The 71,724-nt window shown below is 47.0% G+C and overlaps 2 protein-coding genes and 2 pseudogenes across 2 annotated transcripts; 3 read left to right on the top strand and 1 right to left on the bottom strand.

Annotated features, from left to right (window-relative positions):
• Nucleotides 1–21,931: 21,931 nt before the first annotated feature.
• On the top strand, nucleotides 21,932–22,891 carry LOC144274442 (olfactory receptor 14A16-like). Its single transcript, XM_077833276.1, has one exon. It carries the CDS (start codon nucleotides 21,932–21,934, stop codon nucleotides 22,889–22,891), a length of 960 nt encoding a protein of 319 aa, XP_077689402.1.
• Nucleotides 22,892–38,114: 15,223 nt separating this feature from the next.
• Nucleotides 38,115–39,068, top strand: LOC144275180 (olfactory receptor 14A16-like). The gene has a single exon (XM_077834337.1). It carries the CDS (start codon nucleotides 38,115–38,117, stop codon nucleotides 39,066–39,068), a length of 954 nt encoding a protein of 317 aa, XP_077690463.1.
• A 3,383-nt stretch (nucleotides 39,069–42,451) lies between these two features.
• On the bottom strand, nucleotides 42,452–45,282 carry LOC144274957 (olfactory receptor 6F1-like; annotated as a pseudogene).
• Nucleotides 45,283–54,915: 9,633 nt separating this feature from the next.
• Nucleotides 54,916–67,342, top strand: LOC144274955 (olfactory receptor 6F1-like; annotated as a pseudogene).
• Nucleotides 67,343–71,724: the final 4,382 nt, after the last annotated feature.

Here is a 71,724-nt window from a genome sequence, read left to right as displayed (position 1 = left end):
AAAAGGGCCCCATTAGGGGTGGTGGATCATGAGGGACAAGACCCTCGGCAGGGGGTGGGGATGCTGGGAAGGGACAGGGCAATCTTGGTTCAAGCCCAGGTGGGGAACATTTCTACCTTATCTCTGCACTGGAGCTGCTCTCGGATGACCTTGAGAGCAGCTTCATCTTTGGCCATGTGCACCCCTTCCTCCTGCTCCGAATCCCGGGGGGTCCCTGCACCAGGGAGGGAAGGACAGGGGCGTGGTGGGCAGAGCAGGATTCAAGACCCCCCTTCCCACCTCAGGCACCCAGGGCAGATCGGGCCCCAAACCTCCCTCTCAGGGATGCCTTCAGGCCCCAACAGCTTCAGAAGCCCAGAGCAGAGCCCCTCCTCCGCTGGCCAGGACTCCAGGGCAGGTGCCGATTCCCCCAGCCCCGGAGCAGCAAGGACCAAAGTGGCAGCAGCTCTTCACACCCCCACCCCCAGGTCCCTGTGAGGAAGGGGCAGCTGTGTGACGGCTGCTGCTCTAAGTGGGGTTCCCGTGGCTCAGGCCAGACACCTGGGATGGGGACCCCCCCCATATCCCTGGGAGAGCGTCTGGGCCCAGGGTGTTCACATCCCCGTCCTCACCCGTCCCTCAGCCCAGCCTGGCTCCTCACCTGGAACAAAGCAGTGGCCTCCATCGGCCTGGCTGCTGCCAGAGGCCCAGGTGCTGCCGCTGTCCCATGCTGAGCTGCCGGTGCTGGGACAGGGACCTTCCACCTCCTGGCCGGCGGGGGCTGGAAGGGCCTCAGAGACCGGGCAGGGCGACGCCTCCTGATGGGAAGGAGGGCTGGGCTCCTGGGGCCGCTGCTGCCCACACAACAAGCCCCAGAGCCACCCTGCCCGGCGCCCCTCCTGGGCTGGGTCCTGTCTGCCAAACCGCAGCCTGGGCCAGCTCCACTGGGGCCTGGTCGGGGCCTCTCCCAGCTCGGCGCCTGCGCCGGGAGCCGGGTTCCTTTTCCAGAAGGCCGGGCACTTCCGCCGTCTGGCCTGGACGGGACCTGCTTCCCCGCCAGCGGGGACGCAGGGCTTGCTCTGCCCCTTGGGAAGTCGGCAGCTGCTTCCCTCAGGCTCTGGGGCCACCTGCAGAACCTTCCTCCTGAACATCCGCAGGAGCCTGGCCATCCTGGAACCGAGTGGGAAGCAGGTGTGAGTCTGGGCTCAAGGCAGCCTTTCACTCATGGGCCTTTTCTGTCCCTCCTCCCCCCTGCTCCAACCACAGCCGCCCCCTCTGCCCCTACAGGAGTGCAGGGAGTGCCATCTACACACACGGACAGGAGTTCATTGCATGATCTGCTCCCAACGTTCCCCCTCGTAATCCCTGCTGCTGCAACAGCCAGGAACTCTCATCCTTTTCGAGCAGTGGGGTCAGTCCCAAACACCACCGGTTCCTCTGGACAAGCAGCCCGCTCCGGTCGTCCAGGCCACACTCCCACCCAGGCTAGAGAAGGAAGAGAACCCAGGAGTCCGGACTTCTCCTGGGAAACCATTCCCCACGTCAAAGTCACAAAGAGCCTAGGCACAGGAAGACCAGGGCCCTCCTCGTTCCCCATTGATTTCCAGGCTCAGCAGCTGACAGGGTCTGGCTCAGCTCCGAGACTCTCATCCTGGGGAACAGTGTCCCACAAGGGAAGAGCTGGGAGCCCCATTGCTGGAACCTTTCCAAACACACTGGAGATGGCTCTGGAGAAGCCCCTGCCTGGCCTAAGAGTGAGGGGCTCTTGGGGGCTGTTTGCAAAGGAAATCCCCCTTTGGAGATAGTCTCTCCCCGTTTCTGCCTCTCCCCAGACAGAGAGGGGAAGCCACCGAGGAACCCGAATGCCACTCACTTGCTCTCAGTGATGGGATAATGGATGGCGGATGTTCAGGGTCAGCAGACGTCCCACGCCCTCCTCCTCACTCTCCAAGCCCAAGGCAGGCTGGAGAGGGTGGTGACCTCAGGAGTTACCCTGCCCAGCCAGTAGGCAGGGTGATGACACGAGGGCGATCGACTGGCTGTGAAAACAAGAGTCTGTCTGATTGCCAAGGGACGGAGAAACTCAGCCAGCAGCAGGGGGGTGCAGAACACGGCCCGAGGGCGGAGGTGACAGCGCCTCCGGGATCCTGACATCCCAGCACTTTACACACCTTCCTGGAGCCTCCCAAACCCACTGGGCTGTAGCCATGGGACCCCAACCCTACTGATGGCAAACGGGCCTCAGCTACCGGCTCAGGGCCACACTGAGTGTCAGAGCCATGGATGGACCCCAACACTAACCACTGCTGCACACTCCCTCCACTTCTGGCAATTGCAACCGGGCCCTAATGTCTGGTCCCCCTGCCTTTGAGAGGGAGTGTCACTCCTGCTTCCATTGCTGCCTATTGATCTGTGGGACTTTGGGCAAGTTGCTCCCCCTCTCTATGGCTCTCTGGGACTCACATCCCTGAATGGGCTTTAAAAAGGACAATGGTTAAAGTTTGGCCCCAACTAGTTCTTGTTTCTCGAGACTAGCCATTTTAGCAAAGTTTAGAATTCTTGACATTCAACACCTGGAAACATCCCTTTCTCCTTCGCAGATGGCCTTAACATCCCTTTTCTCACCCAGGCTCCCTGCTGCCTGGAGTTAGAGAATTGACCCTGTTCCCATTGGACCTACCCAAGGTGTCACACAGCAAAGCGGTGACAGAGCCAGAAAGAGAAGACAACAGTTCTGACTCCTGTTCGAAATAACAGACAACAACCCCCCGGAGGCAGGGATAAAGCCCAGGAAATCAGGTGTGAACATTTTCATGGAAACCGTTTTCTGTCAGAAAATCCATTCAGACGAAACCACTTTGTTTCTTGAAATCATAAGAAGTAGGATGAAATTTCTTTGCAAAAATATTTGTTTGCAAAACAAGAGCATCTCCTGTTTGTCACAGTGCATTCAACTGTCTCGTCATACACAAAGGGGAGACACTATGATCTAGCAAAAAGAAAAAGGAGTACTTGTGGCACCTTAGAGACTAACGAATTTATTTGAGCATAAGCTTTCGTGCGCTCCAGCTCACTTCATCGGATGCATCTGTAGCTCACGACAGCTGTAGCTCACGAAAGCTTATGCTCAAATAAATTGCTTAGTCTCTAAGGTGCCACAAGTCCTCCTGTTCTTTTTGCAAATACAGACTAACACGGCTGCTACTCTGAAACCAACTATGATCTAGAAAATTAGATGAGATGCTTCAGTCTGAGCTAAGTAGTTGCTGCTCTTCACAATTTCAAAAGAATAAAATACAAAACCAATAGAATATTAGGTCATAATCGGATATGGCTCAGTGTGATAGGACACCCCTAGTCTGCACTGCTCCGAGTGACACTCTTCAGTGGATCCCCAGCATCCACCCATGGCGAGGTAGGTGGGAGAGGATTGTTATTCGTTCTTGACAGAAGGAGAAACGAAGGCTGAGAAAGGAGCAGGGACTTGTCTTAGCTGATGCAGCCAGTCAGTAGCAGAGTTGCTCTCAAATGAGCTACAGACCAACAATTGTTCATAGTAATTATTCAGCAAGTATTTGAGAAGAATTGGAATGTTGGAGAGGATCACGAACTGCTCCGAGACAATGAATGGAGAGCAGCATCCACATTGGTCAAACATTTAAGTGGTTGTGACTTATTTGCTTGGTCATAAAAGAGAACAACAAAGACTAGAGTTTCCTCCCTGTCAATAGCCCCCTCCTCAGCCAATCAAGGTTGAGACTTTGAGGGGTGGGAGGCTAAGGGTTCTCAACAAATAGCCCAAAGAATGGCCCTGGTTACCACCGAGGGGATCACTCTCGGAGCACTATTCCAGTCTCACCTCTCTGTGTGGGCCTCCCACACCCCCCGCCCCCCCGTCCGGCCCCCGCTCCACACACAGAGCTCCTGGTGGTGGGAGGAGAGCAGAGGAAAAGGAAAAAGGAAGCAAGAAGAGAAAAGTAGGAGGGACAGAGAAAAAGGGAAAACAAAAAGGAGAAACCCCAATGTCCCCAGTGATTCTAAGGGACAAAGTCCTAGGTCGGAAATAAAATACTGCCCCCACAATCTAATGTTTTCCTTTCCCCAAAATCAGCCAGCACCTGATGGATCAGACTGAACAGGTTCCAAACCTCTCCAAGTCTCTTACCTTTTCTATAGGGACGTCTGTTTTGGAGCAAAAGCACTACAAGAAAAGGAGAAAACTCCGAAGAGGGTCCTCCTTGCTCTCACGAATGTGAAAGTGAATGCTCTCTCAGTCCTCCAGGAGAGACCTCGAGAAGGAGACGTGCTGAAGCAAAGCCACAGGGATCTCCAAGGTTGCCCCTGTCCTGCACCCCTGTCCTGCCTGGCTGATGTCAAGATCTCTCTGTGAGATCATCGCCTCCCCACCACCTTTGTCCAATAGGCTGAGGTCCTGCCAAAGGCCCTTGTGATGTCACTGCCACACCCACCCCTTGCAGTGCTGATGTCCTGCCCCTGTCCAGCCACACTGGATGTTTGAGCTGCTTCCCCTGGATCATCCCACTCAATGACTCTTCCTTGTGAGGTGACACCGACTACAGAGTCGAACACAGAGGTTCTTCCCAAGGCCGCAATTAGGTTTTCACAAGTTAGTTGACTTTATGGCCAGAAGGAACCGTTAGAGCATTTAATCCGATCCCCTGCGTATCCTAAGGCCTCCTGTATGTCAGAAGAGCTGAGCTTTTCTTTTACTCAGCGTTTTCCAGAAAGGCATCTAGTCTTTATTCAAAGTGATCAAGAGATGGAGAAGCCATCATTTCTCTTGGTTCTTTGTCCAATGACGAACCACCCTCTTACAAATCTGGGTCTGATTGTCATTATACTTTTTCTGATTTCTGCTTCCATCCATGGGGTCTTGTCATGCTTCTGCTGCATAAAAAGAGCCATTTACACTCAACATTTTCTCTCCATGAAGTCAAGCAACTCACCTCTCCTTCTTCTTTTGTATATACTAAACAGATTGAGCTTTTTCAATGTCTCATTAGAAGGCATCATCCCCATCACTCATTTACGAATCTTTTCTGTACCCTCTCCAATTGTTTTAACATAATATTCAAAATGTGGACACAAGAACTGGATTCAACATTCCAACATCAGTCTCACCAATGCTCTTTCACTTCCCTTTCCATCCTCACTACTCTATCCAGCCAAGAATGGCTTTAACCTTTTTTAACACAGTTTCACACTGACAGATCATGTTGAGGAGCTCGTCCACTATGGCCCCGAAATCCTTTTCAGGGTCACTGCTTTCCATCGGATTGTCCCCCATTCTGTAGGGTGCCACCTGACTCCTTTGTTACTGGAGCTATGGGGTTGCATTTGGCTTTATTAAAACCTAATTCTTTAGTAAGTGTTTTAGAAGAACTAGCCCATTAGAGAGAGAATCATGAATTACTCAAAGACAATGAATGGAGAAAAGCGGCAAGAGCAATCAAATACATGTTTGGTTACAGCCTATTTCCTTGGTCTTAAAAGAGGGTAACAAAGACCTGAGCCTCCTCCCTCACAATAGCCCCAAGCTCCCCCAATCAGCATTGAGACTCTGAGAAGCAGAAAGCTGAGAGTTCTCACCAGATGTCCCGGGTCACCACTGGAGGGAGTCATTCCTGGAGCACCATTCCAGCCACATGTCTTTGGGAGGGCCTCCCGCAATGAGAGTTGGAATGCAACCCCCCCCCGCCCCCCCTCCATCCCCAACTCCACATGCACAGACAGGTCCTGGTGGTGAAAGGAAAGCAGGGGAAAGGGACAAAGATGCAAGAGAAGACGAGAAAAGAGGGAGAGACAGGAAAAGGGAAAACAAAAAGGAGAAACCCCAACGTCCCCAGTAATTCTAAGGGACAAAGTCCTGGGTCGGAAATAAAGTACTGCCCCCACAATCGAGTCTTTTCCTTTCCTAAAAATCAGCCGGCACGTGATAGATCAGACCGAACAGGTTCCAAACCTCTCCGAGGCTCTTACCTTTTCTATAGGGACGTCTGTTTTGGAGCAAAAGCACTACAAGAAAAGGAGAAAACTCCGAAGAGGGTCCTCCTTGCTCTCACGAATGTGAAAGTGAATGCTCTCTCAGTCCTCCAGGAGAGACCTCGAGAAGGAGACGTGCTGAAGCAAAGCCACAGGGATCTCCGAGGTTGCCCCTGTCCTGCACCCCTGTCCTGCCTGGCTGATGTCAAGATCTCTCTGTGAGATCATCGCCTCCCCACCACCTTTGTCCAATAGGCTGAGGTCCTGCCAAAGGCCCTTGTGATGTCACTGCCACACCCACCCCTCCCTTGCAGTGCTGATGTCCTGCCCCTGTCCAGCCACACTGGATGTTTCAGCTGCTTCCCCTGGATCACCCCACGCAATGAGCGTTCATTGTGGGCTCAAGCCCAACACAGTAAAACATCAGAGGCTTCTCCCCATGCTACGCTCAGTTTTTCATACATGAGCAGACTTTATGGACAGAAGACACAATTAGTGCATGTCATCTCACCCCCTGCATATCACATGCTTTCTGGAGAGCATAGTAGCTAGTTTTTGACTACACACATTCCAGAAAGGCATCTCGTCTTCATTAGAAGACATCAAGAGGTGGGGAATTCCCTCCACTTCCCTTTCTAGTTTGTTCCTTTGGTGATTCATCCTCACGGTTTAATATGTGTGCCCTCTTTCGAATACGAATTGGTCTCTTTTGAGTTTCCAGCCACTGTTATGCTTTTCTCGGCTAGATTAATGAGCCCTTTCATACCCGATATTTTCTCTCCGTGAAGTCACTTCAACACTTCAATGACATCACCTCCCGATCTTTTTTATCATCTAAACAGGCTGAGCTCTTTCAATAGCTCATTTACAGGCATTTTTCTCCAGCCCACAAAACGTTTCATTGCTTTTTGCTGCCCCATCTCCAATATTTCCAAATCTTTTTTCAAAGGTGGACGCCAAAACTGAAGGCAGGACTCCATGATCCGTCTTCCTCATGGTGTGTCACCTCCCTATGCTCCTCACTGCTCTTTTCATACATCTAATGATGGCTTTAGCCCTGTTCACCACAGCATCCCCCTGGGTGCTCATGTTGAATGGCTTGCCTAGCATGGCCCTAAATCCTCTTCACACTCAGTGCTTTCCTGGATACACTTCCCCACTCTGTAGGTGTGGCCTGCATGCTTTGTCGCTAGCTATAGGACCCTTCATTTGGTTCTTTTCCAACTTGTTTTCTTTGAATGGCTCCAGCTTCTCAAGGGATCCGATTGCTCTGTGTCACTGCCCTCTCCTCATCATTAATTACCACTCTGCTACTATTTTATCACCCACCAAAGTTAGCAGCAGTGATTTTTTATTTGGGTTGCAGTTCTATTTGGGGGGAGGGATAGCTCAGTGGTTTGAGCATTGGCCTGCTAAACCCAGGGTTGTGGGTTCAATCCTTGAGGGGGCCATTTGGGTCAAAAATTGGGGATTGGTCCTGCTTTGAGCAGGGGGTTGGACTAGATGACCTCCTGAGGTCCCTTCCAACCCTGATATTCTAGGATTCTTTGATATTTGTTTTCAAGAATTAGTCCTTGAATTATTTTCAAGAATTAGTCCTTCGTATCCCTCATGCTCAGAACCTGCTCCGCACAGCACAGCGAGAAAAGGCCGCCCAGCCCAGCTGTGCCCTAGGGGCTAAGCACAGAACAAACGTAGGGAGCTTGTGTCATCCACAGCTTCTGAACAACATGTGGGGGTCATCAGCTTACAAATACACTCTCGACCGGTAGCGTAGACAGGCCCCAAATGTATCTAAATGTCCCGCCTTGAAAAACAGGAGAGAAAAAAACATAACCAGGAAGAGAAAACGGCAGATCTGCTGAGAGTCAGTCCTGGGCCCTAGCCGTGTTTGTCCTGGCCTCTCTGCTTCAGCTCCAGTAACAACCCGAGTCGAGGTTTTCTTCTTCTCTGTGTCCTTTAACTTCACGTCACTGGAGAAGAAAGATTTTTTCTGACCAGCTGGCTCTAATGCATGGAGATGTCTTTCCAGAAGTCGTGCTCTGGCTCAGTCCCACGTAGCAGGTTTTCTGGAGGAAGCACTCGGTGACGTTCTAGGGCTTGTGTTACAAAGAAGATGGACAGAATGGTCCTTTCTGACCTTCAATTATTTCTTTCGCTAGGAGGATAACGCTGGACATTTTCTCTCATTCACTTTCCTTTGGAATAATTTCAATCCAGTCCAAAGGATTTCCTCTTCCATTCTGTCTTCAGCACCTTTCCTAGCAAACAGTTCCTCTTCGAGCACAGGTTTCCAGTTTCAGGCTGTCCCAGGGTGAGATGGCCATGAAAGGGGTAGTAGCTCAACTGAACCTATCCCCAGGTGAAGGGAATAAGTGCAGGGGTCACATGAGAAGGAGCAGCATGGAACTAGGATCCAAGCCTGTTGGACAATATAAGAACAGCCTGTGCTCAGCCAGGAGAGAGACCCACAATGGGAGCAGGCCTGGGAGGGGCTTGGATCGTCCTTTCAAGTCAGTTTCGGTACACAGTAGGGGATGGAACAGCCAAGCTGCTAGGGTTGGGAGCTGAGCCTATCATTGTCACTATCATTGACCCCATTTTAGAGGTGTGGAAACTGAGGTCCAGAGAGGGGTCTGGCCTTAAACCTGAATCTGAGCCTGGGTTTACTATGTGTGTAGAATCTGTCGACTGTGTGGTTCTTCCATCTTTCTCAGAGACACCTGGTGCCGACTGATGCTGGAGACAGGATTCTGGTGTAGTTGGGCCCTGGATTTGATCCAGCCTGGATCAGCGTCACTTTGTTGCAGTGACAAAATTGAGGCAGCAGACTGAGTAGCCCCATTATAGACACTAAACCAAAGCAAAATTGGAAGCGGATTTAAGCAACTTTTTACACATCAGTTTCATTTCTCTCCTCAGACAGACAAGGTTTAATTTCTGCCTACGTTCCCCACCCCTCCAAATCACCCAAAACAAGCCAATCTGCTTTGGGTCGGCAACGGTCCATGTCCGTCATGCCAGTGGCCGACCGCTAGTACAGCCGTAATACCACCGGACCCCCAAAAGACCCCCCTCAAGAGCGCACCACCCCACCAGAAATGCCCCAAACATCACTGGCCAACAGCGGTGGTGCTGTGCACGCCACTCCCTCCCCCCACAACCCCCAAACCCAGCCTGGCCACTCCCCAGTCCTCCCCGGCCCCAACTTGGCACAAGCTATGCTGCAGCCCCCCTCAGCTTTGCAACCCCCTGTCACCCACTGCCTGCGTCCCCCCTCCCCCATGCAGGTGCAACACCACCACCAGTAATGCACCAACAGAAAGATCACTGACCACAGCCCACTGTTATCAGCTCACCCAACCACCTGAGCAGTCCAGGCAGGAGGCAGGCGGTGGGGAGAGAGTAGGCACTGCAGGGCCCGGACACACACACACGCATGCATGCAACACTCTCACCGCGAGGACCTCACTTAGGGAAGACGAACCCAACCCACAGCTGACTGAGCTGGATTCCAGGTTCCCTCCTTCACCTGTAATGCCCTATCGGGCTGACCTGTCGCACTGGCCTCTCCCCCATTGGCCCTGGGCACTGTCAGTCTCAGAGTCCTGGTTTCTTCCCCTCTCCTTGCTTTGGGTGTTGGGAGAGGGATTGGGCAACAGGGAGACAATCATGTTCTCCGGCAGGACATTTAAAAAAAAAAAAAAAAAAAAAGCAGCCAAAAAAGCCCCCAAAGAAGCCACGTGAAAAACGCCCAGTTGGGGTTAAGCCACATCTTAGATCCCTGTGACACTGTCTGCAGGGAGCCATGGCTGCAGTGAATCCTCTGAAAAGCTTCCGAGATGAAGCAACTTGCTCCGTCTGTCTGAGTTTTTATAAGGATCCCGTGTTTTTAGATTGCGGGCACAGTTTCTGCCAAGCCTGCATCGCCCAGTGCTGGGAGGGATCGGATACAGCTGTCTCCTGTCCTCAGTGCAGAGAGACCTTTCCCCAGAGGACCCTCAGGCCGAACAGACAACTGGGGAACTTTGTGGAAATAGCCAAGCAGCTGAGTTTCCAAACAGCAGCAGGAGAAGTTGGTGCAAGGTGCACCAGGAGCCTTTCAAACTCTTCTGTAACCAGGATCAAATGCTCATCTGTGTGATCTGCAGAGAGTCCCGGGCTCACCGTACTCACAGGGTGGTCCCCACAGAGGAGGCTGCCCAGGCCTACAAGGTAGGAATCTGCTGTGCAGGGTAATTACTTCGGTTTGGGCATGTTTGCAATTTTTATTACAATAGCTTCTAAAGGCACCGAGATCAGGGCCCTTGTTGTGCGAGGCTCTGTACAAACACACAGACCGTCTAAACCCGTGGTCCCCAAATTTTTCCCCTCAGGCTCTCCCTTACACTGGCTATGGCCCCCCACCCGCAGCTGCGGTTAGGAGCTGTGAGTGGGGCCACAGTCAGAGGCTGGGGCCACAGCTGTGGGGGTGTCTTGGGGTTGGAAGTGGGGCTGCCGGGAGTCGGGGGCTCAAACTGGGTTTGGGAGCAGAGCCAGGGTCAAGACTGGGGCTGGGAGTGGAGCTGGGGTAGGAGCCAGGGCCAAGGGGGCCATAGCAGATCTGAGGGGCACTCCCTTCCTGCCCCTTGTGGGGGCTGGTCTTGGCCCTGCCATGCTCCCTCAAATGTTCCTCCATGCCCCAGTTTGGGGACCACTGATGTAAACAGTCAAGATAGACAAAGGCTGGGGATTCTGAAAGGTACTTAAGGTGTCTATACCCCAGATTTAAGTGGATAAATCTGGAGTTTAGGCACCTAAATGCCAGTTTTCGGCTCCACTGCAATCCCCAGAATTCCTGTAGGAGCCCAAAAAGAAAAGGAGTTTTTGTGATCTACAGCTCACTTCATCGGATGCATAAAAGTGGAAAATGCAGTGAGGATGTTTTTATACACACAGAGCATGAAAAAATGGGTGTTTATCACTTCAAAAGGTTTTCTCTCCCCACCCCACTCTCCTGCTGGTAATAGCTTATCTAAAGTGATCACTCTCCTTACAATGTGTATGATAATCCACTTTTATGCATCCGATGAAGTGAGCTGCAACTCACAAAAGCTTATGCTCAAATAAATTGGTTAGTCTCTAAGGTGCCACAAGTACTCCTTTTCTTTTTGCGAATACAGACTAACACGGCTGCTACTCTGAAACCTGTCATTATGGAGGAGCCCAGACTCACTCAGTGCCTGTGTATTCAGGGTACAACTTCTTTCAGTGCCTGTGTTTCTGTCTCTGGGCATGTGCACAGCTGTCCCCCATGGCATCTGGCTGCCTGTCTCCTGGCCACACCCAGAGCAATCCATGAGCTGGGGAAAACCAGGCATTCTGCTTCTCTCCTCTACGGGGCCTGATCTGGTGGGCATGCTTGGAGACAAATCAAAGGAGTGGGAGGGAAACAGAGGCACAGAAGCGGCAGTGACTTAACCAAGCTCACAAAGCAGCTCAGTAGGAGAGCCAGGAATTAAACCCTGGCCTCCCCATGCCCATCCTAGTACCCTAGCCACTAGACCACACCGCCTCTCATCACTCCTGTCATGCAGTTCTCTACCGTCACATTACCAACATCTCAGCACAGCTGCAGACTGGAGGCGTAGCGCCCCAGCTTGAACATTTCACAGCTGATGACCGCTGCTTTCAGGCGAGACACAGGAAAATAACACATGGTCAGCAGTGTTCTCAAGGAGTTTGTTCTCTGCTACTTTCTGATGCATAAGGTGCCCTGAAAGATTTCTGTTTAAGAAACAAAGGTTAATCTGCGTAACTTTTTCCTCAAGGAAAAACCAGGATGATGAATTCCCGTTTTCCCGGGTTTGCTGAAGGATGGTCACTTCGCTGCTCCTGAAGCAGAAATCATGGGCGACGGGTATGACGGGCCAGGGGAGGCACAGCCCTGCGTGGCCCCCTCCACCCCCAGACTCCCTTTTGCTTCCTGCCGGGGATCTGCAGCTCTTCCCCCGTGGCTGGTCTGGGGGGGCCTCTGGCAGAAGGGGCCGGACTGGGGGTTAGTCTCCCTGAACCAGTGGCTCACGTCCTGCCCGTACAACCTTTGAAGTTTTGCAACATTCTAGGGCCCATGAAGCCCAAGTGGATTGGAACCTTAAAAAGCCTGTTGGACAGAGCAATCCCCTCGGGGCAGAATCCGCTGTGCTGTATGCCACGCTAGCTGTAAGGACGAAGTGGGCTGTAGTAGTGCCACAATAAGATTAAAGGAAGAAAATGGCTGATTCCCAGGACCATGTTGAACAAGCCCTTTCCCCCATGCTGAACAATCGAGCACAATATTTATGCACCTTGTGAGTGTGTAGGATTTTTAACCAGGAGTCTCTTTCTCCCAAGTGTTCATTAGGCACTGGAGTTTAATGTACTATTTTTTTTAAAGTGTGTTAAACATTGTTACCAAAACTCCCTTCCCTTTAAGTTGCTCAGCTTTAACTCTCTGATGTCCAGCTTTCTTCGTATAGTTTTCTCTGTCATTGCCTGGGAGCAGGGCACCCTACCCTACACTGCTGCAAAATGGATACAACTTCAACCCTTTGCCCTGCAGCACTTGGAGGATTCGCTGGAGGCAAAGGGCTGTTCTAGACAGAGTCCCTAAGTCTCTATGTTAGGTCTGGTGCCCCCAAGGCCTCTCTCTTCCCTGGCAGCGTGACATATACAGCATAGAAGGAAAGTAAGCAGGGCTGACAATGGGGCCTGAGATGCCCAGTTGCCATGAAATGAATGGGAGCTGTGTTTTTAAATCCTCTCTGTGGCTCTGCAACACCTCACCCCTGGGGAATTACAGAAGAAGATCCTTCGAGCACATTTTCAAGAGCACCAACTGACTTTAGGGCCGAAGTCCCATTTGCAAAGGAGATTTAGGCCCGAATCCCCAAATGGAATTTAGGCCCGAATCCCCAGTGGAACCACTCCCACAGGAGAGCATGTGGGCACCCCGCAGCCCCGCAATCCTGCAGCCCAGAGATTAGGGCGCTCCTTGAGAGGTGGTAGATCCCATTTCAAATCCCTGCTCCCTCTGCGGCACAGGCTTGACTTGAACCAGGGGTCTCCCAAAGGCCAGCTGAGTGCTCTAACCACAGGGCTAAAAGTTATGAGCGAGGTGGGTTTCCTTCCCCTGCCAGGCTTCTTGCAAAAAAAATGGCACAGGTGTTGGTCATCAAGAGAGGGCTCGCAGCTGAGAATCCCACGCCGAGGGAGGCGCCTACGGTGCTGCCCAGATTCAGTCGCCGAACTCCCTGAGGGGGCCGGGGCTTAGCACACCCCCGGACCTTGGCATTTCCCACTGGCTGGCGTAAGCAGGGAGTCGCCTAGCATGCTGGCTTTTATGAAACTCATTCCAAGGCGCATCTCTCTCCCCATTCATGGTGCAGATTGCCTGGGAGCCTGACTCTGGCTTTGTGAATCACAGTGTTAGTCTCTAAGGTGCCACAAGGACTCCTTTTCTTTTAGTGACTTTCTAGGTGCCTAAGCGTTGGGTGTTGTGATGCTAAGTGTCAGCTTGCCTAAGTTTCTTTGTGAATCCAGCCCTGTTTTCATGAGGCTATTTTCCGACAAAAAAGGGGCAAATCACCTCTCCTCTGATCTTTTCTTCCTCTAGAGACCCTGCCCTATCAACTGAACTTTCTGATCTCCAAGGCAGAGAAAGAGGGTAAGTTTTCATAAGGATACTTTCCTACAACAATTATTAATTAAAATCTCCGGATTAATTTTTTAGAAGACACTTCTGAATTCAAACAAGAGAGGTTTCCACCAATACAGAGTCATGGATTCCAAGGTTAGAAGGAACCATTGTATCATAACGGCCAGACTGGGTCAGACCAAAGGTCCATCTAGCCCAGTATCCTGTCTTCCGACAGTGGCCAATGCCAGGTGCCCCAGAAGGAATGAACAGAACAGGGAATCATCCAGCCCATCGCCCATTCCCTGGTGGTATATTTAGTAATTAGATTTCACCAAGCCAGTAATAAATGTCAACTCCTGGATCACTATATTAGTATTACCATGGAGTCACAAACAGTCCCCTAGGATCTCCAGCCACTTTTACCAACCAGATAAACTGGACTTTGTGATAAAAGGTTATTAAAATGAAGAATCACATTATATTGGGTTACTCCCAACCCCAATGGGTCAGTCACTTATCCCAGGTGAATGGATACTCTTGATCTCACATCAAAGGCAATGCTGGCAGCAAATTTCTCTAGTAAACTAACTAAAGTTTTATTAGCTAAGAAAAGAAATGAAAGTTATTGAGAGTTTAAAGCAGGTAAAATACATTAACAGGTTTGTCAGTCCAAAGTGACAGCAGAGATGTGGTATCTGCTAGTTTTCCATAAGTCTCTCAGGGTTACGCAAGATAACTTTGGGGATCTCTGTCTTGCATCTTTTCAGGTTTCAGAGTAGCAGCCGTGTTAGTCTGTATTCACAAAAAGAAGAGGAGTACTGGTGGCACCTTAGAGACTAACCAATTTATTTGAGCATAAACTTTCGTGAGCTACAGCTCACTTCATTGGATGCATTTAGTGGAAAACACAGTGAGGACATATATATACACACAGAGAACATGAGAAAAAAACCAAACCAAAAAACCAAACCTGTAAGGAGAGTGATCAATTAAGATGAGCTATTACCAGCAGGAGAGCGGGGTGGGGGGAAGGAGGGGGAAACTTTTTGTAGCGATAATCAAGGTGAGCCATTTCCAGCAGTTAACAAGAAGGGGGGAAACTTTTTGTAGTGATAATCTAGGTGGGCCATTTCAAGCAGTTAACAGGAACAACTGAGGAACAGTATGGGGGGGGAGTGGGGGGGAAGAAATAAACAAACATCGGGAAATAGTTTTACTTTGTTTCAGAGTAACAGCCGTGTTAGTCTGTATTCGCAAAAAGAAAAGGAGTACTTGTGGCACCTTAGACACTAACCAATTTATTTGAGCATGAGCTTTTGTGAGGGGCATTGCTGGCACATTGCTTGCATCTGGAATGTTCTCTGAAAGTGTCCAAACAGCTCAGAGAGACAGAACCATTCCCTGGATCCATTCTCACAGCTGTATTCCCCGGAAAGCAATCTGGCAAGTAAAAAGAAAAGGAGTACTTGTGGCACCTTAGAGACTAACCAATTTATGGTGCCACAAGTACTCCTTTTCTTTTTGCGAATACAGACTAACACGGCTGTTACTCTGAAATCTGGCAAGTGTTTCCATCACAGCATGGGTTTTTCCTCTGATGACTAAACGCAGACTGGGTCTGTGGATTTCCCTTTGTCCAACACAATGACCAGTGCTTTGAAGGTAGCATGTTCTTCATTTACATTTCCAAGGCTCCAATCGCATTTGATGGGCAAACATAATTACCGGGATACATGCGATGTAAATTGCAATGTAACAGCAGACAACAATCCTTCCTTAGTTTTCATGAAGTTCACACATCAAGTAAATTCACAATTTTGATCTAGGTTTAATGAAGTAGAGGGATATACATAATGTAAAGGGATAGCATACAACGGGTTACAGATAAGTGAAGGCAATATCATTCCCATTTCCTTTGAACTAAATTAACTCTTGAGTGAATTAGTACATTTAACATTTCTTTGATAGTCACAAGTTAATGATGGTAATATAGTATGTAGTCCTGTTTATTTGCCTGAGATAGAATTTTGGGTTTTGTTTGCCCACTTGAATTTTGAGGTTTTAAAATAGAATTGTTTGTGTCTTATACCCTTATCAACATATGTGAACAAGGGGCTGGGGGGACACCACTGTGTGTTGCTTCTGCCTAGAGACGGGGGTTTTTCAATACAAAGAGAAAAGATAAGAAATAGGGTTCCAGTGTTGCTGGATATGGCGGGAGTTTGATATACAGTGTATAATTGACGGCTGCCTGACTCCTCTCCCAAGACAAGGTCAAGTAACCAGTTGGGAGGGGCCAGGGAGATGGGGGAAGCTATAAGGAACACTAAAAACCAATGAAAAAGGTAACCCTGACCGGTGCATAACTTCACTCCCTACCCCTCCCACGGGGTACAAAAGAGGTGGTACCGAAGCCCCCAGACTCAAGACCCTCCAAAACGGAACATGACCATAAATTGCAAGGGTGGTACCAGGGTTCAGGGTACCGGGGAGTACACCTCAGGTATAACTAAGCCCACTACAAAGGAGGAGGGAGAGGAAGCTCTGTTGGTGTAAAGAGCTGTGGTTATGCATTGTTGGCAGTTTGGACACTGGCTACCTGCTTTCTGTCTGCATGACAAGAACCAAGAGAGGGTAGGGGAAGCCCTAATAACACACAAGTGAATCGGCCTTGTCAAGGTTCCTCCCCCACTCTGAACTCTAGGGTACAGATGTGGGGACCTGCATGAAAAACCTTCTAAGCTTATCTTTACCAGCTTAGGTCAAAACTTCCCCAAGGTACAAAATATTCCACTCGTTGTCCTTGGACTGGCCGCTACCACCACCAAACTAATACTGGTTACTGGGGAAGAGCTGTTTGGACGCGTCCTTCCCCCCAAAATACTTCCCAAAACCTTGCACCCCACTTCCTGGACAAGGTTTGGTAAAAAGCCTCACCAATTTGCCTAGGTGACTACAGACCCAGATCCTTGGATCTTAAGAACAATGAATAATCCTCCCAACACTGGCACCCCCCCTTTCCTGGGAAATGTTGGATAAAAAGCCTCACCAATTTGCATAGGTGACCACAGACCCAAACCCTTGGATCTGAGAACAATGAAAAAGCATTCAGTTTCTTACAAGAAGACTTTTAATAAAAATAGAAGTAAATAGAAATGAAGAAATCCCCCCTGTAAAATCAGGATGGTAGATATCTTACAGGGTAATTAGATTCAAAAACATAGAGAACCCCTCTAGGCAAAACCTTACGTTACAAAAAAGATACACAGACAGAAATAGTTATTCTATTCAGCACAATTCTTTTCTCAGCCATTTAAAGAAATCATAATCTAACACATACCTAGCTAGATTACTTACTAGAAGTTCTAAGACTCCATTCCTGGTCTATCCCCGGCAAAGACCAGCATAAGACAGACCCAGACCCTTTGTTTCTCTCCCTCCTCCCAGCTTTTGAAAGTATCTTGTCTCCTCATTGGTCATTTTGGTCAGGTGCCAGCGAGGTTACCTTTAGCTTCTTAACCCTTTACAGGTGAGAGGAGCTTTCCCCTGGCCAGGAGGGATTTCAAAGGGGTTTACCCTTCCCTTTATTTTGATGACAGGCCTATTGCTCTGACCTGAGCTGGCCTGTCAGTGTCACAATTGCTACGTGACCAGAGGGAGCGACATTACTCAGGTATGCCTTCACAGGGATTAATAAACCCATGGCTGGCCTGGATCCGCCGACTCGAGCTCATGGGGCTTGGGCTCCGGGGCTGAAATATTGCTGTGTAGACATTCGGACCCAGGCTGGAGCCCGAGCTCTCGGATCCTACACAGCAATTTTTAGCCCCACAGTCCAAGCTCTGCAACCCCGAGTCAGATGACCCAGGCCTGCCGAAGCCATGCCACAGGGCTTTTATCCCCGTGTAGACATACCCGAAGGGACTGGGACTCATGACACCCGGGTTATATACCTCAGAGCTGCTGTGTGACCTCTAGCCAGTCACTTCCCCTCTCTGTACACTCTGAAAAATGAGGATGATGATCCTAACCCAGCTTGATAAATCACTTTGAGATCTACAGCTAAATTGTATTGTAATCTCGATCTACAGGGTAACCAGGCACAGAGCAGCGAAGAATACCTGAAGAATGCAGCTGGGTGGGAAATGGGTTTCCCATCCTGCAAGACTTTTCAAGATTTGAGAGAGACAAAGAAGGTGAGGTATCATTTTTTATTGGACCAACTTCTGTTGGTGGATGGGACAAGCTTTTGTGCTTCACAGAGCTCTTCCTCTGGTCTGGAGAAGAGAACCATAGTGTCCATGATCAGTACAAGGTGGGACAGATTGTTATGCATAAGGGGATCACACATATTGTAGGAGACCACTTAAAATGAAGTGGGCAATTAACATGAAGTGGGCGATTAACACTCTGCAGAATAGGCAGCAGGGCCCATTGACTCCAAAGGAGCTACAGCCAATTTACACCTGCTGGGCGACCAATGTGAATTCAATATTTTTTAAAAGTCTTGTAGCGTTGCATCTGCAGCTCATTGAGCTTTTTGGTTTAGTGCTGTCTGTAGCAAGAGAAAAAATAATGTAATGGCTGAGAAAGAAAGAAAGAAAGAAAGAAAGAAAGAAAGAAAGAAAGAAAGAAAGAAAGAAAGAAAGAAAGAAAGAAAGAAAGAAAGATAGATTTGGGCCATTCATCCCAACAGAAGTTGAAGATGAGATACTTGAAAACTGTGCAACACTGAATTCCTCCAAAGTTCTATCCCTAGAGGGACTGAACCATTCTCCGCCAGCAATAAAAGTTACACTTGTAATTAAACCCATGGGGCAAAGAGCTAAGAAAGTGCAAACTGGTTCAGAACTTTTGAATCAGCTTCAGATCACATTGGCAGGCAAAAAATATGGATTTATAACTGTGTAATGGGCTAGATCCCCAGCTGATGTAAATTGACATCGCTCGACAGAAATCCAAGGCCCAGATTCCCAGTTGGCGTAAATAGGCCAAACTACCATGAACTCAATGGAAGTAAAAAGAAAAGGAGGACTTGTGGCACCTTAGAGACTAACCAATTTATTTGAGCATAAGCTTTCGTGAGCTACAGCTCACTTCATCGGATGGAAGTGGAACTGTAACAATTTACACGAGCCTATGACCTGGCCCTTAGTTTTTAGTCTTCACCTCTGGGTACCTCTTGGTGACTGACTTCAGTCAGACAAGGCAGGCTGAGCTGTGGGTTCCTCTTGCAGAGGCATCCCAAGAGCTGCTGATACAATGCAGGAGGGAAAAAAAGTCTCTGCTCCCCCAGAAGTGATTACGTGATGTTAATGAAGGAACAGGCTATTCCAGGCCAGCTGAGATTCTGCTGCGACAAGGCTCTTCGCTATTGTGGATCATGTGTCTCTGTTAGAAATCGCTGTTTTAGTCCCTTCCAACCCTGAGATTCTATGATTCATTCATTCTATGATTCATTCTACAAACACCTTGGGACATGCTTTGGGCCTCTGCCCTGCCTTGTTTTTAGCCAAGGGTCCTTCCAGGGATGCTGCCATCAAGTGAGATAAAGGGCAGGTACTGTTCTCCCTCTGTGGGGTTAGAGTTGGGCAGGTTGTCAGGGTGGTTTGCTCCAGAGGTGAGATCAGAGCTGGGCGTAAAGCCTTGGAGACCGGATTCAACTGTTTAGCCCCAGAGTAGGGACATCCTGGGCTGTGACAATATCTGAACCCAGCACAAGACAGGATCAGCTCTAGAGCTGGGAGTTTTCAGTCTCTGATCCCATTTAGTCCTTCGTCTCCCAGCCAAGCCTGTCCAAGGAGGGGAGCAGGGAGCGCCCCTCTGTGGAGCGGATCCCTGTCTACTAGGAACTTCAGAGAGACTCAGGAAATCCAGCAAAGGGACATGGAAACTGCTGCTGAATAATACAGTGATGGGGGCATGAGAGAGAGATGACCAAAGAATCCTGGTACTGGAGGATCAAAAGCATCGCACGTTGGGAAAAAATCCACAAAGACCAACAGACTACATTTTTGCTTTCAATTCTACATGTGAAGGTATTAATGTACAGACAAATTTAATAATAGAGATATGAATTGTAATTGGAACTTTTAAAGACTTTTATTATCAAACAGCTAGAGCCTGTCAGATTTCTTTTCAGCAGAATGTAAGAACTGAAATATAAGTTACAATTTGAATTCTTTAAGGAATTAAGTCTCAGTCTAGTCAGACATCGAGATCCAGTCAGAGAAAAAGAAGGTGGACAATGACTTTGCATCAGAAATCAGAAATGTTTGCAGGGTTCAGCAAGCAACAACTAATTTCTTTTCAGCTAAAAACTACTGTAAACTGGAAATTGCACATTGCAAACCAAAGAATATTGGGATTTGCAGATTTCAAAAAAATGAAACCAAATATCTGAGTATAGGAGATACTTTCCCTGAACATTTTTGTTTAGTTCAAAAACTCGTTTTCCTACAAAAAACTCATTTTCCTACTACTACCAAAAAAATCTAAATTTCCAAACATCTCTAATTTGGAATGGAGCTTTAAACAAGGGAGGGGAACACTAATACTGTTCAATAATAGCATAATTTCAAAACCATTTTTTCTCTTGAAATTGGGTTTGTTTCTGTGTCAAAGGGATAATTACTGGAAGGTCAAAATTGAATAAGCAGCAGAGCTGATAGCCACAGTTGATATGTTATGCACACCAGCACCTTTAGGCTCAGAGTTGAACCACCAGTTAAAGCCAGTCTATCTCAATGTTGCCAAAAGACATACAGGAGGTAAATGGGACTAGAACCCATATTTCCAGGATTTCCTTGGAAGTTAACAAGATAGACACAGGACCAGGATTACAAAGGGTTTAAGCACCTAAAGAAGGAGCAAGGCGCCTTTGGGGATTTACAATAGCATCTGAGCAGGTTAGGTGCTATCTTTTAATGCTGGCCCACAGATAACACAGAAGCTTGGCTGGAATCAGGGAACCCTGGTGGCAATTGTACTCCCTGTGTTATGCTGGGGTCAGACTAGAGGGTCTGAATGGCCCTTTTGGCGTTATCACCTTTGTTTCTGTGCCCTTGCCTCTGAATCTCTGCTTCTGAGCTCTGCAGGGCTCCAGGGCATGAGTCCTGCTAACCCTCAGGAAATAGATATGGATAAATCACCTTCCTGCAGCATCAGTCCTTTAATGTCAGTGCAGCTCAACGCCAGCTACTCACAGCTCGTCTGCAGAGAGCAATCGGTTTGAGCCTAGTTCAATCGCAGAATGAGGCTGAAAGGATTCTCAGATACCTGTGCCTTTAGCTTCTAGATTCTGCTATATAGATAGATAGTGACCAAAAAATCCTAGTGCTGGATGACTGAATGTGTCTTCCGTTGGGAAAAAATCCACAAAGGCTAGCACAGGAAGTTTGCTATTTCAATTAAATGTGTTGGGGGATCAACATACAGGGAAGAATTAAGATGATAAATATGAATTACAATACGAACTGGTGAAGACCTTTCCCATCAGTTTAATCAAATACCTACTGCTGACTGGATTTTTTCCTCCCATTAGGAAAATTTTTACTTTTCACTGAAAACCCTAAATCCATTTCCCCCCACCACCACCCCAGTTTTTGGCAAATGAAAACTTTCTGCTGAAAACTGATTTTTTTTATTCCAAAACCAATATAGTTTGTTTTTTTTAAGTTTTCATTTTTTTTTTTACAAAACAATCCCAAAATGTTTGAGAAAAGCAGACAGATTCTGAGATGTGTTATTTAGCTTAAAAACCAATCTCCATTAAAAAGAACACAGCTGAAAATTTCCAACCAGCCTCTATGCACAGAGCTTGGGGTAGAAAAATGACAGATGAGCTGCTATTTACGATGCTGGGTGAGTCAACATCATATTGCCCTGCAAAGTGAGAATCAGGCTGTGTTAGAATTTTAGTTGATCAGTTTCATACCCAAGTTGTGAGAATTGTTGGGTTTGGAGTGTGCTTTGTTCCATCCTTCATATTGCATTTTATCAAGCCACACCTTGGGCCAAATCCTCAGATGAGATAAAGTGACGAAGCTCCATTGACTTTAAAGGAGCTGACCTAATTTACACTAGTGTGGTAACGTGACTCATTGATTGTCAGAGGCGAGGAGCACTAACAACACCTACTCATTGTAAGTGATGAGTTCTGCGCACCTTTGACATTCATAGAATGAGATATTAGGGAAAGGGGAATCAGGGCCATTCCCTCTGTCGCTCTAATCCTGACCATTGTCTTTCTCATTCCCTCCACAGACATTGCACAGTGTACTGCGGAAGAAAATGTCCAACCAAACTGCCGTGACCGAGTTCCTTCTCCTGGGATTCTCTGACATTCGGGAGCTGCAGATTTTACACTTTGTGGTGTTTCTACTGCTTTACCTGATATCCCTGCTGGGGAACCTTCTCATCGTCACAGCCATAGCCCTTGACCGCCACCTTCACACCCCCATGTACTTCTTCCTGATGAATCTGTCCATCCTAGACCTCGGCTCCATCTCTGTCACCATCCCCAAATCCATGGCCAGTTCCCTCACGAACACCAGATCGATTTCTTATTCTGGATGTGTTGCCCAAGTCTTTCTCTTCTTCTTCTTCGCTTCAGCAGATTTTGCCTTACTGACCATCATGGCGTACGACCGATACGTCGCCATCTGCCAACCACTGCAGTATGAGACAGTGATGAACAGGACAGCATGTGTCCAAATGGCAGCCAGTGCCTGGATCACTGGTATTCTCTCCTCTGCACTGCACACTGGGATCACGTTTGAAATCTCCTTCTGTGGAGGCAACGCGGTGGATCAGTTCTTCTGTGAAATCCCCCAGCTCCTCAATCTCGCCTGCTCTGACTTGTACCTCATTGAAGTTGGGTTTCTCATCTTTCGTTCATTCTTAGGCTTAAGCTGCTTTCTTTTCATCATTGTGTCATATGTTCAGATCTTCAAAGCAGTGCTGAGAATCCCCTCTAAGCAGGGTGAGCATAAAGCCTTCTCCACCTGCCTCCCTCACCTCACCGTGGTGTCCTTGTTCTTTAGTACTGCTGCCTTTGCCTACCTGAAACCCACCTCCAGCTCAACCTCACGTCTGAATCTCATAGTGGCTGTTCTCTATTCTGTGTTGCCACCGATGATGAATCCGATCATCTACAGCATGAGAAACAAAGAGATCAAAGGTGCACTGAGTAAACAGATTGGTTGGAGGTTATTCACTGAGAACAAAATGTCCATATGTCTCCTTCGGTAGCAATTTCATTCTGTATTTCTTTATAAATAAAATCTGATGACATTATTGCCTCCATAAGAAAATACTGTGCACTCTGTTTATGCGGAATTGGGTATTTGCACTAGTACAGATACAGACAAACATGACTCAGGAAAAAAAGGAGTTTCTATAGGTTTACACCAATGTAAATAAGATTGGAATATATCATATACTGCTACCGATCACCATACTACCTGAGACCCTTGCCTATAAAATCAGTAGTCATAGCAGAGTCCCTGGTGAGGTCTTTGGCTCTTCTTATATTTTGGGATAAAAACTCAGATGGAGGTATCGATGCATTTGTTTTTTGTGTTTTTTGTTTGTTTGTTTGTCAGATTTTTAGCTTATTTTTGCTTAACTGGTGGATTGGTGGTTTGGTTTGTTTGTTTGTTTTAGGAGGTTTTGGAGGTGGAAAGGCCTGAGAAGATGGTGAGTGTTTGGTGAGATGGGATTTTCAATGTTTGTCCCTTCTTGGGAGTATCCATATGTCATCTCTTTGATGGGGTTTTCTGAGCGAACTAAAGGTTTGCTCCCCACAATGACAAAAGTGTGCAAAAGAGGATTATGCATGGCTTAGTTCCTACTGACATGATTATGTGTAGATTGTTGGGATATTATTGTATTATTAATGATATGTGTCATAAATATAAAGGGAAGGGTAACCACCTTTTTCTCCACAGTGCTATAAAATCCCTCCTGGCCAGAGGCAAAACCCTTTCACCTGTAAAGGGTTAAGAAGCTAAGATCACCTCGCTGGCACCTGACCAAAATGACCAATGAGGAGACAAGATACTTTCAAAGCTGGAGGGTGGAGGGAACAAAGGGTATGTCTGTCTTTGTGATGCTTTTGCCAGGAAGAGATCAGGAATGCAGCTCAGAACTCCTGTAAAAAGTTAGTAAGTAATCTAGCTAGAAATGCATTAGATTTCTTTTGTTTAATGGCTGGTAAAATAGCTGTGCTGAATGGAATGTATATTCCTGGTTTTGTGTCTTTTTGTAACTTAAGGTTTTGCCTAGAGGGATGCTCTATGTTTTGAATCTGATTACCCTGTAAGGTATTTACCATCCTGATTTTTAGAGAGGTCATTCTTTTACCTTTTCTTTCATTAAAATTCTTCTTTTAAGATCCTGATTTCTTTTTCTTTGTTCTTAAGATCCAAGGGTTTGGGTCTGTGTTCACCTGTATAAATTGGTGAGGATTTTGATCAAGCCTTTCCCAGGAAAGGGTGTGTAGGGCTTGGGGGGATATTTTGGGGGAAGACGTCTCCAAGTGGGCTCTTTCCCTCTTCTTTGTGTATCACGCTTGGTGGTGGCAGCATAGGGTTCAAGGACAAAGGCAAAGTTTGTACCATGAGGAAGTTTTTAACCTAAGCTGGTAAGAATAAGCTTAGGGGGTCTTTCATGCAGGTCCCCACATCTGTACCCTAGAGTTCAGAGTGGGGAAGGAATCTTGACAATATGTAAGGCATCTTTTTATTATTTTAACCTAAATGAGTCTAGCATCATAGAATATTAGGGTTGGAAGAGACCTCAGGAGGTCATCTAGTCCAATCTCCTGCTCAAAGCAGGACCAACGCCGACTAAATCACCCCAGTCAAGGCTTTGTCAAGCCAGGCCTTAAAAACCTCTAAGGATGGAGATTCCACCATCTTCCCAGGTAACCCTCCTAGTGAAATAGTGTTTCCTAATATCCCACCTCTACCTCCCCCACTGTAACTTGAGACCACTGCTCCTTGTTCTGTCATCTGCCACCACTGAGAACAGCCTAGCTCCATCCTCTTTGCAACACCCCTTCAGGTCGTTGAAGGCTGCTATCAAATCCCCCCTCTCTCTTCTCTTCTGCAGACTAAATAACCCCAGTTCCCTCAGTCTTTCCTCATAAGTCATGTGCCCCAGCCCACTAATCATTTTCGTTGCTCTCCAATGGACTCTCTCCAATTTGTCCACATCCGTTCTGTTGTGGGGATGTAAAAACAGTGTCATTCTTGCTATGGTGGAAAGACTGTTTTAAAGTAAGTGACATGAACACTGGTGTCTGGGGTCTTCTTGTCTTCTTGTCTGGGGTCATTTTGTTCTAGCCCTGGTGTAAGTGGACAAGTGCCATCACGTGCACTGATCTGGTGTTCCATACGCCTTCCCGTGTAGATGTACTCACACCCAAGCTGAGAAAGGATCTCAGAAGTTGGCCTGTTAGTAGTATTAGAATATCATCTTTGTGCATGGTTGTGTACACTTCATATATGACAGACAAAAGCAGAGTATGTGATTAGCCAGAGAGACAGACAGACAGGACCATTCCTTGTCCTAACCCACAATCTCATTGAGTGATAATGATAGATTTCTATTTGATTGTAAATTACATGAGCTAGCTAGCTAGTGTGACAAAGTTTCTCCTCTACCTTGGTGGGTCTTGCGCTTATTAGCGGATTTGTTTGCCTTTGAGCTTCATGGCAGCCCTCAGTTTGGCCGTTTTCATGAACCCACAGTCCAGGGCAACTCCTCCTGTGTCTGACCAGGAGTTGGGAGGTTTGGGGTGAACCCGGGCTCACCCTCGACTCCAGGGCCCTGTGGAATGCATCTGTCTAGAGTGCCTCCTGGAACAGCTGTGCGACAGCTACAACTCCCTGGGCTACTTCCCCATGGCCTCCTCCCAACACCTTCTTTATCCTCACCATAGGACCTTCCTCCTGGTGTCTGATAATGCTTGTATTCCTCAGTCCTCCCACAGTCCACATTCTCACTCCTAGCGCCTCTTGCTCCCAGCTCATTACACGTGCACCACAAACTGAAGTGAGCTTCTTTTGAAACCCAGGTGCCCTGATTAGCCTGCCTTAATTGATTCTAGCAGCTTCTTGATTAGAACACCTGCAGCCAATCAGCCTGTCTGTCTGAATTGTCTCCAGAAGGTTCCTGATTGTTCTGGTACCTTCCCTGTTACCTTACCCAGGGGAAAGGGACCTACTTAACCTGGGGCTAAGATATCTGCCTTCTACTACTCTCCTGTAGCCATCTGGCTCGACCCTGTCACACTAGATAATGAATAATCTATGGAAATTATTGTGCAAATTACTGTGCTTCTTTTCCTGCTAATGATTGTCTATGTCCAGATCATGATTTTCTTATAAGTACTCCTTATTACACATTATTTCGCAAAGATTTTGTATGACTATATCTTACTCCATCGCTCATTTACAAACAGCTCATCCTAACGCACTTAGTGTTTGAACTTTGATCTGTTTTGACCGGATATATTTTTAACATACTCTGGTTTGCTTGGAAGTATCACAGAGAGGTCGGAAGATTCAGTGACTTTCGGCACCACACCGATGAATGGAGTAGAGAGAGAGAGATCAACATTGACAAGGACTTGCACAGAGAAAGGACGCTGTGCCACTGTCCATGTCATCAGTGTTAGGGGTATTCTGATGTGAGGCTCCCACAGTCACTCCAGTTGAAGCTGTTCCAGTCTGGAAAAATAATTAAAGAGTTATTGGAGCAGGGGGTCTGGACACGGGGTCTCCCAGGTGAGTGCTTTGACCACCAGGCTACAGGGTAATTCTCATGTGCTCTCTCTCCCTCTTTGACCCAATGATTCTTTAATGATTTAATCCAAAGTGGAACAGCTTGAACAGGAGAGGTTGAGGGAGCCCCACATGGGAATATCCCACAACCAAGTGATTAGGATACTCACCCAAAAGGTGGCAGATCCCCGTTCAGATCCCTTCTCCTTCATAGGCAGAGGGGGGACTTGAACTGGGGGTTTCCCCATGGCCAGGTAAGTACCCTAACCACTGGGCTAAAAGTGAAACAGGAGGGCCTTCTCCTTCTCACACAAAACACCGGAGGGGCCTGACCCAAGGAGAGGGTTCCCAGGTATGCATCACAAGCAGGGATAGGCGCCACCCAACAGGTCGACATAGGCAACTATCTCTGTGAGGGGGTGGAGCTTGGCACACCCGAGTCTAGTCATCATCTCCCAGTGGTCAGGTTAGGCACCTCCCCACCGCATGCTGGCAACTGTGGATCCCATTTAGGTGTTTACCTCTCCCCATTCACTGAACAGGGAGCCTGGGCTCCAAACACAGACTTTAGGAATCATGGGGATTTTCTAAGTGCCTAAATGTTAGGTGCTGCAATGCTCATTGTTAGAATACCTAAAGGCAAGATTTTTAAAGGTATTTAGGTGCCTGGTGGGATTTTCAAAAGCATTTAGGTAGCTAAATCCAATTGAAATCAAAGGGTGTTTTGAAAGTCCTACTAGATGCTTAAATACCTTAAAAAAATCAGGCCCTAATTCCTTCTGTGAATCTAGCCCTGAGTGTCTGATATCCCCGAAGAGGCTTTAATAATATCATCCCAGAAGACTGAAGACAGATCCAAAAACCATATTTTTGAGCCCTTCCTAACACTGAAGGGCTTTGTAAACTGCAGCCGTATCCAGACATGGGTTCTACAAATGGCCCTGTCCCTTTAAAATGAGCCAGACACAGACCCCAGGACCAAAGACTCATGAGTTTGAGGTTTTAAAATATAAGGCTGCTCCCATCTCAGCTGAGATAGGGACCACCTCACCTCTAGATCATGCAGAACAATCTGGTCCCAGCAGGGTACACGAGAAAGGCTGATATTCATTGGATAGCTGACAGTCAGTGGTAACTGGGTAGCTTTGAAAATGAGGCCTCTTTGAAAATGCCAGCTGAGGGCTTTGTCAAGTGGAAAATGATCTTTTGTCAGATTTTACAAATGGCCCCTCTCTTCATCATTGGCCAAACAGAAACATCCATCCCTGAGCTTTGCAGTGTTCAACATCCAGCCTTGCCTTCATCACTGCCTAGGGGTGCACAGGGACCATTCCCCCGCTAGGCCGCTAGTGACTATGTTGGCATAAGCATCAAAGTTTGTGCCTTGTGATGGCTTCACGGTGGCCTTAAGAAATGGACTGGGGGTCTTTGTGTGGTTTCTAGAAGACGTGTCCCCAACACACAAACATCAGCATCACTGGAAATAGATTTGCATCCTTGTGCTCCATTACTATAGAGAGGTCCAGAAGTATGCAGAAAGGAATCCTCTGTCCTATATAGCAAGGGTCCCTCCACGGCAGGGTAGAAGCACATGCCCGGGGAGTGGAAAGTGAGGGAAGATCGCACAGCTGCCACCTGGGCTTCTATATGTACTACTGAAAAATGTCAGACTTCAGAACCTTGGGCTAATCATCTGGCCGCTTAGGGTTAGGGTGGTGCAAAGAAACTTAGGATACAAGGGGACAAGACAGAAATCTCTGTATATTAAGTCTGGGATATTCAAAGGGGTCTAAGGACATTAGTTGCCTAACTCCCATTGTGCAGTCAATGGGAGATGGGCACATAATTCCCTGAAGCCACTCTGAAAATCCCTGTCACAGCTCATGGCCCGCAGTGAAAGTTCACTGTACGGTTCCAGATTCTGCAGCACCCACAGCCCCTTGTGTCTGCTCTAATTGCACAGGATGCTGGAGAGTCGGTCACTGGTTCCTCCAGAGGGCCAAGCCCATTCCTGGGGTCTCTCCAAGGAAATCAGTGATTTTGCACCCAGGATACATTGGGTCCCTTCTGCTGAGCTGTTTTCTACTCTCTCCCCTGCTAATGCCCCCTGGGGATAATCACAGCTCTGTGCTCCTCACAGGGGTTTCCTAGGGGATGCCCCACTTGGTCTGATTGCTTTGGTTGCTCTCAGTAACTGAATCCCTGGGCTGATGTTATGTCCCTGGCACATCATGCTGGGTGCACCACGCTGCAGCAGGGCCTGGGAATAGATTGTGCCCCAATAAGGCAACCTGAGAGAGCAGGACTGTCCCTCGCCTTCAGCCCCTGAACATTTGAGAGGAGCTGAGGTCTCAGTTCACACCCCAGTTCCATGTGGAAGCTACAAACATTGTCGAGCAGGATGGGACAGGCTGGCTCGGGAGATAAGAGATGAAGTTGCTGCTTTCACCTCTAAGTCACCTGTCCAAACCCAGCCCCACTGAGCAGGAGCCCAGGGCTAAATGAGCAAAAGCATTTTGGTGCCTAAGTCCAAAATTTACATCCTCAAAAGCTCTGGAGTTATGGGTGCGTGTGTGCCTGCCTGCTGGCCGGCTGATGTGAGCACTGCGTAAGGGCTCTTGGACACGATTTGACCCTTTCTCTCTCCACTGTGTAATAACAGAGCTGATTACGACTCAATTGAGAGTCTTGTTGCAGACCCATAGAGCTAAAGCCACTAATAACCAGGTCTAAGCATGAGTCTTGCTTTAGGACAGTGTCTCTGGTGCATAAGGCTGCCCAGTCTGCACTATCAGTGAGGCTCCCCCAATAACAGCTGAAATCACTGAGAGCTGTGTTATGTGGCAGGACCTCAAGACATCCCAGAAGGTGCAGGAGGGCTGGCGGAGCAGAGGCAGGGCCAGAGCAAATGCCCGGACAGTGGAGAGAGCAAGGTGCCTTTCTTTCTGTCCAGCAGGGTGGGCGGTGAACGCCACAGATGCACCTCTGAACTCTGGGTCTTCACTGACGAAGGACAACAGCTGTGCGTGGGGTGCGGTGAAGGGATGGGCACGTTACTGGAATCTTTGACTGTGGGACTTAAGAACCTGAGGCAAAAGGACACTGCCCAACATACTCTGGGGTGGGTGTTTTGCTCATGGTTTATGTTATGAATCCTGCTTGCAGTGCTTTCCCAAGTTAATGCCAGGTTCCTTTCCCCCTTTTTACTGTCAGCAGGGTCAGGATGAGCTCCACCCTGACACCTGGTGGTGAGGTGTGGCAAGTTGTGGAAAAGAACTTCAGGGGCTGATCTCATTTGCATCGGCTCACCCACCCCGCCTAGCATGAGCCCATAGCTGCCCAAATGGTCACTTTGGCTGCTGTGGGATCCCCAGTGTTTCTGTTATTGGGGCAGGAAGAATAAATTGTTATTATCTTGATTATGTGACTCAAGGAGAATGGAACTGTACTTGGCCTTTTGTTATGACGGAGGGGTGTGACGCAGCAGGGAGGGGGGAGTGCTGACCTGGGAATGTGGCAGGGGAGTTTCACTGGGAATGGGATACCTGAGCGCCTGTAACCTGAGCCAGGACGGGGCGGGGGAGGTAACACCTCTACCCGGGAAACTGGACAAAGGCTGCAGGAGAGAGACTGCTGGGGGTGGGGGGGGTTGTTTTCAGTTTGGTGCTGGGTGGTGGAACACAGGGAACCCCAGGGCTGGGGTCTAAGCTCCCTGCCCCCCAGAACGACTTGACTGAGGGGTCCTGGTTGTCCCCACAAGCTCTGTTTTAGACTGTGTTCCGATTGTCCAATAAACCTTCCGTTTTACTGGCTGGCTGAGAGTCACAGTGAACCCCAGGAAGAGGGGTGCAGGCCCCGGACTCCCCCACACTCCGTGACAAGGGGCTCACCATCAACGAAGTAGCACTCGGGACAAGGGTAGACAAGGGACATGGGTTCCAAAACTCAGTGAATTGAGAGAGGTTGGGGACAGGTGTTAGTACCTGGTCTTGTGGGCCTTTTGAGAGGGCCTGAAACATCAATTGCACATTCCTCTTTCTCCACTGTGAAATATCAGAGCTACTTTTGGGTCTATTAGGAGTCTAACTACAGGTGCTGAGCTGAATTTGCTTTGGGGTTATGGTGCATCAGCACTGAGGTTCCCACTGCTACAAGATGAGGTCACTAAAGAGCTAAAATTACTGAGCACTGTGTTAAGTAGTGGGGAGCCTGAAGATATTTATTGCTGGACAGTGAGTGGAGTAGGACGGCAGGAGCTGCCTGCAGGATGGCTGGTGGAGTGGGACGGAGCAGAGCAGAGTGGCTCGCGGGACGGCTGGTAGAGCGGAGCGGAGCGAAGCCCTATGGAGCGGCGGAGCAGTCCGCTTCGGATCATGTAAGGTGCCCCTTACCACACACACACACCCCCACCCCAGGCTGGGGAGTAACACTCTGCAGATGACCTTTTGAACTCTGGGGCTGGGCGTTTGGGTTCTTGGACTTTGGGTGATCTTTGGGTTGCTGGACTCAAGAGATGTTTGGGTTGTTGGAGTCAAGAACCAGAGGGAAAGGACATGGCCCAATCTGCTGGGGTGGGTCTTTGCTCATGGTTTGGTTGATGAACCCTAGTTGTGGTGTTTTCCCAATTTAATGCTGATGTCGTTTAGCTCATGTTATTAAAGATTTTCCGAGACTACACCAAGACTCAGTGCTTACGAGAGGGGAAGTATTGTCTCTTTGAGGCTCCCAGGGTTGTGTGTTAGATTTTCCCAGGTCACTGGGTGGGGGCTTGAGCCAATTTTGCGTTTGCTTTGTTGAGAGGGAACCCCTGTGTACTGAACCCGGCCCTTGCTGCTACCAACTCGGCCTGGCAGAAGGGTTACATTGTTAAAAGTTTCTCTTCTACACTCGGGCTCTGTGCTTGTGAGAGGGGAAGTGTTACCTCTAGAGGCGCCCAACGGGGGATGTGTAATTGTCCCAGGTTACTGGTTGGGGGCTCAAGCCGGTGTTGTGTTGCATTGTTGAAAAGGACCCCCTAGATATTGAACCCGGCCCTTGTTGCTGCCGACTCCAACTGGCAGAAGGGCTACACAGGTTTCTTAAAGGTGAAGGGAGAGGTTCTCAGTTGGTCTAAATCATTATAGCTGGGTAGGTGCGACCGCACGGTGCTGCCGGCTGAGAGAGCAGCCTGAGGCAGAAGCCTCCAGCTCGCATGATATTCCAGGCAGGACTGAATCGCCATGAGACGAAACCTAAAGAAGAGAATGACCTGGAGTCTCTGGCTCCCATTTGGTACTCTAAGAGGAGAAGCGCCATGTCTGTCCGGCCACCCCAATCCACCTCACCGAGGTCTGCCAGAGGCACCCAGGAGACGTACGCCGGCTACCAATCCACCATCTGCCGTGAAGGCAAGGAGCTGCTGATGTGTAGCAATGCAGTACTGCGTCTGCCAGCAGCACCCAGGAGACGTATGGTGAGCTGAGCGGGCTCCAGGCTTGCCGTGGTATGGCGTCTGCATGGATATCCCAGGGAAAAAGGCGTGAAACGATTGTCTGCTGTTGCTTTCACAGAGGGAGGGAAGGAGGAAGGGGTGTCCTGACGACATGTACCCAGAATCACGTGCGACAATGTTTATGCCCATCAGGCATTGGGAGGTTAACCCAGAATTCCAATGGGCAGCGGAGACTGCGGGAACTATGGGATAGCTACCCACAGTGCACCGCTCTGTAAGTCGACGCAAGCCACGGTATTGACGACGCACTCCGCTGACTTAATGCATTTAGTGTGGATATACACAATCGACTGAATAAAATTAGTTTCTAAAAATTGACTTCTATAAAATCGACCTTATTTCGTAGTGTAGACATACCCTAAGAGAGTTAAGCATCTAACTCCCATTGTGCAGACAATGGGCACTGGGCACCTGTTTCCCTGAAACCACTCTGAAAATCCCTGTCATAGCTCACATCCTGGAGCAAGTGTCCACTGTATTGTTCCAGATTCTGCAGCACCCACACCCCCTTGCTTCTGCTCTAATTACACAGGATGCTGCAAAGTCGGTTACAGGTTCCCCCAGAGGGCCAAGCCCATTCCTGGGGCCTCTCCATGGAAATCAGCAATTAGTACCCGGGATGCATGGTGCCCATTCTGTTGAGCTGTTTTCTACTCACTAGATATTACCTCACCCACCTTGTCTCTCTGTTCCCCGAAACAGCATCTTTAGAGAGCAGGACAGTCCCTGGTCTTCGCTTCCAGCACTGGACATATGAAAGGAGAGGAGGTCTCAGTTCACACCCCATGTCCACATGAATGCTATAGCCATCTCGGCGCAGGATGGGATATGCTGGCTTGGGAGATAACCGATGAAGCGGCTGCTTTCATGTCTAGGTCACCTATTCAACCCAACCCCAGTAAGCAGTGCCCCAGTGTCCTCCCATTCTGAGCTCCATGAAAAATTGGTTTTGTGCCTCATCTCCTTGGACACGTCATGAAAGCACCCACCAAACATCTCATCCATCCAAACTAGAACGTGTTAATCCCCTGTGAGCAGCCTCAGCAGAGACCATGGACCAGCCCAGACCTGAAGAGATCATCTCAAAATGGGAGAGGGTAGATCGGGCTCCCACTCCCCTTCACTACATGGTCTCTCCATGGAGATTGCGATAGCCATCAAAGGAGCCAATTGTTGCCAGTCAAAGTAAAGGTGGGTTCTGTAGCGATGGGCTTTAGTGTGGAATCAGAACCTCAGATCCTAAGCCCCCTTGCCTGAGCGTTGGGGAAGTGAGGATCCCAAGAAAGAGCCCAGTGTCTGAGCTGGGCTCATCTCAAATTAATTTGCAATTTCCTGATAGCAGGGAAGGCCCGGTCCTGATCCCACTGCAGTCACTAGCAATGCTCTCACTGACTTCAGCAGTTCCAGGGTTTGGTCACAGAGGTGCACGCCATGTGTTCATCAGAGCAAATTTCTCCAAGAAAATTTCTTCACTTCACAGGTTTTTGTTTCATTTTCCCCCATTCCATGGAGAGGTGGCCACATCAAGCAAAGGACATTTGTATGGATGGAAATGTAGGTGGGGAAAGAAATGAAGTGATCGAGTCCAGGGTTGCACAGTTAGGAACGCCGAAAGCTACAAACATGGGCTGCTCTTCCAAGCTGACTTACCCCAGTTCAAACAGAGAGACGTTAATGGCATCCCTGTGTGTTCCCCCACTGGTCATTGGTGTGGATACGCTCCCCCCAGGGAAACCAGGAGTGATTCCACTGGACACAGTGAGACTCATTCTTCTCGCCCTCAGCCTGGTGTAAATAAAGAGTAACTCTAGTCAAGGAAATGAAGCTGTTTCTCCTCTTACTCACCCAGTGAGTAACTCAACAGAGTTAGGCCATGTCAACACTATGGACCTTACAGCTTTTACCTTTACCGCTGTGTCTACCCTTCGGATCTTACTACCTTTACCGCTTGTGTCTGTAAAACTTTTGTCGGTTGGGGTGGTTTTTTCACATCCCGACTGACAAGAGTGGTAGTGTAGACAAAGCTTAAGGTGAAGGCTTTTGGTTAACTTATTGTTAGTTATGTTAATTGAAGGATGAATTCACAGCCGTCAATCTCAATGAGGTCTGTGATTGATCCCGTCATTCGTACCTCACAGTTTAACAATACAAGGCAGCAGAAGGAAACTGGAAGTTATGGAGGGGCTTATAACTCCGGAAGCCCTTGGTCAAATGACAACAAATTTGGAACTCGAATGCTACCCCGGGCCTGCCCAAGGCACCCAAATTTCAAAGCTATCCGAGTAACCATTCAGCTTCTAGTGCACTTCCAGAAACTGAGCTTTAAACCATACGAAATGGCGGGAATGGAAATCTGCTAGCCCTCCTTCTGCATTGGCACAAGAGCACAATCCAACACGCAGACTTTCTTAAATTCCATTCTCATTTTGGGTCCCCCAAGATTTAGTGGGGGCCGTGCACTACCTTGGGAAAAATGAGACAGATTGAGACCAGTTTGACCTGCATCAGATCAATAGTTGGATCTCTAGCTTTGAGCAAAATAAACAAACCTAGAATCTTGTAACTGGGCTCATATCTCCACAACCCTTCACTCAAATGACCCCACATTTAGGTCACTAATCCTACCCTGCACCCTCCTAAGGCACACTAAATTTCAAAAGAATCTGATTAAGCATGTCTTCTGTTTTTTCTATTTCTTTTTCTTTTCTTTTTAAGAAAGGAGGACCTTTAAACAGAAGTCATGATGCAACCATAACTAGAAGGGCGTTGCTGTGATGGTAATAATATTCATCAGTTCATTTACTGGTTGGGTACCCATTTTGCAGGTTTCTATGAACCCTGCTATTGGAATATTCCAGGAGCATTGAGATGGGATTGTGATGTTCAGCAATGAGAATCTCAGAGACAGGAACAAAGGAAAAACTAGACATCATGGCACAGATATTTAGCTCATGTAACCTGGCCGAGTTCCATAGCACTCTGCCAATTTACATTCGCTGAGGAACTGGTCTAACTGACTTCAGTGGGGCTGGGGCTGATTTACACAACAGCTGTTTGGGGGTCTGGACCCTCTGAGTCCAAGGCAGCTAGAGGTGATTTACAGAAACTGGGGCACTGACCCATCCACTTCAGTGGAGCTACCCTGATTTGAACTTGCTGAGGATCGGAACCATTGATTCCAACAGGTCTCGGGCTGATTTCTACTCTCTGGCTCTTTGCATTTCATCAGTTTCTCTGACATGAATGTCTTGTGTATATTACACATTTTTAAACAGTGCATCTGCAGCCAAAGGAGCCTTTTATTTTAATGTTGTCTGCCGGAAGGAAAACAGTGTTACTACTGAGAAAGAAAGAAAGAAAGAAAGAAAGAAAGAAAGAAAGAAAGAAAGAAAGAAAGAAAGAAAGAAAGAAAGAAAGAAAGAAAGAAAGAAAGAAAGAAAGAAAGAAAGAAAGAAAGACCTGGGCTATTCATCCCAATAAAAGTTGAAGATCAGATGCAGAAAATCTCCACAACACTGTCCCCAGTTCTGTCCCAAGTGGGAATGAATCACTCTGTCACACTTACAAGTTATACTTGTAATTCATCCCAGTGGACAAAGAGCTAGGAAAGAGGAGCCTGGTTACGAATGTTTGACTCTTCTTTGGTTCAGTTTCACAGGCAAAGGATATGGGTTGGAAACTGCATCATGGGCCAGATCCTCAGCTGGTGTAAATGGATGTAGCTCCCTGGAAGTCAATGAGTCAGATCCCAAGTGGTGTAAATAGCCCTCGCTACTATGAAGTCAGTGGAAGTGTACCAGTTTACACAAACTCAGGACCTGGTCCTTAGTTTTTAGTGTTTGTCTCTTAGTGAGGAACTTGAAGCAGCCAGGGCAGCCTGAGCTGTGGGTTCCTCTGGTGGCTGCATCCCAAGAGCTGCTGGTGCAATGCAGGAGAAAAACATCTCTGCTCCCCTAGAGGTGACTATGTGGAGTTAATGAAGGAACAGGCTATTCCAGGCGAACTGAGACTCTGGTGCCAAGAGGCTCTTAGCTATTGTAGATCCCATGTCTGTGCTACAAATATATGTTTTATTTTGCCATCCTGTGGGGACCCTCTTTCTCATCCAGCCCTGCCTTGTTTTTAGCTAAAGGTCCTTCAAGAGATGCTGTCATCATGTGAGATGCAGGGCAGGTGCTGTTCCTCCTCTGGGGGGTTAGGGTCAACTAGGGCAGGTTGTCAGGATGGTTTGCTCCTGTGGTGAGAGCAGAGCTGGGCTCACAGCCCTGGAGACCAGATTCAGCTATTTAGCCCCAGAGCAGGGATATCTTGGGCTGTGACCTTGTTTGAAGCCGGCACAAACCAGGATCAGCTCGAGAGCTGGGAGTGTCTTTCAGCCCCTGATCCCATTTAGTCCATCACCTTTCACCCAATCCTGCCCTAGGAGGGAAGCAGGGAGGACCCATCTGTGCTAGGAACTGCAGAGAGACCCCCACAACTCAGGACATCCAGCGAAGGGATGCGACAACAGCTGGTAGATACGACAGTGATGGGGGCATGACAGAGAGAACCAAACAATCCTGGCAGTGGGTGAATAGATAGATAGATAGATAATGACCAATGATTCCTAACACTGTAGGATCAAATGCATCGCAAATTGGAATAAAGACCAACAAAGTAAGTTTTCTATTTCAATTACATATGTTAGAGTATTAATATATGGGGCAAATTTAATATCAGAGATATGAATTGCAATTAGAACTCTTGAAGACTTTTACTATCAAATTATGCAGATATCTAGAGATGATCAGATTTTTTTTCCACCAGAAAAAATTGACTTTTCATTGAGGTTGTGAGAACCAAACAGTTTCAACCGAAAACTGTTGGAACCTGAAAATTTTTAGGCATAATGAAAACAAGTTTTCATTGTTATGGATATCAGAGATTTTCCATGAAAATATATTCAACTGAAAACTGAATTTTCCTTTGAAATAAAGTAGAAATTGTCTGACTACTCCTACCTGGAAACTTAGCTTTTTGCCAGGGTGGGGAACATGAATATTGTCCAATAACACCATAATTTCCAACCCCATTCCCTGTATTGCAACCATGTTTGTCTGTTTCAAAGGGGTAGCTGCAGGATGGTAAAACTGAGTAAGTAGCAAAGTTGGTCGCCCAGAGAATGTGTTTTAAACATACTAACCTCTCTAAACTAAAGCCCTGAGAGTCGAAGCTCCCAGACAAAGCCTGTCTCTCTTTATCATACCCAAGGACAGGCAGGAGGTTGATGGAACTAGAACCCAGATCTCCACTTCTACCATCATAGCCTCTGTCCCACACTGCTGCCTGCTAAACAAAAATACTGTCAACATGTGCACAGAACATGCACATAGGAAGACACAATCCATCCCCAAAAGAGTTCACATTCAAAGTACACAAGACAGACAAAGGGAAGGGGAGGAAAGAGAGGCAGCGGTGACTGCTCCATGGTCACAAAGTGACAGAGGCAAGACTAGAACCAAAGTCTCCTGACTCACACAGCACAGAAATAAAGTCACAGAGGGGAACCACACAACCTAGGAGCAACTGAGCGATGCGACCAGCCCACCATCACCCAGCAATGGGAGTGCAGCTGGGATCTGGTGCCATAAATCAACTTGTAAGTAGGCATCAGGCGGTATGTGGGATGTTGGGGTGGAATCATCACAGAAAAGCTGCCATGCGGGAAGCTGGGTGATTCTGTGCTGTATTTCTCAGTTAAGTGGGAATCAGACTGTGCTGGCATTTTAGTATTTTAGTTGAGTTGGCCAAGTTGTGAGCCTGCTGTCTGTAGCAATAGGGGCATAATTTTGGCTCAAATTGTTGGATTTGGATTGTACTTTGTTCCATCTTTCATCCTGCATTTGATCAAGCCACATCCTCATCTTGGGCCAGACCCTCAGATGGTGTAAACTGACCCAGCTCCAGTGACTTTAAGGGAGCGATGCCAATTTACACTCCTATCATAACGCACCAGAGTAGTGCCCTGGTTGTGAGCGGTGAGGAGCCCTCACTACTCCAGACAATGGAAGTGACAAGTGCTGTGCACCTTTGACATTCACACCATGAGATATCAGGGAGAGGGGAATCAGAGTCATTCTCTCTCTCGCTATAACCCTGACCATTGCTCTTGTCCTTCCCTCCACAGCCATCACACGATGAACTAAGAAAGAAAATGTCCAACCAAACCACCGTGACCGAGTTCCTTCTCCTGGGATTCTCTGATGTTCGAGAGCTGCAGATTTTGCACTTCATGGTGTTTCTAGTGCTTTACCTGGCAGCCCTGACAGGAAATCTTCTCATCATCATAGCCATAGCTCTTGACTACCACCTTCACACCCCCATGTACTTCTTCCTGATGAGTTTGTCCATCCTAGACCTCGGCTCCATCTCTGTCACCATCCCCAAATCTATGGCCAATTCCCTTATGAACACCAGGTCCATTTCCTATTCTGGATGTGTCACCCAAGTCTTTTTCTTCATCTTCTTTGCTGAAACCGACTTTGTCTTACTCACCATCATGGCATACGATCGATACGTCGCCATCTGCAAACCACTGCACTATGAGACTATAATGAACAGGAGAGCTTGTGTCCAAATGGCAGCCAGTGCCTGGATCAGTGTAATTCTCTATTCTTCATTGTACACCGGGTACACGTTTTCGATAACCTTCTGTGGAGGCAACATGGTGGATCAGTTCTTCTGTGAAATCCCCCAGCTACTCAAGCTCGCCTGCTCTAACTCGTACTTCAGTGAAGTTGGGGTTATTGCATTTGGTGTGTGTTTAACCCTAAGTTGTTTTGTTTTTATAATTGTGACATATGTTCAGATCTTGACCACGGTATTGAGAATCCCCTCTGAGCAGGGCCGACATAAAACCTTCTCCACATGCCTTCCTCACCTCATTGTAATTTCCATGTTTCTTTCCACTGCTGTCTTTGCTCACATGAAACCCATCTCCAGCTCTCCGTCAGCTCTGGATCTCGTGGTGGCTGTTCTCTATTCCGTGCTGCCGCCAGTGATGAATCCAATCATCTACAGCATGAGGAACAAGGAAATCAAAGCTTCCCTGAGGAAACTGACTGGGTGGAGGTTATTCAACAAAAATAAAATGTCTGCATTTCTCTGATGAACATGGTTTTATCTGTTTTTTTTACAAATACAATCAACTGATGACATTATTGTCCCCATAAGAATATGGTGTGTGATTTTTTTTTTGCAAAATGCTGTATGTATAGTGGTAAATCCACACTGACTCCACTCAGTCAGTGGAGTTCTTCTAGGTTTATAGCAGTATAAGTAAGATGAAAATCTATCTATCTCATGCTTTTATACTGCCACCCCTCACCATGTTATCTGAGTACCTTCCACATAAAATCAGTAGCCATTAGAAAGTACCCATTGGACTTCATGGACTCTCTGGTTCTTCTCCTTTTTGGGGGTCAAAACTTTGCTTGGAGTATGATGGCTTTTAGGTTTCTGTTTGCTGATGTGACAGAGTGGGATATGGCAGCATCAGATCATGAACTCTGTGTTTTGCTATCTGGGTAAATATTGACATGGTGACTGCAGAAGTCTGGGCTTGCTCAATAGCCGTCTATCGTTCTTTGTTCATGGCAGCTCTCCTCCTACCTGAGAAAGGTGCCTGTTACTTTGCTGAAGGACTATCACTCAGAGAAATCAAGACTGAAGTCTGGGGCCTTTGATTTTTGTTGCCTTTCACCTACAGGCCCTGCTGCATGGAACAAGTCTTTTGCTGTATAGGGAGTCTGCAAGTGATGGGGGGGAGGGGGGAAGCATGGCTGGTGGGTCTGGAAGTCTTAATTTTAGCATATGACAAAGAGACAGGGGACCTATTTAAGTGCAGAGTCCTACCCTGTGTCAGGTGCCAGCCATAATCCCATGTAAGAAGGATTTGCAGGAGTTCGTTCTGTCTAATCTAATCTATCCATCTATCGTAGGATTCCACACTGTCACCCATCACCATGCTATCTGAGCACCTTCCACATAAAATCAGGAGCCATAGCAAAGCCCCTAGTAGACCGCGAGGAGCCAGAGACTCCATTCCTTTTTTTGTTCTTCCCCTCAGGGTAAAAAATATGATTGTGGTATCAGTGCAGTTGTTTGGTTCTTGCTTCTTTCTCAGATTTTTTAAATTTTATTTTAGGGGTTTTTTTTTGTTTTTTTTTTACTGGTGGATTGATTTGTTTCTTTATGAGGTGGGAGTGCCTGGGGACAGGAGCACTGGAAGCTCCCTAGAAGTGGGGGGGCCACCGACACCTGAACCAAGGTCCCACCCCCATACGGCCTCTTCCCCCGAGGACCCACCCTCGTGCCGCCTCTTCCCCCCAAGACCCTTCCCCACGCTTGCTCCTCTCTGCCCCCTCCCCACCATCGCTCACCCTTAAGGCCAGTAAAAAGTGGAGAACATAGCCCTCCCACTTTTAAAAGTGATGGGGCCATGGCCCCCTGCCCCTCCACCCCCATCTCCATTCTGGTTCCTCTACCTGGGGAGATGCTGAGTGTTTGGGTAGACAGTGTTGTCAGTGTTTTCTCATTTATTGGGCGTGCCCGTATGTCATCTCCTTGATGGGGTTTTCCAAGCAACGGGTGAAGTAACATCTGTACTGGCCCAATTTCTGTTGTTGGGAGAGACAAATTTCCAAGCTTACACAGAGCTCTTCTTCAGGTCTGGGGAAGGTGTTCAGAATGTCACAGCTAAATACAAGTTTCAGAGTGGTAGCCGTGTTAGTCTGTATCAGCACGTTTTAAATTTTCATCCAGATTTGGGATAAAAATCAATTTCAAACTATTGGAATTTCCTCTACAATGAAAATTCCAACCAGCTCCAATTATGGCTGGGACTTCCAAAGATGCCAAAGGGACATAGGTGCAAAAATTCTATTAAAACTCTCTCAGGTTCCTTTGTTAAACCCAGCCTACGTCTTTACCTCCTTTGAAATCCCCAGCCTTAATAAGTAAAACACTTTCCAAAAGGTAGGGGGATACAAAGGTAAAAGTTAAAGTTTATTTACACTCCGATGATAAGACTGGTCTAGATACAAATATACAAAAATACAAATAAGTCAGGCATCAAGGGCAAGATATGTAAAGGTATTTAGGAACCTAGTGGGATTCTCAAAAGCATCTAGGTGTCTATCACCCATTAAAATGAACAGTTCCTATCAACAGTTATGTTTTGAGAACAAACAGTTAGCCAGTTTTTAATCAATTTACTATTGTTTTTGTGTAGTGTTATTTTTAAATAGTGTGATGTTACCCTGAATCAAACCTTTAGAAAAATGCAAGTCTATTACGTCAACACCATTGCCTTTAACAATCAGAAATGTCACAGTCAAATCAAGTTCATTTGATAAAAAAGATTCTGTGAAAACATATTGATCACCATTAATTGAACTTCTTTCTCCCTTGTAATTCCTTTTTGTTGAAAAATGACCATTTTCAAAAATGAAAATTTTTGTAAAGAACTGTTGATTTAGTGATTTTTTTACCACATTTAAATGGAAAATTTTATAAAAAAACTTGATTGAATTGTTTCCATTTACCAACATGTGGGACCCCCAAACTTAGAACCCTTAAAAAGGGAAATAAATTTGATTTTTTGAAATTCTTCACTAATAAAAAAAAAATCCACCATCGTTGTTCATCATTCTTTATTTCCTGCATGTTGTTCTTTAGTCTGCTGTTTAATAATTTTTCAGCTATTGAACCAAGGAACAGACACAATGTCGTGTGAGTTGGCCAACCAGTCATACATCACAGATAATGAAAATTCTGGAGTTGCTACAAATTTAAACTTAGGACAAACTTCTGAGTGCAGATTCAGTGTCACTAAGGTCTTGATCCTGCACACGCTTTATGCACAAGCTTTCTTTCCTAGTGTGAGTAGTCCCATTAGAGTCAAGTGGACGACTCAAAATAATATAATTTAGCACTTGAGTAAGGATCTCAGGATGGGGGCCTAAATGTGAATTGCTAAAAGTAATGTCTACATAGGGCCTGATCGAAAGGCCATTTAATTCAGTTGAAAGATGTTCATTCATGCCAATGGGACCTCTCGAGAGATTTTAAGGGACAGATTTTCAAAAGTATTTGTAGCTACCACTGAAATCAATGGGATTTTGGTGCCTCATCTGCTGAAGTGCTTTTGAAAAGCCCACTAAACAACTATCTGCATCTTTAGACACCTAAATATCTTTGAAAATATGCCCCTTAGGAGCTCACGTCCAGTAGATTTTCAATAAAAATTAGGCTCCTAGAAACCACATCTTTCATGGTGTTTAGGGGCCTATCTGAATCTTTAGGTGCCTAAATTCCTTTGCAAATCTGGCCCTTAGGCACTTCTGAACATTTTACCCAAATACAAAAATTGTAAATGTAAAACTGGAACCAGGATTAAAAGAACAACAACAAGGACGGTTACTACCAAAAGGAACATGAGCACAGGCTGAGAATCAGACCCAGTAACATCTAAGCCATTCAAAAACAACTTCATGGCCCACTGAATACCTTCCATAAAGTCTCCTTCACCTCTTTGTTTCTCAGACTGTCAATGAAGAGGTTGAACAGCGGAGTTACAATAGTATTCAAAGTGTTGACAGTCTTGTTCATGTCCAAGGCATTCTGTCTGGAAGGCCTGACATACAGGAAGATGGTGGAGCTGTACCATATAATCACAAGAGTGAGATGGGAAGAGCAAGTGGAAAAGGCCTTTTGCTGGCCTTGGGCTGACGGGATTCTCAGTATGGTGGAGAGGGTGTAAATGTAGGAGACCAGAGTTATTGAACATAATCCCAGGATGACGATGATCGAGATGATAAAAGCTGCCATCTCAATCATGTAGGTGTCTGGGCAGGAGAGAATGATGAAGGAATCTATGCTGCAGAAGAAACAAGTAATGACATTAGTGCCACAGAAGGACAATCTAACTCTCAGGGATTCTGGGATAGAAATAGCCAGGAAACTACACACCCAGGAGCCAAGGGCCAGCTGAGCAGAGAAGGTGCTGTTCATGATGGTGCTATAGTGCAATGGGTAGCAAATAGCCAGATAGCAGTCATAGGCCATGGCGGACAAGAGGAAATATTCTGTGCAGCCCAGGGAGAAAATGAAGTCCATCTGCAGGATGCAGCTACTAAAGGGGATGGTTCTGCTTTTCCCCAGGAAAATCGCAATGGTCTTGGGAACACAGGCTGTGCTGTATCATATCTCCAGCAAGGAGAGGTAGCAAAGGAAGAAGTACATGGGGGTGCGGAGTTGATGGCTGGCCCTCACTAGGACTAGGATGGCAACATTTCCTGCAACTGTCAGGACATACATCATGGTAAACACCACAGAAAGAGAGATCTGCAAATATTGACTACGGGGGAAGCCCAGAAGGATAAATTCCTATATCCTGGAGTAGATTTCCTTCTCTATTCCAGTCACAGGCTCCATCTGTCAAGATACAAAAGATCATAATTCAGGAGAAGCTTTGTTACATGGATTGTTAGACATCACAGGTACAATTTTCAAGGGTGCCTGTCAAGATTCCTTTCCCACTCTGAACTCTAGGGTACAGATGTGGGGACCTGCATGAAAGATCCCCTAAGCTTATTCTTACCAGCTGAGGTTAAAAAAATTCCACAAGGTACAAACTTTGCCTTGTCCTTGAACCCTATGCTGCCACCACCAAGCGTGTTACACAAACTACAGGGAAAGAGCCCACTTGGAGACTTCTTCCCCCAAAGTATCCCCCCAAGCCCTACACCCCCTTTCCTGGGAAAGGCTTGATTAAATCCTCACCAATTTGTACAGGTGAACACAGACCCAAACCCTTGGAACTTAAGAACAATGAAAAAGCAATCAGGTTCGGTTCTTAAAAGAAGAATTTTAATGAAAGAAAAGGTAAAAGAATCACCTCTGTAAAATCAGGATTGTAAATACCTTACAGGGTAATCAGATTCAAAACATAGAGCATCCCTCTAGGCAAAACCTTAAGTTACAAAAAGACACAAAACCAGGAATATACATTCCATTCAGCACAGCCTATTTTACCAGCCATTAAACAAAAGGAAATCTAACGCATTTCTAGCTAGAGTACTGACTAACTTTTTACAGGAGTTCTGAGCTGCATTCCTGATCTGTTCCCAGCAAAAGCATCACACAGACAGACAGACAGACCCTTTGTTCCTCCCCCTCCAGCTTTGAAAGTATCTTGTCTCCTCATTGGTCATTTTGGTCAGGTGCCAGCGAGGTTATCTTAACTTCTTAGCCCTCTACAGGTGAAAGGGTTTTGCCTCTGTCCAAGAGGGATTTTATAGCACTGAATGCAGAAAGGTGGTTACCCTTCCCTTTATATTTATGACAGTGCTTAAATGATATAGAAGCCTAAATCCCATTACAAAATCATGTAAGTTGCTTAGGAGCCTAAGAGCTAGAGTTTCAAAAGTGTTTAGATGTCAACGGTGCAGACTGTCAAAAATGCTTAAGCAGGTTAGGCACCTAATCTGGTTAGGGGTTTTTGAAAATCCCGCTGAGCATCTATCTGAAGCTTTAGACATCTTCATACTTTTGAAAATCTGGCTCTGAAAGATTAAAGCTCTTTTGAAAATTAGATGTAGGCTCTCAAGTCACCCAGGGCCAGATTTTAAATGGTATTTAGGCATGTAGTGGGATTTTCAAAAACACCAAGGCACCTAAAGTCATTGGTTTCATTGATTCATAGATTCCAAAGCCAGAAGGGACCATTGTGATCATCTAGTCTGACCTTCTGTATAACACAGGACATAGATCTTCTCCAAAATAATTTGTAGAGCAGATCTTTTAGAAAAACATCCAATCTTGATTGAAAAATTCTCAGTGATGGAGAATCCACCATGACCGTTAGTAAATTGCTCCAAAACTTAATTACTCTCACTGTATGTCTTATTTCCAGTCTGATTTTGCCTAGCTTAAACTTCCAGCCATTGTATGGTGTTATCCCTTTCTATGCTAGACTGAAGAGACCATGAAGGAATTTATAGACTGTGGTTTATTCACTCATTAACCTTCTTTTTGTTAAGCTAAATAGATTGAGCTCCTTGGGTCTGTCACTATAAGGCGTGCTTCCTAAACTTTTAATCATTCTCATGGCTCTTCTCTGAACCCTCTCCAATTGATCAACATCCTTTTTGAATTGTTGACACGAGAACTGGACGTAGTCTTTTTCCTCTTTATGCATCCAAGAATTGCATTAGTCCTTTTGGCACAGCATCACACTGGGAGCTCATGTTCAGCTGATTATCCACCATGACCGCCAAATCTTTTTCAGAATCACTGTTACCCACAATAGAGTTCCACATCCTGCAAGTATGTCCTACATGCTTTGTTCCTAGATGTAGACATTCACATTTAGCCATAGTAAAATCATAGTGTTTGCTTGCGCCCAGCTTACCAAGCGATCCAGATCGCTCTGTAACCCTGTCCTCTTCATTATTAACTACTTCCTCATTTTTGTGTCATTTGCAAACTTTATCAGTGATGAGTTTATGTCATCTTCCATGTCATGAAAAAATGTTAAATAGAGTTAGGATATGAACAGAACCCTCTTGGACCCCACTGGAAACATACCTGTTCCAAGACAATTCCCTTTAACAATTACATTTTGAGACCTAACCGTGAGCCAGCTTTTAGTCCATGTATTGTGTGCCATGTTATTTTTGTATCCTTCTAGTTGTTTAGTCAAAATGTCATGCAGCACCAAGTCAGATGCCATAGAGAAGTCTATTATATCAGCACTATTGCCTTTATCAATCACAATTGTAATGTCATCAAAAATGATACCAAGTTAGTTTGACAGGATCTATTTACCATAAACCCATGTTAAATGACATTAATTATATTACTTTATTTCTTTATTAATTGAGTCCCTTATCAGTGTAATGATGCTGGTTCTGGCGGGACCCAACAGAGAGTACCCATTCAGGACAAATTGCTTCAAGCAGGGCAGTTACAGCCCAAGGCTGGGGTTTCTGTGCACACCAACGCAAACCAAACCAGCCAGACAGAGAAGACTTTGCTTTTACCCCACTGGCTAACCACAAGTCACACAAGCAATTCCCTTAGACACCCCAGTTTCCCAGTATCACCACCAGTGCCACTCGTTATGGGGACAAATGGTGATGAAAACCAATAGCCCAGTAAAAGAAAAAAGGTTCTCTCGATCCCAAAGGACCAAGCCTCAAACCCAGGTCAATATACAAATCAGATCTGACCCACAAATCACGCAGTTGCCAATCCTTTAGAATCTAAAATCTAAAGGTTTATTCATAAAAAGAAAAGATATAGACGAGAGCTAGAATTGGTTCAATGGAATCAATGACATACAGTGATGGCAAAGTTCTTGGTTCAGGCTTGCAGCAGTGAGAGAATAAACTGCAGATTCAAATCAAGTCTCAGGAGAACATCCACAGCTGGGATGGATCTTTCAGTCCTTGGTTCAAAGCTTCAGTGTAGCAAAGTCCCTCCAGAGGGATGAAGCAGGACTGAAGACAAGATGGAGGAGCTGCAGCAGCTTTTTATAGTCTCTTGCCATGTGGTCTTTCTTTCTTTGTGCCAAAGAGAAGCTGTCCATCACCTGGCCTGGAAACACCTGAGAGTTCTGTCCATAGGCAGGTCCGTGCATACCTTGCTGAGTCCCAATGCGTGTCTGCCTTCTCTCAATGGGTCAAGTGTATATCTGGTGGTCCTTAATGGGCCACCAAGCAGGCTAGGCAGAGCTGACACCAGCTTGCCTGGGGTGTCACGGAGGAGCGTAGTATAAGTTTGAAATACAGACAGTATAGAGCCAATATTCATAACTTTAACAACAAAAATAATACACACAAATAGACAGCATAATCAGCACCAGCAAACCATAGCCTTGTTTTGACACCTTATTTGACTCCCTTTATACAAGATTTGGTGCCACTACAGGACTTTGGTTGCAACAATGATCTATACGGTCCCAGCTTATGTCAATAACCTCACAATCAGCCACTCCGTTATCTTGCCTGACAGGCCTATAATTACCTTGGTCCTCCCATTTACCCTTTTTCAATATTGGCACAACATTAGCTTTCTTCCAGTGTTTCAACAGTAAAGGCCCAGTGAGCTCCTCAGCTAGCATTTTTTACACTCCTGGATGCGGGTTATCTGGATCTGCTGATTTAAAAATGTCTAACTTTAGTAGCTTCTGTTTAACATCCTCCTGAGGAACTAGTGGGTTTGAGTGGGTGTTAGCCACCTCGATGCTTTTGAAAATCCCACTAGGTGCCTAAATACCTTTAAAAATCTGGCCCTTAGCTGCTGTGGAAAATTTTACCCCACCCCACACAGTGACCAAATTCATTTGGTCCACAGATTTTCTAACATCTGGAGAAATAAACGATACTTTGTATTGAATTCTGTTCTTCTCAGTCCTCCTGATGAGAAACAATCTCATCATCCATGGGAGTGGACGCTTCCTTCTGTATGCAAATAGCAGCAATAGGGAAATCCAGGACTCAGAGGGTGAAAACCAACACACCGAATCAGTTTTCCATCTCCACCCCAGTCTTGAATTCTGTAGGTTACAAGAGATGCTCAATGCATTAAAATGCATTATTGGATGTTCCTTGAATGTTCAAGTCAGAATCCTAGTGCCTGAATAATTATTACCACCTCCCCATCTCCCTAAGCCTCAATCAGCTACAACTTGCAACTAGAGTTTGTCAAGAAACAGGGCAAGGGAAGGGAAGGGGATCCTGATCATTTCATCATTTTTCCCATTGACATTGGAAATGTTGATGGCACTTTTGATCTACTACTTGTTCATTCAATCTTCAGCCAGTGCTATTCCTTGTCAAAAGTCCCTCCATGCTCTTAGCTGGGATTTTCAAAGGGGCTTAAGAGAGTTTGGTACCCAATACCCATTGAACTCCATTAGGTTATGGACACACGGCATGTAGAATTTCCCTTGATTCTGGATGTCCATATTTAAGGGATGATCTTGACTTGCACTCTGGAGAATCACTGATATGCAAATCCCATTTTAACAGATCTGCGGAATTTAGCATGAAGAAAAATAGGAAGAAAAATATCCCAGTTTCCCTGAAAATTTCCTTTCTTCTAATATTAAGGTAAATGGGTCAGTCTTGTCCTCTGCTATTTTCTCCTTCATGAATCTCTGCTGTGCTCTGCGGCAGGCAGGACTTGTCTTTGTTCCTCAAAGGCTCTACGATGAACATTTTACATCGGTATATTCCAAGGCAGAGAATCCTAATCTCTAGTTCCAGCACAACATTGCCAAACTTGAACTCCTAATCTTTTCTCCTGGATCCTCCCTCATTTTCCATTCTCCAGCTCATTTCAGAACTCAGCTACCCTTCCCAATACACACCTTTGGAACGCTGGGGTTATTTATGTGTCTTCTTCTGAGTCCAGGACCATGATTTTTGTCTTTGGTGAAGATTTTCAGAGGCAAAGAGGGCAATTCCATGGCCCAACTCCCATTGAAAATCCTTTGACAATCTCCCCATTTGTATCGAACATTAAAACTGATTTTACATGTAACCCTTCTGCCCGCCAGAGTTGGCAGCAACAAGGGCCGGGTTCAGTATCTAGGGGTTCCATTCCAATAACACAATGCAAACCGGCTCGAGCCCCAACCCAGTGACCTGGGACAAATATATACCACCCCCGCTGGGCGCCTCCAAGAGGCACTACTTCCCCTCTCGCAAGCACATAGTCTGAGTGTAGCAAAAGCCTTTTAATAACAGAGAGAAACAATGTGGCATTATGTTGGGGAAACACCACCAACAGGATTCATAACACAACCCATGAGCAAAAAAAACCCACCCCAAGCAAATTGGGGCATGCCCTTTTCCCTTTGGTTCTTGAGTCCAGCAACCCCAAATCACCCAAAGTCCCAAAAGTCCAATGCCCCAAAAGTCTCTGTCCCTGGTCAGGGCAGCCCCAGAGTTCGAAAGTTTATCTGCGGAGCTTTACCTCCCAACCTGGGTGGAAATGGGACGGGGTAAGAGGCACCTTACATGATCTGAAGCTGACCGCCCCATAGCTCCATAGCAGCGCTCCGCTCCGCCAGCCGCCCCACAAACTCCTTCACACAGCTGCGCTCCGCTCTGCCAGCCGCCCCACGAACTCCTTCGCTCAGCTCCACGGCCCACAAGCAGCTCCTGCCATCCACAAACTGCTACGCGTCAAACTGCTTCACCAGCCGGTCCGCAAGGCACTCCAGCTGTCCCGCAAACTGCTCCACAATATATCTTCAGGCTCCCCCACTACTTAACACAACACTCAGTGATTTCAGCTCTTAGGTGAATTCAGCTTGTAGTAGGGGAGCCCCAGTGCTGGTGCACTATCAGCCCAAAATGAGCTCAGCAGCCTATAACTACACTTCTAACGAAATCAAAATTAGCTCTGATATTCCACAGTAGAGACAGGAAGAAGTGCAACTAGCATGTAAGGCCCTGACCAAAGGGCCCATACCACCAAGTACTAATACTTGTCCCCAGCCTCTCTCCATTCACACAGTTTTGGAACCCATGACCCTTGCCTAGCGAGTGCTACTTAGTTGATGGTGAATCCCTCCATCATAACAAAAGGCCACGTACAGTTCCAAGCACAGTTCCCATAATCATGGTAATAACAATTTATTCTTCCTGCCTCAATAACAGAGACACTGGGGATCCCACAGCAGCCAAAGTGACTTTGGGCAGCTATGGTCTCATTTTAGGCATGGTGGGTGTGCCTATGCAAATGAGATCGGCCCCTGAAGTTCTTTTCCACAACTTGCCACACCTCACCACCAGATGTCAGGGTGGAGCTCATCCTGACACTGCTTACATACATTTTGCCCAGGATCAAATTCTAACAACCAAGGGACAGACGTCATGGCTAGGCTTGGAAGGATTAGATTTTTATTGGTTAATGTTGGTAAATGTCGATTTCAACACACACACACACACAAACTGATGAAAATGTATTTCCATCTATAATACTCAAAATTTACAAATAGGCAAAGTAAGAAAAATACTGCGGGAGAACTTATTAGAGTCAAAATCCAGTGATTTAGACTTTTGAATTCGGCTTACAAATGGATTAGTGAATGAATAGTGAAAACAGGTATGATCTGTTGAATTAAGGATATTTACTTTCTATAGTTTAACACGTGATGTTGACAATTTGTGTTTTAATGGTTTATAGAGCTTTCACTTTTTGAATCTCAGTGTTAACTATCATTTGTCTGACAGTCTCCCACGCCCCAACCCCATAATTTTGTACAACTAGGAACACTGAAATAAATAAAAAGTGGAGAAAATGCTTAAAAATAAACAGTGACAGTACCCGTCAAAATTATAAAAAATAAAAATAAAATGCTGCCAAGCCTATCCATGAGATATTAACATACAAGTGAGACCAGAACAAGAATTTCATACAGAATTATGTACCAGACAGTGCTTAATTGACAATGCTCTTTAAGTATAATCCCTAGCTCTTGTGCAATGCTTTTCATTAGTAGATCTCAACGCATTTTACAACTGGAGTCAGGGTCATTGTCCCCATTTTACAAAAGAAGAAATTATAAACCATAATAAATGTATCTGATTTTGCAGTGCCGGACCTTAGAGGCACATTCCATGCTCAGCTGAGATGGAAATAAGACTTTGCCCTGAAGGATAAACGGTTGATTATCACTGTGCAATGGGATTTTCAAAGGAGTTCAAAGCAATTAAAAATTCAAATCTCATTGTGATTCAGTAGAATGTAAATGCCTGATTCCCACAGACTCTTTTAAAAATCGCACCCATAATGATTATCCTCCTTATGCTAATCTGAGCTAGTCTGGCGAAGATAATAATACTTTGTACTTATAAACCTCTTTACATCTTCAAATCAATGTCCAGTCCTAAGCTATTTTATTCTACAACAGGTTGAAAAGAACTCCCTTTGTAGCCATAACTTCAGTGTTGTTTGGAATGGGCCCAATGCCCCTCTGTAGTAAATAATTAATCATTATCAATCCTCTGCCATATGAGGAGAAAGTAGGGCAGAGGGGTTAAGGATCTTGCTTAGGGATGCATTGGAAGTCAGGGGAAAAGCCCGGAACAGAGACCAGGATCTCCTGCCTTCTAATACCCTAAACTTCATAGTTACAGAGGGCCTGATCCAATGACAGAGGAAGTCAAAGTTATTCTATTCATTCACTCTAGTAAACTTGGGAAGAAATTCATGGTGCTTTTTCACCTGTAGATTTCAAACCATTTTACCAACGTGGGTGAATGGTATTATTTCATTTATTTACAGATGGGGAAACTGAGGCACAGACCGTTAATCTGACTTTCACACAGTAAATGAGTGACAGAGCTGGGACAAACTCCAACTCCTTATTTCCCATCTACCAGACCAGGCTACAGCTGAGATTTCAAAAGCTGCCTAAGGGATTATGGGGCAAATTCTTGAAGGCTTGTAGGTGCGTAGTGGGATTTTTCAAAGCAGCTAGGTGTCTAATACCCATTGCAATCAAGGATTTTTAGGTGCCGAGATGCTTCTAAAAATCACATTAGGTGCCTAAAAACCATTAAAAATCTGGTTCTTAAACAAACAAATGCCCGTGAAAATGAATGAGGAGTGGGCATCCATGTGGCATTTGTGGCTATGGAAACCTAAGTCTACCTCTAAGAGAAATATCCAATCCATTTTTACATTCTTATCTATGCGACTCAATAAATTACAGCACCAGCGAGTGCCACAGATCTATCATATAGTTATTTTCTCTTCTGCATTCAAGAGTTGAAAAAGATGAGTGAAATTTAGAAAGTGAGAAAGTAAGTGAGAGAGAAGGAAGTATGTTACAGATGAACCAATTACTCACTGGGAAACCTATTCCTTCCAACCAGATATGGCCCAGTAGGTCACATTACCAAGTATACAAAAAATAGATCTTAATACAAGTGGTTTAAAGTATATTTCTGGGATCCTCTCTCTCTCTCTAGTGGACCTAACTTATTAGCTTTTGCTGACAGATCTAGCCAGAACAGACCCCCTTCACACATTATATTCTCTCCTTAGAATGAGGAGTTCTTGGATTCTGAGGAAAAAAATGCATTGCGAGCCATATTTTTCCTCCAGCTATAAATCAAACATTTAAAGGTTTCATACACAAAATCTTCCTACTTATTGCATAAATTTCTATATTGATTAGAATCTCATTGCATTACCATTTTGTCATCACCCTGCTGTCTTTTTCCCTTACCTGCTTCGTTTATGTATGGCAACTCAACAGGTCCAAGAAAGAAGACGAACTTATGTTCCTCAGAAGTGCTCTTGGGATTTGGTCTCGACAGAATTTCACTGTCTTCTCAAGAACGTGCCAAACCCCTGGCTTAGTAAGGACGGTGTCCTTGTTTAAAGAAGAGCATTGGAAGTTAGGAGACCTTGGTTCTGTGTCTCCATTGACTTGCTGATGGACCACTGTGAAATTGTTTAAGTTCTTTGTTCCTCAGTTTCTCCATTTGTAAAAGACAAAAGGTCAGATTTCTCAAGATATTTAGATGCCTATTGAAATTTCCAGAAGCACCTCGGAACCTACAACTCATTGATTTCTGTGGATGTTAGGTGCCTATGTCCTTTTAATAATCTTACTAGGTGACTAAATACTTTTTAAAATCTGGCCCTAAGTGGCTGCCCAAAGTTAGGCAACTACGTCCACATTTAGGCAACCTAATAGGTGGTCTAAGATACAGAAGTATAAAGCACCAGAGGCTAAAGACATTTAGACATTTGAAGATAGGCAGATAGGTACCTAGTGGGAATTTCAGAAGTACCGACGCAGGTTAAGCACATAACTCCAATTGAATTCAATGGGGTTTAGGTGCCTAGGCCTTTGAAAATCCCACTAGACACCTAATAACCTTTGAAAATCTGGTTCTAAGACACTTTGGTGCTTTTAAAATATTCGCCTCTAGTCTACACAAAAAGTTGTACTGACATAATGAAAGGTGTGATTTTATACCAATTTAGCTAAAAGAGTGCAACTTTGTGTGTGGACATTATATTGGTTTAAACCTCATGTATATCAATTTTCAGGTGCAAACTGAACTGATATAACCAGTTTTCAACCTAAGAGTCCACAAAGGCACAAAAGTTGCAGTGGGCTAAATAAAGATATTGAAGTTAAGTTGCTGTGTCTTCTCTGCATAGACAAGCCCTAGGGCCAGATTTTTAAAAGTATTTAGGCACCTAGTGGAATTTTCAAACCTTCTAGTTGCCTAACATCCATTGAAATCAATGTTTGAGGTACCAAGGTGCTTTTCAAAATCCCACTTGGTGCCTAAATACCTCAACTAATCTGGCCCTAAATCATTTTTGAAAATAGGATGGACAGTTAAATTTTCAAGTGCAGCTAATTGACTAAAGAGCCAATGAGATTGAAGCTCCTAAGTCATCTAGGTGCTTTAGGAAATTTTACCCTAAGGCTCCCTAGTGTGCTTGAATGTAATATAGTTTGAATTCTAGGGACTTCAATGGAAGTTAGACACAAGGTGCTTTTGAAGATCATGCTAGGCACCTGTTTGTCTCTTTAGCACCTTTATACCTTTGGGGAGCTCAGCCCTGGTGCTTAGCTATCCAGTTCCACCGGGTTGTCATTGTGCTCACGAAATCCTGAACTGCTCAGAGCATTTGCCGTCCACATGGGTGTGAAAATTACTGAGCAATATCAGGCATCATCCCGGTAAATACAATGGGAATTTGCTGGGCTCAGGACTGAATAAAATTTAAGTCAGGGGTAAAATAATTGCTGAAATTATGCACCTGATCTCCCTTCCCCTTCCAGAGATTTAGGCTGGGATTTTCAAAGGCGACTAAGGGAGTTAGGTTTCCAACTCCCATTTAAATTAATGAATTTTGGGCGCCTAAATTCCTTTAAGCACATTTGAAAATACCAGTCCACTTTGGCATGGACTTAATTGAGGCAGGACTGGCCCCTAAAGCAGAAGCTACTCCCCATAATAGTGCAATACATGTGAGAAGAGAATCAGGATCTGTGACTTTATGGCCCTCAACTCCGTGAGAGATTCATGATAACATCCCTAGGCTTGGCAACATGGACACCCCATTCTAAATGATAGGTCAGAGCTCCTAAATGTAAAGGAGCTGCAAAGATGAGAGCACGTGTGTTTGTGGCTAGAATACAGAAAATGTGACTTGTTCCAGTTCAGAGCCAGTGGGCAGATTCTGAACGCCTTAGGGTGAAAATCATCCTGTGCTGAGAAATACTTACCTTACACCTAACCCTCACAGGATCACTTACGGAGGTCTTCAGTAGTGCACTGGGTGAAGTCGATTCCTCATCTCAGCATGGGACACAGGACCAAAGACATAGGATGATAGAAATCTACAGCTGATATAGTGAGTTGATGACTTGTATGATATGAATTATTAAGTCTTTGCTCACATTGTGGTGGAGAAATATCAACATTGCATTTGTCACCAGTTTACACCCTGTTGTTGGAGTCTAAGGAAAGCATCTGTAACAGTGACCAGTGCCTGGTGTTGGAAGAGTCCTACACATGGGTCTAGTCTGGTGAAGAAATGTGGACAGGCCAGGGTAATACTTATGCTAAGCTCACTGGCTTCAGCCAAGTCTTTGCTTGACATGAGTGTTGCTTGCGAAATTCGTCCGTGTGGAGAGACTTCTTTAAACAATGCTTACAGCAGCTGGATAAGACAAAGGTGTTTTGTACTGTTTTGAAGGACATAGATAAAAGGGAGTTAATCAGTAAAATACATAAAAGGTATTGCCAAAAAGTCCCTGTATTGTGAAAAACAGAAAAGTCCCTATATTTGAGTGGTATGATCCAAGTAAATAAACCAATTGGAAAAGGGACATGATGACATGAAAGTAGCCTGGACAGAAAAAGTTTTGTAAACTGAAGCCTGCACATGTATATACTATGGGTAAGGTAAGACACAATGCTTAATGTTGATTGGATGGTCAGATAACGTGTAAAGTATAAATATGCTAGAGTGTAAGGGAATAGTCAGACCCTCGTAGGAAAAATCGACAGTGACTACGCCCCCAAGAGAAGGTAATTGGGCAATATCTTTTTCTGTATATCTGTCATTCATTGCTTTTATGGTAATTGTAATGTGCAGGGCCTTGCTTTTGGTTCAAAGAAAGGTTTGAATGAATAAACCTGACTGTCTCAGTCTCGAGTGTATGGTAATCGTCACCAAATGCTCGTCCTTCAGAAAGAGCTGTAAGAGGCCACATGCAGAAGCAGTTATGGGAACAGCCTGCCCATACTGGAAGTTTCTTCTGTTAGTACAAGCAAATGTGAACAAGAACAAATGTAATGCATGATAGCAACTGTGAGCTGAACAGAAAGTTCAGCCACCCATAGGATCATAAACTGTTCCTCAGAAAGTACCTCATGTGTGACTTTTTCATATGACCTCAGAAAGGATGTAAACATTCTGTGGAGAACTAATCATAAGGGAGTTTGCAAATCTACAAAATAACTCTTCCTCTCCCAAAGACCTTGTATTTTCCATCAATATCTGAAGCAACCACCGAACTTGATCTGAGGTTAAAAAATTATTTTAACTTTGTTAAAAGGGTATTATCTAGACCATCCCTGACAGTGTTTGTCTAACCTGCTCTTAAAAATCTCCAAAGATAGGGATTCCACAACTTCCCTAGACAATTTATTCCAGTGCTTTACTACCCTGACAATTCAGAAGTTTTTCTTCATATCCAACCTAAACTGCCCTTGTTGCAATTTAAGCCCGTTACTTCTTGTTCTATCTTCACAGGTTAATGAGAACAATTTACCTCCCTCGTCCCTGTAACAACCTTTCATGTACTTGAAAACTGTTATCATCTCCCCCCCTCAGTCTTCTCATCTCCAGACTAAACAAGTCCTTTCCCTCCCCGCCTCCCCCCCAATCTTCCCTCATAGGTCAAGTTTTCTAGACCTTTAATCATTTTTGTTGTTCTTCTCTGGACTTTCTCCAATTTGTCCACATCTTTCCTGAAATGTGGTGCCCAGAACTGGACAGAATACGCCAGTTGAGGCCTAATCAGCGCGGAATAGAGCAGAAGAATTACTTCTTGTGTCTTCCTTACAACACTCCTGTTAATACATCCCAGAATGATGTTTGCTTTTGTTTTGAAACAGTGTTACACTATTGACTCATGTTTAGCTTGTGACCCACTATGGCCCCAAGATCCCTTTCCACAGTACTCCTCCCTGGGCAGTCATTTCCCATTGTGTATATGTGCAACTGATTGTTCCTCCCTAAGTGGAGTACTTTGCATTTGTCTTCACAGAATTTCATCCTATTTACTTCAGACCATTTCTCCAGTTTGTCCAGATCATTTTGAACTTTAATCCTATCCTATCTATCTAATCAATCGTCTTCTTACTGTCCAACTTGGTTCTGAGTGCTTACAATTCACTGCCTTACAAACGAGGTATTTTTTTAAAGGAATTCCATATTTTTAACATAATTTACTGTGAAAGGCATACAGTTCCCTGCAAGCCAATAAGGTCTCGTTGGTACAAGGAAAGTCTTGAAAGTAGGAGGAAAGTCTTGAAAAGATTAACTCTACCATTCAACTGAGATGAGTCCTTCTTTTTATGGAGAAAATAGAATATCACGGCTGTTTTCATCATTTTCATCATGGTAAAGGGCAGGCAAGTAGATTTTGTCAATCAGGTGTTTTAACTGTTCTGGAAATTTTGCTAGGTTCAGCTCTTTCCATCAGTGGAGACTGAATACAAAGAGCCAGATCCTCAGTTGGTCTAAATAATCGTAGCTCCATTGAGAGGTCTGCTGAGAGAAATTTGGAGACCCGGTAAATTATATTTTCCCCCTCCCATTTCACCCTAAATAGATAGTTTTGCAGGGGCACTGAGCTCAGGACCTCAGTACAATTGTTCCACCTTCCCTCTCTCATCAGCCTTGTCTACTGATAATTCACACCAGCTGAAGGTTTGCCCAGTGAGAAGATTTGCTGAATGATGAGTTGCAGTAAGTTCCATTGTTTAAAAATGTTCAGAAATTCTACTTATTTTCCTCACTTTACTCATGTGAGTGGAACCCTTGACTTCAAAGGAATCATTCATGTGAGTAAATTTAGGCATTTTTGTTTTATATATGTCTATATATACAAGTTTATTTATGTATTAACTGTTTGCAGAATCAGGGCATTAGATGTTATTCATAGGATGTTATTCATAACAAAATAAATGGTTTATATTGAAGAGGGAGAAAATATAATAGTTGATTGCCCGTGTTGATTAGACTTTGATACAAAATATTTAAGGCTGGGATTTTCAAAGGTGTCTGAGGGAGTTAGGCGCCCAACTCCATTACATTTCATAACTCCCTTCGGATCCTTTGCAAATTCAAATCCAAATAGGGAGGGGGACTAAATTTAGGTTATGAAAAATGAAAAATCAGAACACCCAAAACAAGCAATCAAACAAAAATTCAGAACATTCACTGTAAAAGTCATTGATAGATTTCAAGTTAGGGACAACTTTTTCAAAAGCGGCTTCTAATTCTGAATGCCTCAAATTTGAGACCTCAGCATTAATCCATCTGTGAAGGAAACTTTTGGCCAGCACTGGGAACCTGATATTTTTTTCAGAAGGTGTTTTAGAAACTCGGCATATTACAGTTTTGCTGTATTTGTGGGGCTTGCGGTCTGTTGTGTGGGAGTGAGGGTACCCGGGTTCTGTGCCGAGCTCTTTTAGGGATGCGTAGAATAGCTGTTGTATCAAAGGACCAGGAATCAGTACACTTGGGTTCTATTCCCATTCTTTGAGGGGGGTTAGGATCGTGGTTTGAGCAGAGTGGGGGCTGAGAATCAGGGCTCCTGGGTTCTATTAACGGTTCTGGTTGAGAAGTATGTTCGACTGACTAAACGGGGAGAAGAATTGCAGACTCCTGGCACAGCTGGTCAAAAATGTTTGAAATTCACAGTTTTGATGAAATTCTTCATCAGAATTTAAAATTCTGATAAAAAAGGGATGCATTTTTTTATTTATTTTTTTTTTTTTAGGACAATTGCTTCCTTTGTTCTTTGGTCCTCTCTGTCCCTGAGCTTTGCTGTAATTGGCGCATTGCATGGCCTTGCACACCTCAGTCTCAATTGGTCAAAGGAGGTTGCAACTGACTCATTTTCAACTACTCAAAATGAATGCTGGTTTATAGATGTAAATGGTTATTTATGCTCCAAAATTGAGTAGCTGTCCTCTGAACTGCAACTTTGTATAACATCCCCACTCCAACTTGGGACTTCAGCAGGCTTAGAACCTGAGACTTTCTGCACAAAAAGAATTAAATGTCCTCTTGCATTGTAGGAAGGAAATTGACAGGTACAAATCTCATGTGTTCAGTATTGACCTAAGTCTGCTCCCACTGACTCAATGACAAAAATCCTATTGACTTCCTTCCTCGGGAGCAGAAATAGGCCTATACTGAGAACTTTTGAAAAGCTCACCCTATTTAGCAGGGATTTTCAAAAGAGACGATGGGGTTTTGTTCACTTCTAAAAGAATCACAGATTGTGCTGAATGCCTAACACCCATAGGTCTCATTTGAAAATGATTTGGCTCCTGAATAATTTACAGGAAAAATGTTGTTTTTTCTGTTGACATTTTTCAGGGTTTTGTCAAAAGGACAACCCTTGCCCCCCACACACACCCAGAAAACAACTTTTGATTTGAAAATTTTCAATTTAAAACAACAAAAATATCTATTAAAATAAAATCAATCTTGGGCTTTGGATGCTGACCGTGGAAAAAACATGTTTCATTGACAAAAACTAAAAATTGTGTTTTTCAAGGAACACCTGAAAATGGAATTTCTATCCTGAAAGTTTCTTTTTGGTCCAAAAGCCACTTTCCACTGGAAAAAAAGTTTCCACAGGAAAATTTCGGACAAGCTTAAATTCACCCTGTGAGCAGGAAGGCTCCAGAAATGTAATAGCAATAGGATATTTTCAGCCTTAATTAAAAGAGGCAGGAAATAATGGTTTATCTGCTCTTTCTGTGCATCAAAATCATCTGTAACCCACAAAGCCACAGTTGTGTGTAATCAGTTTAATTTCATGTCTTCATTTGTTTTGGCAGGTAAAACAGCTGACCGCACTGGAAAAGGGCTATCACACCAGTGTGAAGGAATTTATTCTCCTGGGATTCCCTGGGACCCAATATTTGCAGATCTCACTCTTTGTGCTCTTCCTTGTCACAGGAAATGTGGCGATCATAGTCCTAGTGGCAACCAGCCGTCACCTTCGCACCCCAATGTACTTCCTTCTCTGCAATTTCTCCTTCCCGCAGGTATGGCAGACCACAGCTTGTATCCCAAAGACGCTTGCCAACCTTGTGTCCCAAAGCAAATCCATCTTCTTTGTCAGCTGTGTCCTACGGATGTATTTTGTTTTCTCCCTAGAATGCACAGAGATTTTCTCTTGGCTGTCATGGCCTACGGCTGCTATTTGGCTATATGCTATCCTTTGCTCTACAGCTCCATCCTGAACAGCACCTTGACTGCTCAGCTGGCTGTTGGCTCTTGGTTGTGTGGTTTCCTGGCTATTTCTGTCCCACCATTTCTGATCACCAGGTTGTCCTTCTGTGCCCTAGTGTCATCCATCACTTTTTTGGGGACCTAGCACCGTGGATAGTTCTTTCCTGCACAGATACCTACCTTATTGATCTGGTGGCCTTTATCATCTCCTTCATCTTCATCCTGGGCTCCTGTGTCATAACCCTGCTCTCCTACATTTACATCATCTCCACTGTACTGACAATCCCATCAGATAAGGAATGGAGAAGGGCCTTTTTAACTTGCTCTTCCCATCTCACAGTTGTGATTATCTGGTACGGTTCAACCATTTTCCTACATGTCAGCCCTTCCATGCAGAACTCATTGGAATTGACCAAAATAGTCACCATCTTGAATACTATTGTCACATCCCTGTTGAACCCTTTCATCTACACACTGAGGAACCCAGAGGTAAAAGAAGCCCTGAGACATGTATTCAGGGAAGCGATGTTTTTCAAAATGTGCTGGAGGTCATTGGCTGTCACAGAAAATGTGGTGAAAGAAAAATGAGTCTGCACATGGAAGATATACCAAAGTTGATAGGGTACTGAAAAAACAACAACAATCCCTGAGGGCCAGAAGTCTAAAGATAATTAGCTGCCCAACTCCAATGGAAATCAGTGTGAGTTAGGTGACTAAATACCTTTAACAATCTGGTCCTTAGTGTCTCACATCCTTGAACATTTACAGCCAGATTGTTAAATGTATTTAGGTGCCTAATGGGATTTTCTATGAGTTTTAAGGGCCTAGATACTTTTTAAAACCCCACTAAGCACCTAAATACCTTTCAAAATCCAGCCCTTATGCATTGTTATCCTCTTACTTTCTTTTTAATTTAAAATGAAACAAAGTGCACATGTGCCAATTATTTATTTCTATTAAGGCCTGGCCTGTGGAGAGGATAGAGATATCGACAGGCTTGGCAGAATTCAATTTTTATTTTTTATAATTTTGACAGAGAATATCAAGGTTTATTTGTGAGCATTTTTTTTAAAAAAAAATTATCTATTTGTATTTTCACACTTGTGGGAAATTACTGTGGCATGTCAGACAACAAGGTGGGTCACAGAATAATTATTGAATGACAACTGGTTTTTTGGACCTTTTTGTTGGGGGGGGGGCGGTTGACGTTCTGTGTGGCGAAACTGACATTTCCTGACATTTACTGATAAAAATTTAACCCTTCCAAACCGAGGTAAGATAAACCCACAGGAACCTCAAATCAAGACCCCAGTGGATTTTGAAGGGGATTCAGAATAAAGTTCCGTTTCCAGTTCCAGACTGGGTAAAAACCCAGATGGGTATTTTTGTAGGCTTCTTTTTTCCTTTGTTTTTAGTACACGGGCATTCCAAAATTTTGGAAAGATTGATTTCACACGGATTCTGCTGGTTTGGACTGAAAATATGTGAGAATAGCTTATAAAATTTTGATGATGTCAAAACTGAATCCAGAATCTTAGTCCTGATTCACCTTTAAAATCGCAGTGTGAGTGGAGGGGGATCCCCACCCCCCACTCCCTGATACCCCCTCACCCTCGCTGCGAGCATCTCAGCAAGGAGAGGAGACGTTGTTAGAAATCATGAGATTGGCTTTAAATAATAAATGTTGGGTTCTTTTGATTTGCTGTCTGGTTTTTGAGTCTGTAGGGTGCACTTCATGTTTTTATGCTTTTCTCTGTAACCATGAGTGTGCCCTGGTGGCAAGAGGACTGGACTGTAACTAGGAGAATGAAGTGAGCTGTAGCTCACGAAAGCTTATGCTCAAATAAATTGGTTAGTCTCTAAGGTGCCACAAGTCCTCCTTTTCTTAGTTCTATTCCTGGCTCTGCCATTGGCTTGGTGGATGACTTTGGGCAAGTAATGGTGTTAGGGGGCTGTATAGTCTGCAGTCAATCAGGAAGTGAGTGGGTGGGTGGGTGTGTGGGCAGGGGGAAATGGGAACTGTGGATGGGGAAATTGGAATCATGTTTGGCTAACGGCAGGAATGGGAAGAGGGAGACAGGTGTAAGGCTCTGTGGTATCAGAGCTGGGAAGAGGGACACTAAGGAAGGAAACTGGAATCATGCTTGCTGGAAGTTCACCCCAATAAACATCGAATTGTTTGCACCTTTGGACTTCGGGTATTGTTGCTCTCTGTTCATGCGAGAAGGACCAGGGAAGTAAGTGGGTGAAGGAATAAGCCCCCTAACAAATGGCTTCTCTCTGTGCCTCAGTTTCCACATCTGTAAAATGGGGATAATGATTCTCACCTCCTTTATATAGTGCTTTGTGATGTATGGATGAAAAGAACTACCACAGAGAGAGGGATAATGATTATGTAAAAGAAAATATGAAAGCTGATCTGTTGATTCAAGCAGTTGAGATTGGAAGAAAAACAACAAATATTGTGAGACAGGCATTAAAAATCATAAGAAGATCCTAGCCCCACTGACGTCAACGACAGAACTTAATTTCAGTGCGGCCAGGATTTCACCCTACATTGTCCAGAATTTTATCTTAACCCAACATTCAAACCCTTTGAGGCTTGCCTGCTGTCTTGGGCCAGACCTTCAACTGCCAATTTACAGTAGATTAGCATCCAGTCTACCAAATGGACTTAAAACATACGGATGTGCTATGTATAATTAATATCGCTTCATAAAATAACATGGAACTGGTTAAGATTTTGTGCCATCTGATTTACCTAATATTCACATAAAGATCATTGTAAGTGGTCACTCACTGATTCACATAAGCAGTGTCCATGTTTCCATTGAATCTTGAGCCCATTGAGTTTCGTGAGTGTAAATTCTAACGTTTCCATGCACTCACAGGTGTTAGAATCATGAAATGCCTCCGAAATGTGGTGCTTTTGTGGATAAATATCACTTTGGGCCTGGTGGAGGCTGTTTCAAAATGTTAAAGGTTATGAAAGTGATATGTACAAGGAAGATTATGTCCCCAAATCATTCTCAACCAATTTAGTTTATTCTGTGAATTCTACTTTTGTGAGACACTATGCACTTGATTAGTCTGAATATATTTATTTTTGGAATACCTAGATAGTACGATAAATTAGATTAGATAGATAGTTGTGTCTGGGGACACAGAGAGAGAGAATTTTTGTTAACTGTGATCTCCATACAGTTAATACACCTTCATTTCCCCTGATACTTGAATAGAATTTTACTGATAGCTTTGGTTTCTCTTGGCAAACATGGATGTTTCAAATGGAATTTCTAGATTGTGCTTCACTGGACCATCGGAGCACCTGAAACAATTCGGGAAATATCATTTGATGGTTCACAAGATAAAAGAATAATTCAAGTTACTGATTTCACAACATACTCAACTCAGTGTACAGTGATAGCAAGACACAGAAACACAGCAATTAATGTGAATGAGGGACCTGATCACCTCATACGATATGATTTTTATTGTGCGCTTTTTGTCTAATATGCAATATAAATCCCAGGCTCATGGTTTGAGGATCTGAGTATTTAAATTAAAGACTTATTTATCCTTCCTATGGAGTGATTATCAAGTTGGGATACAAGCTTGGGTACTGATGTTACAAAGGGACATTGGACCAAATTCACATCTGGTGTAACTCACTTGACTTTGGAGAATTTGCCCTAGTGTCTCACAGGAACAGAGTGGGTGGACAAAAAACTCCTTCAACATGAGTCCTATATAAATACAAAAGAGGGATACACATTACACTTTAAAGTAAGAGGACTGCAGTTACAGTGCAATGGCCCTCTGAGCTGAGCGGTGACTGCGCCTAAGGCTGTGACTTCCTCTGCCTCCATCAGAGGCGAAGGGCCCGTCCCCCTCCCTGCACCCAGACGGGTCCGGTGGCTGAGTTGAGAACCCAGCTCCCACCCCAGAGCAACCAGGTCAGGATGGCACGAACTCTCCTTCTGCTTGTGCTGGGTAAATGACCTCCCTCGGCCCGCATCCCTTTGTCTGTCTATCTGGAGATACCCCCGCCCAGCATCCCTCCATCCTTCTGCACCCCCATCCCCTCCCTGGAGCTCTCTTCTCTTCTCTTCTCTTCTCTTCTCTTCTCTTCTCTTCTCTCTCCAGATTCTCTCCAGGCTGGGGTCCCCCGCAGTCCTTGCTGAGAGGCTCACAGCGAGGGTGAGGGGGTATCAGGGAGTGGGGGGTGGGGATCCCCCTCCTCTCACACTGTGATGTTTGAAATTGCAAGGAAGGGGGGATCCCCATCCCCTGGGTGGGTCAGGCTGCCCCGTTCACAGGTGCCTCCTATGAACCTGCCCCAGCAGCAGCTACGGTCCAGAGCCACTTCCGTGGGGGTGGAAGAGCGACCCCAGCTGATGCCTGCTTGTGGGGTCCATTTGGTGGGTCCCAGCTCTGGCTGTAGGGGAGAAGATGCCCCCATCCCTCTGGTCACTACCTCACTGACAGCCTCAGCAGCGAGAGAGAGGTCTGGAGGGGCCATGGAGACTGACCTCCCACCTCCCCATTACAATGAGTCCCCCCTGGCCAGAGGTCCGTGGGGGTGGGGCTGTGTGTGGAGGGGGGGGCTCTCTCTGCCCCAGCTCTGGGCTCCCACCCACAGAGGACTCAGGGCCGGGGGGACAGATCCAGCACCATCCAGCGGGACATTAAAAACAGGTTCTGCAGAGACCCCAGAGGAAATGCGGTGGGTGGAAAAACTCCGCCCTCCCTTCCCCACATCTGGCCGAGCTTCCTCATGTCTCTCAGATGCCTTCTCGCTATTGAGAGGCAGGTGTGACAGTCAACTGACGGGTTCTCGCCCCTCTTTCACCACTGCCCCTGGATGGAGAGTGTGGGGTGAATACCCTGATGGGAGAGGGGTATCTTGGAGTTGAAACATTTGCATCCACAATCCTCCCCGCTTTTTGCACCATAAAGGGACAGGAAGGAGCAAGGGGCAGTTTGGAGAACCCCCTCCCCAGCCCCAGTTCAATGGGGGGACATGGCAGGATGTGTGGAGCGAAGAGTTTGCAGACAGTCCCTGGCTCCCGGGTGGGCGGGTGGCGAACTGTGCAGAAGGTCCCTGGGTTATAGAAGCTGGGGACGGGGAGCTGCCAGATGCTCCCTGGCTGGGGGGGTGAGGCGTTTGCAGACGCTCCCTGGCTGGGTTGGGTGGGGGTGAGGCGTTTGCAGACGCTCCCTGGCTGGGTTGGGTGGGGGGGTGAGGTGTTTGCAGACGCTCCCTGGCTGGGTTGGCTGGGGGGTGAGGCGTTTGCAGACGCTCCCTGGCTGGGTTGGGTGGGGGTGAGGCGTTTGCAGACGCTCCCTGGCTGGGTTGGGTGGGGGTGAGGCGTTTGCAGACGCTCCCTGACTGGGTTGGGTGGGGGATGAGGTGTTTGCAGACGCTCCCTGACTGGGTTGGGTGTGGGGGGGGGTGAGGCGTTTGCAGACGCTCCCTGGCTGGGTTGGGTGGGGTGGGTGAGGCGTTTGCAGACGCTCCCTGGCTGGGTTGGGTGGGGGGTGAGGCGTTTGCAGACGCTCCCTGGCGGGGGCGGGGCTCGCGGGGACACTCTCCCTCCCAGCCTGGCTCAGGGCTTCGCTGCTCAGAACCGAGCGAGAAGGTACCGGGGGTGCGGATCGGGCCCCAGTCGAGCCCCCGCCCCTTGGGGTCCTGGCCCCCCCTTCCCCTCCGTGTCCAGGGCCTCCCACCCCCTGGTCTGGGCCCATCCCCCGACTCAGGGCTTCGCCCCTGCAGAGTCTCCCCGCCCTGACTGCGGGGCCCTGCGTGCCGGGGCGGGTTTGGGGGTGTTTGGAGGGAGGTGACCCCGAAACGTTTCTGCTCCGCCCCCCCCCCCGATCCACCCCCCTTTCCGCGCTTCTCCCTGCGTGGGTTTCCCAGGGGCCATCCCCGTGGCGCCCGGCCGGTGTGACGGCACAAATCTCAGCCCTCCCCTTTTGCACCGGGGGGGCACCGGCCCTGACCTGCTCCCCACAGGCTCCTGGGGTCCGCTGGGTCCCATGAGGGGTCGGAGCTCCCCACCCCCGCCCACCCCGCCCTGCGGCTCCCTCGCACCCCAAGAAGCAGCTGCTGCAGCAGGAGCCGCCGCCTGTGAATCGGCCGAAGTTTCACGCCGACTCCCTTCCTCCGGGCGGGGAATTAGGCATCAGAGTTCAGTGCCGGGACCAACCGACCCGCCCCCGCGCCCCGCTGGAGCCCTGCCCTGGCCTCAGCCCTTTCCCAGCCTAGGGAGCGCAGCCCAGAGAGGCGGTAAATACCTGCGGGGGGAACGTGGCCTGTCCTGTGGCTGGGAGTTGCAGGCAGATGAATTCAGGCGAGGAGGGAGGCTCACCTGTCTGGCGGGGAGGGGGGGGGAATTAGCTGCTGGCTCAACTCCCCGGGGCTCCGGTGGATTCTCCATCCTGGGCCATGTGTGAAGCCGGGCAGGAGGTTTGTCTAGAAATCTGCCTACGTTCCCCCCCCGCCGCCCCCCAGGTGATCCCAGTCTCCCCGTCCCACCTTCCAGCTGGGAATTCTCCAGGGGGCTGGAGTGGTGGCGAGCAGAAACGAGGCTCGGAGAGTGGGGTTGGGAGCCCCTCTCGCTCACGGCAGCTCTGGCGTTCCTCGCCCCCATCCCACCCTCAGCTCCCCGCTCCTCCGCGGAGACTCCCTGCATGCCTCAGAGCCAGATTTCTGCTGCGGGAGAAATCAACCGACTGCCGCCCTCTTACCCCGTCGTAAGGCAGCAAATCCAAGGCCCAGGCCAAACGGCTCGGGGGCATGGAACAAGAACGCCGGGAGCCCCTGGGCACGGCCAAGGGCTGGATTTCACCCCCGTTGGGGCGGGGGGTCTATGGCGACTGCTCCAGCCTGGGGTGAAAGCTGAGTAAATAGCAGGGCCGTGTCCCTGCCAAGAACGGCCAGGAGCTGGAGCCTGCTCCACAAACCTCTGCTTCTCTGCAGGGCGACAGTGGGGAGAAGGGCCTAGCCGGGTTAACAACCCCCCAGTGACCGAGCCGAGTCCCCTGCAACCCCTGTCGCTGTTCCAGGGCCCCCCTCCCAGGGGCTGGGGATAAAACCCAGCAGTCCTGGCTCCCAGCCCCCTCATTCTAACGCACGAGTCCCCCATCCCCCTTCATTCCGTCTGTCTGTCTGACCCCTGCACCTCTCCTTCCTTCCATCTGTCCATCCATCCCCATACATCCCCCTATGTTTCTCTCTCCATCCCCCAACTGCCAGCTGTACCCCAGTCCCTGTCTGCCCCTCCCTGCGGGGGGCTGGCAGAGTTGGAGCAGAGCCGTGACTCTGATCTCAGGAGCTTGGGCCTGTGGGACTCCCTGCCACAGGACCTGGCTGAGCAGAGGGGTGGGGCTGGGGTCTCAGAGCCATCGCCGAGTGTGTGTGTGTGTGTGTGGGGGGTGTCAGGGCACCCTGTGCCCATCAGTTTCCATGGGAACCCTGTATCTCACCCCCCGACCTTCCCCTCACACAGATCCCCGACCCTGGAGCCGAGATGATGAGTTGCGGCCTCCTGACCAGCTCCAAGGAGCCGGGTGAGTCAGGGCTGCGGGGGATGGTGCATTGAGGGGGAGGGTGGCCCCATGGCTAACGTGGCTCCTCTCCCCGGTGCCCGTGGGGGGCCTGTGGCTGATGTCCCCCTCCCCGCAGTGCCCCTGCACCACAGCTCGGTGTCGGTGTTGATCCGAGGCTTTGTGGCGGACGTGGGCTGCCAACTGCTCTGCAGGAATGAGGAGCTGGGGCCCGTGGAGGCCGTGTTCAAATTCCCCGTGGACGCCGAGGCGGCTGTCGATGCCTTCTAGGCCCGGCTGCGGGGCCCTGCATCCAGGCCCAGCTCCAGGAGAAGAGACAGGTGCTGGGGGCGGGAGTCCCGGGGGAGAGAGAGGAGGGGACCGGGCTGAGGGGATCTCGGGGTGACCCCATCTCTCCCAGCAGGTGCATGAGCTGTACAGGGATGTGCTGGTCGGTGGGGGCAGGGGATCTTGGGGGACAGGGATCTCGGGGTGACCCTGTCTCTCCCGGCAGGCACAGGAGCTGTACGGGGACGGGGCCACCCACTACGTGCTGCTGACCATGCTACACCCTCGCTACACGCCCCACAGTGAGACCCACAGATCCCCCTGTGCCTCTGCTACATGCCCCATGGTGAGACCCTCCTGTACCCCAGCTGTGTGCTTCCAACCATGCTGCACCCCTTTTACATGCCCCATGTTGAGACCAGACCTTTAGGTGCCCTAGATCCCGCATAGCTCCCTGTACCACATAGCCCCCAGAACCCCAGCTACACACCCCACTGTGAGTGACCCCCCAGCCTGTACCCCCTGAAACCTCCATAGCCCCTTCTACATACCCCACAGTGAAAGACCCATATAGCCCCCATAATGCCCCATAGGCCACTACTGTGTTCCCTGCGGTAAGTGCGCCCCCCCCACCCCTCCAGGTCTGCAGTCCCCGCCCCAAGGAAAGTGTGGGCCCCTTACTGAATGAGGGAGGCAACCTAGTGACAGAGGATGTGGAAAAAGCTAATGTACTCAATGCTTTTTTTGCCTCTGTTTTCACTAACAAGGTCAGTTCCCAGACTGCTGCGCTGGTCATCACAAAATGGGGAAGAGATGGCCAGCCCTCTGTGGAGATAGAGGTGGTTAGGGACTATTTAGAAAAGCTGGACGTGCACAAGTGCATGGGGCCGGACGAGTTGCATCCGAGAGTGCTGAAGGAATTGGCGGCTGTGATTGCAGAGCCATTGGCCATTATCTTTGAAAACTCGTGGCGAACCGGGGAAGTCCCGGATGACTGGAAAAAGGCTAATGTAGTGCCAATCTTTAAAAAAGGGAAGAAGGAGGATCCTGGGAACTACAGGCCAGTCAGCCTCACCTCAGTCCCTGGAAAAATCATGGAGCAGGTCCTCAAAGAATCAATCTTGAAGTACTTGCATGAGAAGAAAGTGATCAGGAACAGCCAGCATGGATTCACCAAGGGAAGGTCATGCCTGACTAATCTAATCGCCTTTTATCATGAGATTACTGGTTCTGTGGATGAAGGGAAAGCAGTGGATGTATTGTTTCTTGACTTTAGCAAAGCTTTTGACACGGTCTCCCACAGTATTCTTGTCAGCAAGTTAAGGAAGTATGGGCTGGATGAATGCACTATAAGGTGGGTAGAAAGCTGGCTAGATTGTCGGGCTCAACGGGTAGTGATCAATGGCTCCATGTCTAGTTGGCAGCCGGTGTCAAGTGGAGTGCCCCAGGGGTCGGTCCTGGGGCCGGTTTTGTTCAATATCTTCATAAATGATCTGGAGGATGGTGTGGCTTGCACTCTCAGCAAATTTGCGGACGATACTAAACTGGGAGGAGTGGTAGATACGCTGGAGGGGAGGGATAGGATACAGAAGGACCTAGACAAATTGGAGGATTGGGCCAAAAGAAATCTGATGAGGTTCAATAAGGATAAGTGCAGGGTCCTGCACTTAGGACGGAAGAATCCAATGCACCGCTACAGACTAGGGACCGAATGGCTAGGCAGCAGTTCTGCGGAAAAGGACCTGGGGTGACAGTGGACGAGAAGCTGGATATGAGTCAGCAGTGTGCCCTTGTTGCCAAGAAGGCCAATGGCATTTTGGGATGTATAAGTAGGGGCATAGCGAGCAGATCGAGGGACGTGATCATTCCCCTCTATTCGACATTGGTGAGGCCTCATCTGGAGTAGTGTGTCCAGTTTTGGGCCCCACACCACAAGAAGGATGTGGATAAATTGGAGAGAGTCCAGCGAAGGGCAACAAAAATGATTAGGGGTCTAGAACACATGACTTATGAGGAGAGGCTGAGGGAGCTGGGATTGTTTAGCCTGCAGAAGAGAAGAATGAGGGGGGATTTGATAGCTGCTTTCAAAAGCAGGGGTCGGAGGGGGACGGACGCCGGGCACTGGAGGCCAGCCTGAGCTCTGGGGTCGTCTGCTCCCTCACGGCCTACGTGGGGGTGGACGTGGAGCGGGGGCAGCTGGTGAGGTGGGATGTCCCGCTGGCAGGTAACCCCCAAAGCGGCTGGGGCTCCTGGCGCCAGGGGGGACCCAGCATGTGGGGGGAACTCGGGTAGGAGGGGGAACCTGGCACTGGGGGCGGTATGGGGAGGTGGGGGAAACCTGGCGCCAGGGAGGGATCCCAGCACAGGGGGATCCCAGTGTAAGAGGGGGGGACCCAGAAGGGGCATGCGCAGGCATCATGTTTATGGGGTAATGTCCCTTTGCCCCTCTCCCTGCCCCCCTGAGTCCCGGGGGCTGTGCTGCCCCCTCCCTCCTCCAGGGTGACGGCGACCACAATCCCCATACCTCCGGGGCATGGGGAGAGCAGGGGCACTAGCATGGTGAGACGGGGAGTAGCACCGCCCCCCACCCCAGCCGGAAGAGAGGGGTCTGTGTCAGACAGACAGACAGAAGTAGACAGGCATGCGGATACCCAGAGTCAGACAGCGACAGAGACCGAGAATCAGCCGACAGACCCAGACGGGGACAGGACGGAGAGACGCAGAGAGAGAAACAGACCCAGTCAGACAGACAGACCGACCCGGGCAGATGCAGGGACAGGAGGGGCGGGCACATTGCTGTCATGAGCAGACCTGGCTAGTAGGGGCCTCTCGCCCCCCAGCATCCTGCCCTCATCCATGGAGTGCAGCACCCACCCCTGCATCCCTTGGGGCTGGAGGAGGGGTCCTGGCTGGGGGGAGAAGAATGGGGCTCTGGGGACTGGATCTGGGGGTCACAGCCAGGGGGGAAGGGGCAAGAGCTGGAGATCCTGGCTGTGATGGAGCTGCGGGGAGAGGAGGATGGGGCTGGGTGTGGGGGGGTCCCAGCTCGGGGAAAGGGGCTGGGGGGTATGGAGGAGGGGTCCCAGCGGTGCGTTGGCTCTAAGTGTCTCAGGGGGGACGGAATTCTCTTCCCTCCCTTTGCTTCTCTGGGTCTGTTTTCGTGTCCGTCTGTCTCTGTGACTGTCCATCTACTCGCTAAATTTCGATTTCATCATGGACTATGTCATAAATATAAAGGGAAGGGTAAACCCCTTTGAAATCCCTCCTGGCCAGGGGAAAGCTCCTCTCACCTGTAAAGGGTTAAGAAGCTAAAGGTAACCTCGCTGGCACCTCACCAAAATGACCAATGAGGAGACAAGATACTCTCAAAAGCTGGGAGGAGGGAGATAAACAAAGGGTCTGGGTCTGTCTGTATGCTGATCTTTGCCAGGGATAGACCAGGAATGGAGTCTTAGAACTTCTAGTAAGTAATCTAGCTAGGTATGTGTTAGATTATGATTTCTTTAAATGGCTGAGAAAAGAATTGTGCTGAATAGAATAACTATTTCTGTCTGTGTATCTTTTTTGTAACTTAAGGTTTTGCCTAGAGGGGTTCTCTATGTTTTTGAATCTAATTACCCTGTAAGATATCTACCATCCTGATTTTACAGGGGGGATTTCTTTATTTCTATTTACTTCTATTTTCTATTAAAAGTCTTCTTGTAAAAAACGGAATGCTTTTTCATTGTTCTCAGATCCAAGGGTTTGGGTCTGTGGTCACCTATGCAAATTGGTGAGGCTTTTTATCCAACATTTCCCAGGAAAGGGGGGGTGCAAGTGTTGGGAGGATTGTTCATGTTTCTTAAGATCCAAGGGTCTGGGTCTGTAGTCACCTAGGCAAATTGGTGAGGCTTTTTACCAAACCTTGTCCAGGAAGTGGGGTGCAGGGTTTTGGGAAGTATTTTGGGGGGAAAGACGCGTCCAAACAGCTCTTCCCCAGTAACCAGTATTAGTTTGGTGGTGGTAGCGGCCAGTCCAAGGACAACGGGGGGGAATATTTTGTACCTTGGGGAAGTTTTGACCTAAGCTGGTAAAGATAAGCTTAGGAGGTTTTTTCATGCAGGTCCCCACATCTGTACCCTAGAGTTCAGAGTGGGGGAGGAACCTTGACAGACTATATGGAGGTGATAGACTGGGTCTCCATAGACCCCATCTGCGAGCGGCCGGCGAGCAGAGTGCGCCTGGACGAACCGAACCAGCGCAGCATCTTCGGCCGCTTGTCCCGTGACTTGGCTGCGGCACGTGAGTACCTCTGCCACGCATGCTTGCAGCTCCCAAAGTCCAGCGCCGGCCATCTCCTCCCTTGCAAGCGCCTGTCCTGGCTCCGTGGCCTCCCAAAGCTCAGC

This window comes from Eretmochelys imbricata, chromosome 14 (assembly GCF_965152235.1).
Source record: "Eretmochelys imbricata isolate rEreImb1 chromosome 14, rEreImb1.hap1, whole genome shotgun sequence".
Lineage (NCBI taxonomy): Eukaryota > Metazoa > Chordata > Testudines > Cheloniidae > Eretmochelys > Eretmochelys imbricata.
Note: the sequence above shows the minus strand (reverse complement) of the source record. Positions and strands in the feature narration are given on the sequence as shown.

Coding starts and splice junctions, on each gene's coding strand:
- LOC144275180 (XM_077834337.1), top strand. CDS start 38,115: ATGTCCAACCAAACCACCGTGACCGAGTTCCTTCTCCTGGGATTCTCT.
- LOC144274442 (XM_077833276.1), top strand. CDS start 21,932: ATGTCCAACCAAACTGCCGTGACCGAGTTCCTTCTCCTGGGATTCTCT.